Source organism: Sesamum indicum, linkage group LG13, assembly GCF_026168435.1.
Source record: "Sesamum indicum cultivar Baizhima isolate 11 linkage group LG13, ASM2616843v1, whole genome shotgun sequence".
In the NCBI taxonomy this organism is placed as follows: Eukaryota; Viridiplantae; Streptophyta; class Magnoliopsida; order Lamiales; family Pedaliaceae; genus Sesamum; species Sesamum indicum.
The window spans coordinates 19404779-19476866 of record NC_142669.1 but is presented as its reverse complement, the minus strand read 5'-3'; the positions used below and the strand labels follow the sequence as shown (position 1 = coordinate 19476866).

The 72088-nt window shown below is 36.0% G+C and overlaps 5 protein-coding genes and 2 long non-coding RNA genes across 8 annotated transcripts; 4 read left to right on the top strand and 3 right to left on the bottom strand.

The window, feature by feature from the left end:
* The first annotated feature begins 7797 nt into the window (after positions 1–7797).
* Positions 7798–12224, top strand: LOC110011287 (uncharacterized). Its single transcript, XR_002286245.2, has 2 exons — positions 7798–7997; positions 11982–12224. It is a non-coding gene; the product is annotated as an uncharacterized LOC110011287 (long non-coding RNA).
* Positions 12225–18683: 6459 nt separating this feature from the next.
* Positions 18684–23613, bottom strand: SGS3 (XS domain-containing protein / XS zinc finger domain-containing protein-like protein). Its single transcript, XM_011102660.3, has 6 exons — positions 23456–23613; positions 21125–22148; positions 20740–21034; positions 20354–20598; positions 19374–19534; positions 18684–19055 (listed from the first exon to the last, which is right to left on the bottom strand). The coding sequence occupies exons 2-6, from the start codon at positions 22145–22147 to the stop codon at positions 18830–18832; spliced, it is 1950 nt and encodes a 649-aa protein (XP_011100962.1). The 5' UTR covers position 22148; positions 23456–23613; the 3' UTR covers positions 18684–18829.
* Positions 23614–26061: 2448 nt separating this feature from the next.
* On the top strand, positions 26062–27692 carry LOC148784610 (uncharacterized). Its single transcript, XR_016063803.1, has 3 exons — positions 26062–26107; positions 26619–26685; positions 27489–27692. It is a non-coding gene; the product is annotated as an uncharacterized LOC148784610 (long non-coding RNA).
* Positions 27693–38839: 11147 nt separating this feature from the next.
* LOC105179079 (uncharacterized) lies at positions 38840–39724 on the bottom strand. Its single transcript, XM_011102674.1, has 2 exons — positions 39308–39724; positions 38840–39190 (listed from the first exon to the last, which is right to left on the bottom strand). Exons 1-2 carry the CDS (start codon positions 39722–39724, stop codon positions 38840–38842), a joined length of 768 nt encoding a protein of 255 aa, XP_011100976.1.
* A 2281-nt stretch (positions 39725–42005) lies between these two features.
* On the top strand, positions 42006–49046 carry LOC105179078 (uncharacterized). Of its 2 annotated transcripts, none has more exons than XM_088877218.1 (8): positions 42006–42811; positions 43463–46379; positions 46460–46526; positions 46679–46749; positions 46856–46921; positions 46994–47083; positions 47494–47670; positions 47742–48023. In XM_088877218.1, the coding sequence occupies exons 1-8, from the start codon at positions 42438–42440 to the stop codon at positions 47763–47765; spliced, it is 3786 nt and encodes a 1261-aa protein (XP_088733344.1). In that variant the 5' UTR covers positions 42006–42437; the 3' UTR covers positions 47766–48023. The 2 variants fall into 2 exon arrangements, with proteins under 2 accessions (XP_088733344.1, XP_088733343.1); XM_088877217.1 differs by lacking the exon at positions 47742–48023 and adding an exon at positions 48470–49046 and having other exon boundaries at positions 42007–42811.
* Positions 49047–53405: 4359 nt separating this feature from the next.
* Positions 53406–57809, top strand: LOC105179064 (uncharacterized). Its single transcript, XM_011102659.3, has 11 exons — positions 53406–55250; positions 55456–55566; positions 55655–55687; positions 55958–56135; positions 56235–56416; positions 56653–56789; positions 56862–56957; positions 57094–57163; positions 57255–57329; positions 57410–57455; positions 57612–57809. Exons 1-11 carry the CDS (start codon positions 53958–53960, stop codon positions 57671–57673), a joined length of 2283 nt encoding a protein of 760 aa, XP_011100961.1. The 5' UTR covers positions 53406–53957; the 3' UTR covers positions 57674–57809.
* A 2656-nt stretch (positions 57810–60465) lies between these two features.
* LOC105179063 (salicylate carboxymethyltransferase) lies at positions 60466–63623 on the bottom strand. Its single transcript, XM_011102658.3, has 4 exons — positions 63361–63623; positions 61906–62337; positions 61528–61782; positions 60466–61076 (listed from the first exon to the last, which is right to left on the bottom strand). Exons 1-4 carry the CDS (start codon positions 63433–63435, stop codon positions 60708–60710), a joined length of 1131 nt encoding a protein of 376 aa, XP_011100960.2. The 5' UTR covers positions 63436–63623; the 3' UTR covers positions 60466–60707.
* Positions 63624–72088: the final 8465 nt, after the last annotated feature.

Below are 72088 nucleotides of genomic sequence, written 5' to 3'. Positions count from 1 at the left end.
TACTTGGATACGTGGAAGATATGATGCATTTTCTCAAATTACTTTTATAATTTAAACTTTAAAATATGATAAAATTAGATTATATATATTTATTGCATGGGACAAAATCGAACAACTTCTTATATGTATTAAAATACTTTATAATATTATGTCAAATATAAATCTAATTATTCTAAAGCAAAATGATTTTAATATAAAATAAAATATACGTAATACAAATTTTGAAAAGAATTGATCTCATAACTTTACTATCATAGATAAGTAATTTAATGCGTCATTCAATTGAAAATGAATGTCATCTCTCTTGCATTAGATATATTACTCAGTGTTCTTTATTTTTAAACTTCTTGAATTGAAAGGAAATTTTCTTTTCTTTTCATTTTACTAGGAAAAAAATCAAGAAAAATATATATATATATATAGACAACTTCCAAAATGACATGTTTTAAAAAAATCTACAAGGGTATAGAGGTTAATATTAAAAGCATTAAATGTGATGCATATGGCCCAATGAGGTTCATCCCTAATAAAGATTTCAAGGCCACCCAACACTTTAATTTCGTGCGGTCCAAGGATAAAGACAAACCAAATCAAGAAAAAATGGAAGAAACAAAATGGTTGATGTCCTATCATTATGTAAAGGAGTAATACTCCTACTTCTTTGTTTTGTTGAGTTTATGCTGTAATACTAACTGCAATTTATTTTCAATGAAAAAGGGATGGGGACCCCGAAAAGCCTCCCCCACCTTCGGGTGTTTATCTAAAAAAAAACCCTAAACCCTAAACCCCGAACCATAAACCCCAAACCCCAAACCCCAAACCCACCCAAGAAATGTTTGCTTTCCAATAGAAGCTCCACCGGATCAAAGCGGCTCTAAAATTATGGAACACCAAAGTCTTTGGAAATATTTTCCATAATATCACGGATGCTGAACAAAAAGTCAAGATTGTGGAACAAGCATACGATAGGGACCCTTCGGATGAGAATCTCATTGCAATGAACAAAGCAACAGTTGAGCTAATATTTGCTTTATCTGTTGAAGAAAGCTACTGGAAACAGAAGGCGGCTTGTAAGTGGCTTGAGGAGGGGGAAAAAACACAAAGTATTTTCATTCACTGACTAAGAAAAAGAGGAAACAATCAAGGATCTACAAAATCCAACATAATGGAGCCACACTCACTAAAGCGAAAGACATCAAAGTCTCGGTTGTTGACTACTTCATGCAAGCCTTCACAATGGATGACAGGGTGAGTGTTGACGACCTTCATTGGGTCCCTAACATTCTCTCGGAGGAGGACCAACATTTTCTCAATGCTACCCCCACAATTGAAGAAGTGAAAGCAACAGTTTTTGATATGTGTCCACATAGTTCGGCAGGCCCTGAAGGATTCTCGGCACACTTTTTTCAATGTTGTTGGAAAACTATTGGTCAAGATCTCTACGACGCCGTTTTGGATTTCCTCTCGGGATCTATTCCTCCAAAAAATTTCACAACGACTACCATCGTTCTCATTCCAAAGATTGAGGCTCCATCCACTTGGAAAAATTTCAGGCCCATTAGCCTCTGTAATGTCACGGGGAAAATCCTATCCAAAATCATCAACAATAAAATGGCCAAACTGCTCCCCAAAATCATCTCCCCTTCCCAGAGCGGTTTTGTCCAGGGACGCATGATTTCCGATAATATCCTTTTTGCACAAGAGCTTTCCCACTGTCTTGGAAGAAATGGCAGTCTGAGCAACACCATATTCAAGCTTGACATGGAAAAAGCCTATGACCGTGTCAACTGGACATTCCTCTATCAAATGCTTAGTAGAGTGGGTTTCCCAACGCATTGGATTAACATGATCAAGAAACTCATCGAAAACTGTTGGTTCAGTATTTTGATCAACGGTGAAGGGGTGGGATTTTTCAAGTTGACGCGAGGCCTCAGACAAGGGGATCCTTTATCCCCAACGCTCTTTGTTATTGCTGTAGAATGCTTATCCAGAGGACTTGATTGGCTTTTCCAACGACAGCCCCGTATGAATTTCTTTGCAAGGAGCAGCAAGAACATCTCCCACCTGGCATTTGCAGACGATATCATTATCTTCTCGAAAGGGACCCGCAAGGATCTCAAGACCCTCATGGAATTTCTTAGGCACTATGAGTTCATTTCTGGCCAGTGCATCAACAAGGAGAAAAGCTCCTTCACGGTCGATAAAGAGACCTCCAACATGAGAATTCAATGCATGCAACAGGTCACTGGCTTCAGGATGAAATACCTTTCGATCACATACCTGGGAGCACCTCTCTTCAAAGGTAACAAGAAGGGAGTCCTCTTCGACGAACTCATTCAAAAAATTTGGAATAAGATCACAGGATGGGAAAAAGCACTCCTATTCCATGGAGGACGGCTCCAGCTTATCAAAAGCATCCTCAGTTCCATGCCGACACCTGCTACAAGTCCTGAAGCCTCCCAAGTATGTTATGGAACGCATCGAAAGAATTTTTAACAAGTTCCTCTGGGCAATACTGGTGATTAGAGAAAACTAGACTGGTCATCATGGGAAACTGTCTGCTATCCGACGGAGGAAAGGGGTTTTGGGGTTAGAAGAATCCAAGTGTGGTTCATGCATTTCAATTCAAGCTGTGGTGGAGATTTAGGAACAAGAGCTCACTTTGGTCCCATTTCCTTCTGGAAAAGTATTGTATAGGAAGTCATCAAGTATCAGCGAAGCTCTCTTACATCGCCTCACCAAACTGGAAAAGAATGTGCCGGAACAGAAAAGAAGCGGACAAGCAGATCTTGTGGAGTCTCGAAAATGGAAATATCTCATTCTGGTTCGATAACTGGATTGGTGAAAAACCTCTCTTTGAGATAATGCCTGACTCTGAGTGGTGTGTTGGAGAGGCACTTCATGACTGGAGCGCTCGAAAGAGCAGGAGGTCGGTTTGGTGTCTCGTGATACTGAGAGAGAGTATTAGGCACTGTATACACCTCAATCCTTCATGTATGTATTGACGAGGACATCAAAAGATTGACTGGGGGAGAGTGTCACTGGCCGCACTTTGGGCTAGACGGTCGGCAGTGACTTGTGGAGGAGGTGCGGGCGGCTAGGGGATGCCGGCCAGCACGCAATTGCGCAAATAGTCTTCGAGCAGAGACTCTTACCAATTGGGATAGCAATACTGTTCGTATGGAAACTTCCTTGAGATATGGGGATGCTATCCGCCAAGTATAAAGTCATTCCGAGGACATTTGGCCACAGAGATATAAGAGCGATGATCAAGCCCCACCTTACGCGCGAGTAGGAGAGAATTATGTGAAGCAGAGTGCTTTATCCTTGGAGATTTGCAATACTGTTTCAATGGCGAGATCCTTGGAGTGTTGGGAGCACCTCCAAGATGTTTCAGACGTAGACAGTTCCGTTTGAGTAGGAAACGACGACGATATTTAGAGTCTGCCAATGCAGTGGCGAGACTGTAGTTTCAGAGTATTGTGGAGACAATTCCTCAGCCATGGATGATCAGATGGGGCTGAAACTCTATAGTTATAATGTGGAAGTCGTAGGCTACGTTACGGTTCAAGCAGGACGTGATTTGGACATCGATCAAAGGAGATGCGAAAAAAGTGCACTCCTCGGCGCTTTCAGTGTTCCAACTCTTGGAACAAGAGAAAATCTTTTTAAGCCTATTATAAAGGGGGCATTCAGTGGTGAGCTCCAGCCAGCCCTCCCCGTGCACAATGACAGTAGCTTGAGAAAACGTCTGCACTAAATGAGCATCTCTCGGGGGCACGATGGGGGCCTTCAAGAGTCGGCTTTAGGCATCTCGAGAGGAGTGCTTAGAGTCCCCGAAGGGCTTGGAAACCTGACGGGCAGCGTAGGGCCACGATTGCCTACGTTGGGCGCCAATACGGGCGAGAGGCTCCATGTGACACGCAAGGTTGCGCCGCGGGCTGCGAGATATCTCGTGCGAATGGGTGATCAAGGCAAGCATTCCAAGACCTCGTGATCTAACTCATGGTATGCGCTATCGTGTTCTAGCCGTCCATTGGGGTCCGTTGGCTAGAGATGAGCGGTCGTGGGATGATGTTGCACTGTGGGCATATTACGAAGCCAAGCCGAAAGGCAAGAGAGCATGTCGGGCATGTCGTGTGAGCTCAAGGCAAGATATCGGCATATCGAATGGGCCTCGAACATATGATGCAGTCCTACTCGGGCGAGGCGTGGAAGGCGGCCATGACAAAGGCATGCGCTTAGGATGCATCGAGTGAGTGTTGGGCATAAGATGGGCGTTGTGGGCGCATGCGTAGTGCCGTGATGCCGAGATGGAGCTCCTGGCCATTGAGAAATGCGTCGGCAGGTTCCGAGATTGTGTGCGAGACGCTAAGGCATGAGTGCGGAGAGCCTCGGCGAGTATGGGCATTCTGGATAGGCGAGCGCAAGGGCACGTGGTGCCGCGTAGGCAGGCGATCAGATGTTACTCTAGCGAGTTTCAGTGTCGAGGACACGCGACGGACTGTCGGCATACTCTGAAATGTGCGAAGGCTGGTCGAAGGTTAGCGTAACCTAAGACGCCGCATGGGCAAAAAATATGAGAGAATTACATTCCGCTGCGAGACAAAAGAGCACGCCCGTGACACTGAACTTGGGGCTTGTGTTTATGTATCTTCCTCTGACAATTTTTGTTTCTTTGTAGGCCGCTTCGGTTTATGAAGAACTTTCCTCCAGGTCCCAGGGAACCCCTCCTTCTAACAATGCCCAGAGGCGCGAGTGGAAGGATAGGCTAGAACGCTTAGGGAATGAAAATACCAAGCTGAGGGATGTTAAAAAGGAGGTGACAGGATGCTACCAACAACTGGAGAGGGAGGTGAGGCAGTTGAAGAAGGAGGCAATACCAAGCTGAGGGATATTTGTTACTTCAAAACTTGTTTCTATACTTTTAGAACCCCCTACTCTCTAATTTTAATGATCACTATTTCATCATTTCCTTAAAAGCAACTCATTGTATAAGTAATTTTTTTCAACCCGTAAAATAAATTCTATTTTATCAATATAATATATAGATATCACAAGAGATAATAGATATCGACAAAACTTTATATTTATCCTCACCAGATGTCCTCATATACATAACCTCAAAGGAAAATAGCGTAACAAACAACAGTACAAAATTTTAAATACAACCCTGACAAAATACTAGAATATTTAACAACTAAACAACCTAAAATCCCGACTGTAAATCTGTCCACGACATAATATTTGATATTATCGTTAATTATCTAAGTGCCCTACTTACTCTAATTGGATTAAATCAGTCAACGATTTTGTCGTCCATCATTATTCAGTCAATGTCTTATCATATATAGCATAGGATACCCATTGTATGTGATATCCCCACACTCTCAATCCCGGTGTGTAGCAATATCAGCACAGGATATTACAACAAGCATTACATTCCCGCACCACCTCAGTGTGTAGCTAACAACACAGGATATCCCCCAGTACCCGAAATATCACGGTACCCTACGCGCCTTGGTACCTAACTTAAATCATTTATTTTTCTTATCGCATCATCAACCACATCATCATCTACCATATTCTCGTAACTCATTGACTATGGCATCATCTTTTATTTTAATTCACAACAACGCTATCACTAACTACATCAATTATACGATCTCATAACCATATCTCACACGATACATTCCAATCACATATACATTCCTACCTAATTTCTTAATTAATATAATTTGCTCGTAAATAGTATAACGAACTCCAATTTAATCCGTTCAAGTTTTATTATAATACATTTTCAATTTATAATTTATTTATAATTAAATTTAAATTCCTAAATAATTTACCAATTAGTGTCTCAATATGTGAAAAATCCTACGGACGTCACAATACTTCTTTAAAATTTTAAAGAATGCATGAAGAGATTAAATTTTTTAATCCATTGTCTGGTTGATTGTTTTAGACCATAAAAAGATTTTTTAAGTAAAAAAACATAATCAAATCTTATCAATGAAACCACTGGGTTGACATATATAAATTTGTTCATTGAGATCATCATACAGAAATGCAGTTATAACATCCATTTGCATTAGTTCCCAATCAAAATGTGCAACCAGAGCAAGACTAATTCTTATAGTAGTGTATTTTACAACTGGAGAAAAAAAATTCGGTGTAACAAATTCCTTTCTTTTGAATAAAACCTTTTGCAACTAATCTTGCTTTAAAACGGGTTTCATGATTTTCTTGTTTGATCTTGAAAATCGATTTACAGTCAATAATAGAAGCATTATTGGGTTTAGGAACTAGGACCCAAGTTTTATTCTTATATAAAGACTGAATTTCTTCATTCATGGCTTTTATCTATTGTTTAGAATTAGCAGATTTTACAGTTTTTTCATATAAGAGGATGGTTCATAGCTTTCAATTTTCAAAGCTAAGTGAAAGTCTCTATACCTAGAGGGAATCCTAGATTCACGTCTTTCTCTATCTCTAGCTAGTAGATAATGATCTATGCTAGAACCATTATCTTCATAGTTGCTATTATCACAGAAATCATTTTCAATATTTTGTTGATTTTCTTCATTAACCTCTTTCCCTTGTTGGTTATCTCGTACAGTTTTCTCTACCTTATTAAAGGTGGTTTCTAAATATTCAAACGGCAGGAACATGGTGCTCCTCAGCTGCAAGGATGACCCAATTGTCTTCGGTTCCTAGGTCGCCTGGGGTGTTTTCGCGGCGGCCAATCGTTGTAGTAGTCAAGAAACCAATTCCATCCTCTTCTCAATGGAACTCGCCTCCTAAAGTGACCTCACCGGCATCCTACGCCGCACCATCGTCTCCAAAAGTACCGTGCATGAGGGTAGGAGAGTCCATCTCTTTTGAATTCATAAATAATCCAAATTCCATGTAGAATGGAAGAGGTCTGAATTTTGTTATTTGTGTCCCAAATATTAGATATAGAATAGATGCTTTGGGTGGCAAATAGTGTATTGGTCAACTCACGGCAAAACTGGAGTGGGTGAAGCACATCGCAGAGAGTGAAATTTGTTATTATATTTAATATTTTTAATAATTATCATTACATTCTTTCTAATTTCTTAATTAATATAATTTGCTCATAAATATTATAACGAATTTCAGTTTAATCCGTTCAGATTTTATTATATTCTATTTTGAATCTATAATTTATATATAATTAAATTTAAATTTCTAAATAATTATCAATTAGTCTCTCAATTATTTAAAAAAATATAAGAGATTACAAATAAATATTAAAATATAACATAAAATTTATGTGTCATATTAAATAATTATTTTTAAAAAATATTAAAATTTACTAAATTGTTGATTAAACTTGTTTTTGTATAAAGATGAGACGTATAAATAAAAGTACCATAGGTTATTATTACCTAAAATAAAATATATGAATTGATTAATAATTATAATATATGATCAATTTTAAGCATAAAATTGATAAAGTATTGAATATGTAATTAATTATATAAAAAATTTAAAAATTAAATATAGACATCCCTAGTTTCTACTAAAAACATTATGATTTTTGAATTAGGGACGAGTTTTTTTTACAATGAATTAGAAACGAGTTGATAATTCAAAATTAACAAACTTTACTTAGCAAATAGAGTTTGTAAAGCCTGACACAAAAAACTAACGGATTTTTTTAATAATAAATTAATAATTTGTCTAATGACAAAATAATCAACGGTAAAAAAAGAAAAATATAACCGTTAATGATTTATTATTAAGTTGAAAAAAATATTAATAGTTGGAAAGTGACCGTTGGAGTTCACCCCTCTGTAAACCTCCTCCTTTCCTCGCTCATTGAGAGGGTAGAGAGAAGATGGGAGAGCGATATGGCTGAGACAAGAGCGAATCTCGGTGATGCGGCGCCCGAGATGGAGGTCGACGACGACATGCCGAACCTTCTCTCCTTCAACATCCACGGCGGCTTCGAATTTGTCCTCGCTACTGTGGTTAGTTTATTCATTGTCGGCTCTTTTTTGGTTTATATATTGTGCTTATGTGGTTTGATTTTTGTTGTCTTGGCGTTTTGGTTCCTAAAAGTCGCACACGAAATTATTGATTGTTTGGGTCAACTCATTGTGTTACTTGATGCTGTCAGGCACAAGATGATTTTTGTATGAATTTCCACAACCATTAGATGTCAGACACTTTCATTGTATGCTCCGGTGACTAATTTCCTTATCTTAGTTAATATTTTTCCCTTATTCTTATGTCAGACATCAGTTTTGGACATGATTTCGTTCATTTTCAAGCCTTGATTAACTTCAACTATTCAGCACGTTCTTCCTTTTAGAAAATGTTCATTGTCATTGTGTTGAATTTCTCCTATTTCTTGTTTGTATGTTGGTGTGATTCTCTATTACTTCCTTCTTTGGTTAAAGAAATGTTTACACTGAACAAATTGTTGTGAATTAAATATGACATTGTTGGTCATTGTGGATTTGTGACGAAAATGGAGGCGAAATTTTACTATTTTTTATTTTCAGGCTCTAGTTCTTCAAGAACTTCTAGGAAAAATGAAGATGATGACACTTTTATTGTATGCTCGGGTGACTAATTTCCTTAATTTCCTTATCTTAGTTAATATTTTTCTCTTATTCTTGATGCCAAGCATATTCACTTGAATTCATAATATGTGCTCTTTATTGAAATTGATGGTAGGTCGCAGGCTATAGATTGACTTGAATTCTGATCCTCCTGGATTGGGATAGGAAAGAATGTTAAGTTCTAACAAAATATAACTGTTGTATGCATAATAGTTCCAAAGTTACCTATCAATTAAGTTCTTTAATAGTTCCATATTTACCATTGTGGTTATAATGGTAAAGTGATTTTTTCTCTATGAGTGGTTTGTGGTATTTTTCTCAAAATACCTGAACTAGTTAATCTTGGTTCGTATAGGACTTTCGTCCTGATTAATTTTGGCTTTGTTGTCTATATGTGACCTATTACTAGCAAATATACTAATGTTTGTTGGTTAGACCATGTGGATGGTCTAAGACAATCTAGAGTGAGACTACTGCTTACATGGTCTAAGACAATCTAGAGTGAGACTACTGCTTGAAGCTAATGGGAACTCATGTTGTGATATCTTGACATTGATCAATGACAGTGACACCAAGTGCATTTTAGGAGTCGTGGGTAACCTTTTGTTTTCTTACTATTATCTTTATAACCAATTAGATTAGCCTATCTCCTCTCTCTCTCTCTCTATTTATATATATATATATATATATATAAATTCACTGTAATGTAAGTGCATTCCAGCTGGCTCTCCTTTACTTCAAGTTCAGCTTGAGTTTAGTATCTTCTTAAATCAATATTAGCTTGTGATCGATGAACAGTATTTCTTTTCTTAGGTGCATCTGGAGAGCTCTCTTGGTTATTAAGTATTTCTGCTATGTTGCTTATGTGTGCATCTAAAAAACTTTCATTGTTATGAAGTATTTTTGCTTTGTTTCTTATGCCTCTACATCTTGGTAGTTTGTTGTTTATGGAGTATTATTGCTATGTTGCTTATGCCCTTTTACTGGACTCTATGAGCTATGGTTTAAGTCACAGGTTCCACTGTGGAACCCGAATGATTATATATATTCTTTTGTCATATTCAAGTTGCTTTCACAATCCTGTCTTAATGCATTTTATAGCATGCGGAGGCAATATTTGATTTTCTTTGCAAATAACACATATAGAATACAATTATAAATTGGAATCAACTTATTTGAAAAATTATTTTTCAGTACCATGTGTCACAAGCATTTATTTTGATTGTATCTATACTAGCTTCTTGTAAGATTAAGGGCCTCAGCTTGAATTTGGTTTGTCAATTTTGTGCAAACTAAAGTAATCTCATATTCTTAAGTGTTGTGTGGAAATCAAAAGGTTAAGTAGGAAATTTAAACACTCAACTGAAACACACATTGGCAGCTACAATAATGCATTTTGACAATGTTTAGAGCCCAATGGTAACCGTTGTATCTATGGTTTCCTCTCGATTTGTCTTTCTATCAGAAAAGTGATCCTTGTTCCTTTCCATCCTACTTTGTCGACTTTTCTCCCACATTTGAAAATCAAGAAAATATTGAACCATTGTTTTTACAATTTGTAAACTTCAAAACCTAAATCCCTGCTGTGATTCTGTGAGGTGTCCTCGTTCTCACTGTTGTAATTTGGAAGAAACAGGAATATGTATGTTTTAAAGCTCCTAAGAATACGAAGGATGCATGTGTAGAGTTGAATGCCAATGGGAAGAACTAAACTTCATTCTTTTTGTAGATTTGCTCGTGGTTTATTCATTTTGTGGGGATCTTTTCATGGGTTTGCTTTACAATTTTTTGATGCCATTTATTTATCATTTTGTATGGATGTACACAAAATCATTTTGTCATGTTCCTTGATATCTTCACTTTTACAGGTGTATCTCAGAAAAATTTGTTAGAAGTTCTTTACCATACAATCATAAACTATTTATTTGTGATCTTCGATAATGGAACATTTTGCCAAAATATAGGATGGTTGTCTACATGCCACTTTCAATTTTTTTTTTAAAGGGATTTGAGAACTCTTTCTTCAATATTATGTCTCGAATTTGAGAAATGTTTTCTAAAGCAACATGCAGTTTTGACAACTAAATAATCTTAAGTTTACAAATTTGTTTTTCTTGTTAAATGCCTTCATTTTCTAAAATATGTACATACCACAAGTATTTTACTGTCTCTCTCTTTTTCTTTTTTGGGCTTTCCTTTTGTCTAAAACATGCTTGAATGAATTGATATTCTTTTGATAAACTTTTTTCTTCCCAAATCAGTTTCTAGTGCACAAACTTTTGTATTCAGAATTTTGCATAAAAAACCAACCTAATAATTGGTAGTTTTTGAGATGCATTCATTTAATTGCTTTTGGATAAATGCTTCAGAATTCCTCCAAAAATCCCAATTCAATTTGTTTTTTTTTTAAATAACAAAGCAGTTTTTATAATTTCAAAAAAGCAATTCATCTGACCTTTTCCCTATAAATTGATGAATTTATCACATTTTGATGATTGAATGTAAGTTTTTTCAGTTATGAGAATACTTGAAGAATGATGTATTAATTATGATGATTTTTTCAATACAAATGCACAACATTCAAGAAATAAATGAATCAAATTGGCATGTAGACAACCATCAATATTTTAGTATGTGATGTTTCATTAATGAAGTTCACAAATAAATAAGTTGTGTTTTGATGATAATTATTTTCCAACAAACTTTATTGTGATACACCTGTACAAGTCAAATGTCAATAACATGACATGATACGATTTTTTGTAAAATTTGTACAAAATTTTAAATACATGATGTTAAAAAGTTCTGCAAAAGCAAACCCTTAAAACAAATCCAACATATTGAATAAATTAGGAACAAATTTGCCAAGAGGTTGGAGTATTGTTCTCGAAAGAGGTATTCTTCTCAATTTGCATCCATTGTATTCTCAAAGGCTTAAAAAATTCATGTACCTGTTCTTTTCAAATTAGAATAGTGAGAACTTGGACATTTTATAGAAATCAAAGCAGACTTTTGGGTTTTGAAGTGTACAAATGAAAATACAATGGCTTTTCAACTTTTTGGATTTTCAAATAAGGGAGAAATTGACAAAGGGGAAACATATAGGAACATTGATCACTTTCTCTGTTAGAAGAAGAGGGAGAGAGAGCAACAATGTAGATAAGTTGCCATTTGGTTGAATGTTGTTGAAGTACATTGTATGTTTAGTAGAGTATTTAAATTTTCTACATTAACCTTAGATGTCCACACAACTCTTGGGGGTATGAGGTTATTTAGGCAAGCACGCGTGACAAATCAGTGATGGACTTTGAGTCCCTCGACCTTAATGAACGAGTATAAATAGATTGCACATGTTTCTCATTCTTTGCCTTTTGTTTTCTTTTCAAGCTTACATGATGACATTTCATACGAAACGATTGAAGATGATCCCGACACAAGAAAAGATATGTCGAGGAACAACGCTGATGAAGATGATCTAAGCACAAGAAAAGACCTTTTCTGTTGAAGATGATCGTGACACGAGTCCAAGGACATTTGGAGCTCTCTGTTGTAGAGACTAGTCTTGCCTATTGTAAATTACTAATGTAATGACTATTTTTTTAGTCAAGGAAATAAAAGTTTTGATCAAAAGATTTTGATATTTGTTACTTCAAAACTTGTTTATGGGGAAGATAGTATTGAAAATGGATTTGAAATTAAATGCAACACAAGCACCAAAACTATAATTTAATCATCACTTTTCCCTTTGGAAATACACAAGTGAGCATCAAGAAAAGAAAAAAACAATGGAGGACATAATGGAAAGCACAATTTATGGCGCTTTTATTTGTGGCTGACTGTTGCGTTATAATTGAGCTTGTTGATGGAGCTCCAAATTAATCAATTTCAGGTCTATCGGAGTATGATTCCATCGTTTTGACACAATGTTGCCAAACCAAGCTGCCTTCAATTCCTCCACTTCTTGCAATATTATGAATGCTACTCTAAATGGCATTGATGAATGAGCCTCTTGATGCTATGATTGCGTTAGGTATCAATCTCCAAAAATCGAATCAAGCACAAAGAACTAAAATAGGTCCATCAATTATTACAGATTTTGATAGGATTTGAAAACCCTTTATACAACAATTTTATAGAATAAAAATAAAGATCTATACAAGTACAAAACTAAAAATACAGTAAATATTAAATAATAGAGAAAGAGTAGGAGATCGCAATAGTTTACAGGAATAAGGCACAAATTTTCATCAATTTGCGGTTCTAATGAGACCTGTTTCATCAATTTTCATCAACTGAGCGCACAGTTACGTCGATTTGATGTTGTCCGCCGTCGTCCGACGTGAACCACACTCTGCCGTCATGGCGACCCACGATCGCGGACCACATGCTTTTGAATTCTCTCCTCATTACGAATCGATTGGGACTGGTTTCATCAAATTCCATCACCGGTGTGAACAGATCTCACAATTCTCGTCCTTGCGCTGTCGCCGAGCTTCAAACCGCCGTCCAGCCGCCGTCCGCCGCTGGTTCGCTGGCGGAGCTTCACTAGTCGACTCGCCTCGTCATGGCGCATCCGCTCTGTTTCAGCCATCGGAGCCACGCCTGAATTGCCTCATCCGGCAGCCGACGATGGTCAACAGGCGCTGTTGACTGAGTTGACTCGGTCAACTCAACCGGTCAAACAGAAACAGCAACCAGCTACTTCAACCACGACGCAATCCCTTCTGAAGAAAACATTCGCTGAAGTTGTTGTGCCATCACGGGCCTTGAAAATCACAAATACATCATGCCACAAATATTTCCTGGTAGACTCGCCACCGCCTGCTATCGGCGCAATTTTGACTGGCGACAATGGTCCTACCTTGGTATTCACAGATGCTAAGACCGAAGCTTTAGCAGCTCCCTTCAGATTTGCACTCGTCGGAAAATTTTCGCATGGAGCTCCTTCATATAGTAGTCTGTACAAACTGATCGCTGGAACTGTCATAAAAAATAATTTCACGGTTAGTATGCTGAACAACAGACATGCCTTAATTTCACTATCTTGTGAGGCAGATTACTCTCACCTGTGGCTCCGTCGTATTTGGTATATTCAGGGGTATCCAATGCGTGTATTCAGGTGGACTCCGACATTTACGCCGTCATAGGAGTCGTCAATTGTTCCGATATGGGTTAGTTTCCTGGAGTTGCTATCGCATCTATTCCGCAAGGAAGTTCTATTCACGGTGGCGAACATGATTGGAACCCCTCTGCTGATTGACGACGCCACGCTCAATCAGTCCAAGCTCTCCAAGGCATGGACATATTTGTGGCCAGTCAAAATTGCGGAACAGTCATGGGCCTCAATACGTTGCACAATAGTCCTTCTCAAGCCACGCCTTGAAGAGTTTAAAATTCAAATTTGTGGGGAGACTATTGTGCAACGTATTGAATATGAGAAAATCCCACACTACTGCTCTTTGTGCAAACATGTCGGGTATCGAGATTCAGAATGCTATTCGAAAGGCGATGCTCCCAAACCACCACCCCGGAAGTCGAGCAACCATGCTATCGTTGAGAAAATGAAAGGAAAGAAGGTTGCTGAAGAGGTCGAGCGGGGAAAATAGTAGTAAAGGAAACTGGTGAGAGCTCAAAGATGATGGACCAGCCAGAACAGCTTCAGCCTGCAAAGGACACTAGGTACCACACTGAACACCAAACTGAAACTATGACTAGTGTGGATGAAAATTTTGTTCCTGCCTGCGAGGTTGGAAAAATGGGTGAGGAAACTGTGGAACATATTGTAGAGACTGATTTGCCTGCCGATAATCTTGTTGTTGGTGCTGTGTATTTTCCTATTGGGGGTGGAAATCCAAACAAGGAAGAAATGGACTTCATCAGGCCTCTAAACTCTTCAAAAATTTGAAATATTTTGGAGTGGTAGCTCGACAACTGAAGGTTTGGGATGACACTGATGCATCAGAGGGGGAAGACAATGATGTCAATCCGGTTAGCCCACAACCGATGAAGATTCAGGATCTAGTTTGATACAGAGGAAGGAGAGCAGTTCCTTGTTCCCTCTCCAACCATGCCAGAAAAAAACAAACGTCGCAACATGCAATTTTGACGCAGTGCCAAGCAACCGCTTAGTTTATTTAAGTTTGATGTGGTATCACAATGTAAAGGAGTAGTACTCCTGCCTTTATGCTTTCTTGCGTTTGTTTCTGTAATGTTATCTGTTGTTACTTTTTAATTAAGATGGGATGGGGACCCCGATAACCCTCCCCCACCTTCTAGTGTTTTGACTAAAAAAAAGGGGGGGGGGGGTTATTAAGAACATTGAGAAGCGCCTGCGAACTTTCTTATGGAAAGAAAAAGGGAGCAATGGTTACGTCAAAGTGGCGTGGAAGGAGGTTTGTAAACCACTGGTTGAGGGAGGATAAGGGTTGAGGGATATTAGCACAATGAACCGTGCTCTCATATGCAAAAAATTATGTGATGTCATCCGGTGTGATAGGACTTCCATTTGGGTTGATTGGCTATACCAGGGGCGACTACGTGATGCTTCAATATGGACTATCCTTGATCATAGAGGCTCGTGGGGTTGGAAGAAAATGGTCCGTCTGCGAACGTGGCTGCGACCAATGGTGGAATACCATATTGGAGATGGAGGTGACTTTTATCTCTGGAAGGACCCATGGCATCATCTCGGTCCTCTTATGGGGAGATTCCCGAGGGGGGCGATCACCCTTGGTCTTCATGAATCCATCAAACTTAGCTCTGTCATCTAGGGAGGCCAGTGGCATTGGCCTCTCATTACCGACATAGAGTACTTGGAGATTACTCGCATGCTTCCACCGGTTCATGGGGATAATGATCGAATTATTTGGAGATTTTTCGGTGGAATCCCTACGATCCAGGCTCTATACCGATTATTTGATCCACCAGGCTCGAAAGTAGGTTGGGCTTTACTACTTTCGGGCTCTTTAAAGATACCTCGCCACATGTTTATCTTATGGCTTGCTATATTGGAGAAACTACCTACGACGGACAAACAATGGTTATCTCACTTAGGTAGATGTGTATTATGTGATGAGGATGGGGTGGAGACACACACACACACACACACACCTATTCTTCCAATGTCGATACAGTCGACAATGCCTTCATGCTATTAGACGAGTTGTACGCTTTGCGTAGCCTAATAGAGATTGGATGACAGATGTTGAGTGTGCTGCAAGGAAGTGGAGGGGTAAACATATCGTCAATGTGGCCTATCGCGCATTATTGGATGCATGTATCTACCATATATGGAGAGAGAGAAATCTTAGGCGATTCGAGCATACTGAGCGGAAGCCGAATATTGTAGCTAGCTTAATTGTGGAGAATGTTAGACATCGTATACTTGACATTTCCTTAGCTAGCTCTGTTAGTACACATGCACTTTATAGATTGTTGCGTATCCCTTGGCCTGTCGAAGGAATACTACTTGATCCATGATTGTTGTACTATATCTTTTTCTATTTATGAAAATTACATTTATCGGGAAAAAGAAAACCCTAAACCTTAAACCACACACTTGCACTTCCAATACACATCACCAACAAACCAGTAGTTTTTCAGCCTCACCACCACCACCAACAGACTGTCCACCTCCACCTCCGTCGCGGCGCCCGGTTGCCAGTCGGAAAATCCCGCCGGCGAGTCCCAGGTCACGGCCACCACCATTAGGCTCACCTCGTCGAGAGCTATCCAACCATGTTGCGCGTGGCCTGAACAGAGCACGGACGCGCCCTCACCAGCCGATCGAAAATTGTTGTTTCGCCCTAAAAGTTGCCGGAATCTTCTCTCTAAGATTCCGGCGCCGTCCCATCGAATTGTCGGCCGTGCTATATATCAATAGATTCGCCTTGATGAGTAGAGTATTTCCCCCGAAACAATTTGAAGTTTCATGCACTAGAGATGTTGGGCTTTCTCCTCCACCGCCGATTACTTCCGACGTCGATTCGCCGCCGTCACGGCGACCCACGGTCGCGGACCACTAGCGTTTGAATCCTCTCCTCAGTGTGAGCCGATTGGGACCGGTTTCATCAAATTTCATCACCTGTGTGAGGAGATCTCACATTTCTCCACATCGCGCGGTCGCCGCCCTTCGCACCGCCTTTCCGCCGTCGTTTCGCTAGTGGAGCTTCACCAGTCGACTCGCCTCGTCATGGCGCATCCACCCATCCGCTCTGTTTCAGCCATCGGAGCCACGCCTGAATCGCCTCCTCCGGCAACGGTCAACAAGCGTTGTTGACTGAGTTGACTCGGTCAACTCAGCCGGTCAAACAGAAACAGCACCCAGCTACTTCAACCACGACGCAGTCCCTTCTAAAGAAAACGTTTGCTGAAGTTGTTGAGCCATCACGGGCCTCGAAAATTGCAAATCCGGTATGCCACAAATATTTCCTGGCAGACTCAACACCGCCCGCTATCGGCGCAATTTTGACTGGCGACAACGGTCCTACCTTGGTGTTCACAGACGCTGAGATCGAAGCTTTAGCAGCTCCCTTCAGATTTGCACTCGTCGGCAAATTTTCGCATGGAGCTCCTCCATATAGTTGTCTGCACAAACTGATCGCTGGAACTGGCATCAAAAATAATTTCACAGTTAGTATGCTGAAGAACAAACATGTCTTAATTTCCCTATCTTGTGAAGCAAATTATTCTCGCTTGAGGCTTCGGCGTATTTGGTATATTCAGGGGTACCCAATGCGTGTCTTCAAGTGAACTCCAAGGGCAATCGCAAGCCAGCATCAAAGTGATGAAGGGAAAAAGAACAAAAGCGTCTAGGATTCAATCAAGTCAGAACTTAGCAGATTTGTTTACGAAGGCATTACCAACAAAGGTGTTCAAACAACTCGTACATAATATTGGCATGCGACACCTGAAAGATATCTGCTTAAATTGAGGGGGAGATTATACAATTGTACTCTTTTCTTTAGTATTGGTTTTCTCCCATTGGGTTTTTCCAAGCAAGGTTTTTAACGAGTTAGGGTGTATATGATAAAAGAGATATGCATTCAAGGGGGAGTATTATATATAATATGTATATATGAATGCATACACCTCTTAATATCCATTTTTAAAATCCATTATGTTATACCCTTTTGTATCCCTCATGATGATTTGTTATTATAATAGTTATGATATATTTTGTAACCATATTTTTTGTGGTTTATGAATACCACCATGTATTTCATTTGTAGAAGAAGCTTTAGAGAGAATAAGAAAGTGATTTGACGGAAATACATATATTATTTTCTTTATATTCTATTAGGAGTGATAGGCCAATAAACTTATAATTTCTCTAAGTTTATAACATTAACTATTATTTTTTAATATATAATTTTTCGTGTAATTTAATTTATTATTTATTTAAAAGATAATTACAAAGTTAAGTAATTGTTTATAAAAAAAAACCTCGATATCACAAAAAAAATTAAACAAACACAATCGGGCCTGATACGGGCCTCAATCGGGTCGGTTCATAGACTGAGTCTAAATTTAAAATTGGACCCAATTGGTGGCCCATGATCGTACCAAGACCGGCCATGAACAATAATAGACCAGTCCTGAACCGAACTTTTTCGAGTTTGTCTGAACCGATCCAACCCACTGTACACCTTGAGTTTGAACTTTTTAACGTAAAACTATCCAACTATATCCGAGCACAAACACAGGGCCGTTGTATGTAAAGTTCTATTTATAATAATTTCACAATATGTATTTGAAATTACATTTTGTATAATTGAAACAACTAAAGGGTAAAATTCAAAATTTACTTTATTGTACAGATAAAATGACTATGTATTATAGAACTAATTCTACCATAGAAATTTTGCTGATTATTGAGCTAACTTGGACTAAGCTTTTAAAAAACCCCAAACATTGAATTACACCCAAAAATTACCCAATACTTCTGCAGACAATCCCAATAATAATTATTTGGTTGGTATGACCCCACACATTACAGGCTTATCCTATAACATACCATCGGTCGAGCATAAAGCAGCATTCAAACATACAAGTCCAAAATAAATAGTGGTGGCAAGAGCCAACATCTGATTGTAGCAGTAGCAAAAATTCTTCAGTTGAAATCATAAAGTTCCCATGCTCAGAATGTTCGACATTCTATATTATATTCTAAATGCACATGAAAGGCTAAAGATGAAATTCGTTACTGTCTCATGTTACTAAAGTTCCGTCAGTTCCTAGTTTTTGTTGTAATCTTGCTTTGATCCACCAGGAGTGTATTCTTCCATAAGCTTGTTGAACTCCTCGTCAAATTCCTTTTCAAGAGCCATCTTTTCATCCCAGTGCCTGCGCTTCAGATCCAACATCCGGTCTTCATGTGCCTTCATAAGCTTGTCCCTCTTATTAACAAATTCCTCCATTTCTTTGTCCTGCAACTGAATGAATCTGGCTGCCTCTTCCGCCCTAAAATCAAATTATAAAAATGTGAAAATTGGCATCACCTATAGAAAATAAAACCCAAAAATGCCTCCTGCAAAATTAAATCATAACAGAATTATTGGCTGCTTATTTCATTGTCATCCACTAAGCAGTGCATTAGTCAATAAACTAATGCAGAACCTTAAGTTGCTCCTCGAAGTGATCAAGAGAAATATGAATAAGCAGCAGATGATCACAAAATGAAACCTATGTTCCACCAGCAAGTAGGGATATCTACATACGTACAAACTCCATCAAACAAAAAGCAAAATTTTATGTGCAGTTGCATATAAGGAATGTTACCTGCGTAGACGCTCCTCCGCTGAAGACACATTTACCTCGGACTGAATTGTTACTTTTTCACGTTCATACTGCTGGACTTTCTCGAACTTCTCCTCCTTCGCATTTCTGGCATCATACAACTGTTGGATCCGGTCTCTGAAAAACTCTTCTTGGTAATCCATCTAAGTACAAGATCATGTATATATAATGTGATTAATATAGGTAAAAGGAAAAGTAGAGGCATAAAAGTTCTAATACCCCCAAAAAAATATATGAAGGAGAAATGCCACTAGAAGTAGGAAAATTTTAACTAAAAGCAGACTACTCATGCTGACATGTAAAAATAACTAGAAACCACACAGACTAAAGAAGTTAAGTCATTTCACACAACCAAAAATATGCTCACAAGATTAACCAGAGGGCATTAAACTGAAGCTAGAAGTTGCTTTTGATTCCAAACAGCACAGATTCAAACTCCAAAATAATTTGACTTCTATAATCGAACTGTGTAGGATTAGATGTAAATGTCCATACAGAACAGTTTCAAACTCATCTCAGTTTTGACTTTATCATCTCCCTGGTGAAACAGAATGTAAGTGCGATATATATGAATCTATACCAGAAGTGTATTTATATATTAAGGAATAGCCCTAGATTACACATAATTCCACTTGCAAAAGAAATGAACTGACATGTGGATCCAAGTGTTAAATCTGGGATTTCCTATGTTCAGCAGCATACCACCAACGAAGAGATCCATCAAAACATTTATCGTATGGATTATAGCTCCAATGTCATTTCATTTTCCAAAACATCAAAGAGAAATATCATCAAAGCTATGAAACCCATTAAAGTAGGCCATGTGTTCATGAACAATACAACCCAAAAACTAACGGATACTTTATCAAATTTCATGATAATTAGATTAACATTTCCCACCAAATATAACAAGTTTGACAAGAACTTTTTACTCTGACACATGCACGCAATTATGGACATACCTCTTCTTTGTTTTGTTCATGATGTTTTTTGGTCCTGAGCTTCACTATCCGGTTCTCTTCCATAGTTTTCCGCAGCTTCTCAGTCACAATTCCATAAGACTCTTCAAGAGCTTTCTTGCTCGTCTGTTCTTCTGCAACTTTGTTCTTGAACCATATGAGCTGTTGATTATCCTCGCTCATCTGCTTCATTTGGTTCACAACCATTTCTTGATATGACCGCATCTCATACTTCAGTTTTGATTTACCTAAGCAATTATGCAGCCTTTAGAATCTACCATATCGTAAGCAGAAACTAATGACAATTCATACTAGCACCATCAGGATTAAGAAGAAACAAACAACCAAAATATACACACATAAAAAACCCATACGCACACACAGAGCACCTTGAGAATGCTGGTTAAAGTTGTCCATATCTTGTTTCTCTGCCATGTATCCATAGAGTTGGCGCTTTCCTCCTGGGTAGAATAGCACCCTATTTCTTTCCCAAGCAAGCCTATCTCTACAAGTGTCTTCAAAGTGCTTGCTCAGACGTTCAGCCTCTGCATATCCCACTGCGGAAGCCTCAAATATCAAGACACTCATGCCTCGGTGCCCCTGTGGTCCATATGAATGTCGGGCCTTGACTGCAGAATATGCATTAAAATAGTCGAGAAGCTCTTGATTTCCCATCCCAATCCACTGTAAAATGATATTAGAATCAAGGAAATATTAGCATACACTCAAAACGTACATACTAAGAAAATTCAAACTTCAACAAAAATGTCATACTTTGTCATTTTCATCTTTCTCATGCTTGGTATTCATAATTACAACCATAGGTGGCCACACTATTTCTTTATCAGCTCTTTTTTCCAGACCTTTCCATTTGCCAAATATTTCACCAGCAGGCACTGCTGACGTTCCCCTCCTTCGAAGTTCCTCATCTAAAAGTTCAGCAAGCTCTCTGTGGAGCTTCACCCTTTTCGATCTTTTAGTCCTTGCATGTGCGATAAGGGGCTGCAAGCCCCGGTACCAATCAATTGCTCCCGGACCTCCTTTGCATGCTGGGCAATGCCACTGTCTTTCAGGCTCATTTATCTGCTCAACTGTCAAACCATCTAGACACTGAAAAAGTTCCTTAAACCATCTGTTCTTCTTCCGCGTCTCATGGCTTTTCTGGCTTTCATCTGAATCAAAATCATCATTCATAAGCTCATCATCAGTGTCATCAACGTCTGACTCCTCGTCAACATCATCACCCTTAGAAGCATCATCAGCAGGGTGAACTCTCTGGGCATTTTGGCTATGGCCAATGCTATCTCCTGACGACTGAGTTGAAGAGACCCTGGTAGACCATCCCCATCCATTCTTTAGAGGAGGGGGAATTACTGGAGGTGCAGCTGCATAGTCAGGGTCAAGGCTTCGATCAGATGATGGGGGTTTAGTATACCCTCTGCCAGCATGTTTTCTAGAATCAGAAGATAGTGTGGGCCAGGTCTGACCAGATCCCCTCCCCAATCCACCATGATTTCGCATTCCTAGTCTCTGCACAGTATCAGAATGACCCCATGCCTTAGAGCTGGAATGCTGAGGACCCCATTGTTTTGAAGAGTTGCTACCTGTCCTATTTCTGGACTTCTTTCCATATACTTCCCATCCATCATCTTGTGCAGAATTCACATTCATATCTGAGACACCATGTGATAATTGATCAATACCAGGGTTAGAGACATCTGATGTGCTTTTCCCCTTGAATGATGGATCAGAAGTACCACCATTTGAAGGATACACAATGCCTTTTCTTGAGCTCATCCTGGAGAGAAAAATACCCACTATGAGACAGCACACCAGACAAGTAACACCAGTTTTGGACAAATATGTCATACTTAAGTGAAAAATGAGAATCTAGAAATTAAGGGTAACAAATAAACAAAAAAGCTAACCCCCCCCCCCCCCTGGAGAGAAAAATACCCACTATGAGACAGCACACCAGACAAGTAACACCAGTTTTGGACAAATATGTCATACTTAAGTGAAAAATGAGAATCTAGAAATTAAGGGTAACAAATAAACAAAGAAGCTAACCCCCCCCCCCCCCCCCGAAAAAAAAGAAAACCCACACACACACAACTGTGGTCTTTGAAGTAAGTCATACAGGGACAGGAAGAAGCATGGGAATTTACGTTCAAAAGTAACAAACACACAAAATGGGGGAAAAAGGAAACAATGTCTTGAAACATTTTCGTAGTGTTTCATTTTTGGCCCATCTTCAAAACATGTACAAATGTTTGTCTTGATTTGTTTTGGAAGTTTTGTTATTGTTTTGAGATGTTTTGAAACAGTGCCTCATTTGTTTTTTATCATAATAAGTGTACACTAATTATACGCCTTATAACTAAAAAAATTATATACATGCTCATACATATATATAAATATATATAAAACAGACATGATTTGACAATGAACAATAATTTTTATCTCCCACTAAACAACATCAAACATACCATGCTTATTTTATATATCTCCAAAAACAAATCCAAACATATACACTATCTCTAACTTATACTTATTTATCTTTGTTTTTCTCTCCTCCACAAATCATACCAAAACAAAATAAAATTGAAACCACACATAGTGTTTATCCCCCCCCCCCCCGCCCCCAAAAAAAAAAAGAAGGCGCACACACACACAACTGTGGTCTTAGAAGAAAGTCACACAGGGACAGCAAGATGCATGGGAATTTAAGTTCAAAAGTAACACAAACACAAAATGGGGAGAAAAGGAGACAACTCCCTGAAACATTTTATCTGAACTCCTATACAAACCCAACAGTTTCACATGTAAAATGGACATCCTTGAAAATTAATTAACAAGAAACAGGAATTCAAAGAATGAGGAAAAAAAATTAAAACTGAAATTTCGAATTCACATCAAACAGAAAGCAGACACATAAAGATGCTTGTATATCAATTTCAAAACAAATATAGATTAGTACTCTTATACAAAACATAGCTTTAGAAACAAACATTTTGTTTTTCCAAATAAAATAACTGATTGAAGCACATCGAAGAATAAAAGGTGGGCAAGCGGTGTAGATGTGAATGGAAAACAAGAGTCCACCTGTCGCCGGCGATCGAGCAACAGGCACCCGGCGGAGTAGTGGAGTAACAAAGGCTTCGAGTGAGAAGGGTGTTGAGAGGTAAGCCTGCAGGACAGTCTTCACACCAACGGTACGAGTCAGAGTATGTATTGTACCGCCGGACCCGAAATTGCCTTTCAATTTGGTTAAGAATCTTAGGTCATTTAATTCAGTGTTAAAAATATTTTGTAATCATGAACTATGCATTATATTTTATTTACACCCCTAAAATATAAAAAATAATAACGATATTTTTAACAAAATAATTTGGCATTGCTAGAATAAAAATTCCGTTTTCACTTACCCCTATATATTTTATTTTACTTTCTAAATTATATTTTATTAAAATATCCCCCCAAATTATTTTTAGTGATTTAAAATTTAGTCACATTTTATCTTAAAAATAATATTTATAATTTATAATTTTTTATAAATATAGAACATAAAGAATATTTACAAGCTTAATATATACAAATATATTTCACAAAGTAAATAAATTATGTTAAAAAGTACATTTAAATATGCGTCAATACATTATGCATATATATTATAGAAAAAGTATGATATACATCTTATAAATTTTTATTTAACTATATGTCCACATAATAAAAATATACCATATCATTTCTTAAAAACATATAGAATATTATATTAATTATATTATAGATTTGCATATTTTACACTATATATATGCACGATGAAATATTTTAAATATATTTTTTGATGCGTGTGATTTTAGTACGAGTCCGGAGTTCTATTTTTTTTTTTTAATTAAACACCTGAGGATGGGGGAAGTTTTGGGATCCACATCCCTTCTTTATTGAAATTTAAATAACAGTCATAGCTACATCGTTACAGCAACAAATTCATAAAAGGAGGAGTACTACTCCTTTATATCGTAACAGTTTCTTCCAACACCATCATGTTTTGTGTTTCTGCTTCCATCTTCTTTTGATTCGCCTCATCCGAATTCTTGGACCACAAGAGTTGCTCCTCTGTTTCATCACCCGCTTTTTCTCCTTTGAATTCTTGATCAAGTAATTCGGTTGCTCGTCCATAGGGAATTGATTCCAGTATGATCAGAGTAGCCAGCTCCTAAAACAGCTGCTTTGCAGATTCTGTATCAACAGAGTTGTGGTTGGTCAAGAAAATTAGATTGCGAATCTTCAAAGGCCTGGCATTGCTGTCCATATTCTCCCCCTCATCTGAATTACGTTCGAGTAATATGATAGTGTTTTCCACATGTATCTAATTCCCATCATCCACTTTGTACACCAAGCTCCCATCGCCTGTTCTATCATTAACGCAGGTATTGTCGGCAACATCAACAGAAACAATATTTTCATGCACAACCACATGATCCTTTAATTTGCTCGCCTCATTTGCAAAAATAAAAGTGGAATCAACGCTAGTCACATAGTCAATTGTATATTCAATGTGGTACCTATCATCTTTTGTTATCTGAGACGGTTCTGTCTGGTCCATCGTTTTTGGGCATTCACCTATTTCACAAATTGGTGCTTTGTCCCGTTCCATTGCTTCAACAACCTGCTTTCCTTTTCTTTTCTTAACGTCAGCAACAATAGGTTTACTTGGCATTCGGGGAGGTGGTTTGGGTGCATTTCCTTTTGAGTAGCACTCTGAGTCTCTATGCCCAACATATTTGCACAAAGAACAGTATTGTGGGATTTGCTCATATTCAATTTTCTGCACGATTGTCTCACCAAAAATCTAAAGTTTAAACTCTTCAAAGCTGGTTTGAGAAGGTCGAATTTGATACATACCCCGTGCCTTTGAAAGCTTGAACTGATTGAATGTTGCTTCATCAATCTGGAGGGGGGTTCTAATCATGCTATCACTGTAAATAGGACATCTTTGCGGAACAAATGTGTTGACAGTTCTGGAAAACAGACCTAAAGCGGAATGATTGAAAACTCCTGTAATGGCGTGAATATAGGAGTCCACTTGAAGACACGCATTGGACATCCCTGAATATACCAAATTCGGTGGAACCACATGTGAGAGTAATTTGTTTAATTAGAAAGTGGAATTAAGACATATTTGTTGTTACGCATACTAACCGTGAAATCGCCCTTGAGGCCAGTTCTAGGATGAGTTTGTGCAAGTTGTTGTATGAAGGTGTTCCATGCGACAATTTTTCAATGAGTGCAAATCGAAAAGGAGCTGCAAGAGCTTCAGTCTCTGCATCTGTGATGTGACGCCCCAAAGATTATAATATCTAATTGGGGGATTAATTGGTAATTCTTATAAAACTTAGTTAATTAGTAAATAATTATGTTCCCTAATTGGAATATAATAAAACTCAAACGGATTAAATTGGAGTTCGTTATAATATTTGGGGACAAATTATATTAATTAAGAAATTTAAGAAGGACGTCATGGGTATTTTGAGAAAAATTTAAATTAAATTAAAAAAAATATAGAAAAAGACGAAAGAAAAGGAATAGAAAAGAAAAAGAAAGAAAAATGAATTGGGGGAGGGGTGGGCCATCACCCACCGCCCCACCCCCGTGATAAGCACATAATATATATATATATATACATATAATATTGTCAAACTATTTCACTGCATATTCTGCAATTTTTCTGTTCTTCTTCAGTTGGCGCGGGAGGTAAGAATTTTAATTTTAATTCTTATTAATTTATATAATTATATTATTTAATTAGTCCGTTTATTAAATATTATTTATACTAAGCGATGTACCATTTAATCAGAATATTTTACGAGTTTGGCTATTTAAAATAATGTCTAATTAAATATAGAATCGGATATAAAAATGATGTCGTTGGTTAATTAGATTATTAAATTTATTAGATTTGAATGTTGCCATAGCCAATTTATATAATTCCATCGGAATTGTTAACCAAATACGCAATTCTACGTATTGTTATTTAATTAAATTATATAATAGCGAGAAATTGATAAGAAATTCGTAGAAATATTCTAGAAATTATATTTAATAAATGGTATGTTAATAAAGAGGAAAAACGAAGATTTGTACTTCGATAGAAGTGAAATATTAAAGAATTAGTAGAAATTGTATAAATAATATTTAATATTGTATTTAAAAGAAATTATGATATTCTCGATATATTAATTGTATGTGGTATAACTCATTATAGGATACGGGGGTGAGGTGAAAGGACTGACAATTAGCGATTGAGTAGAAAGAAATGTTGTGAGGTTAAGGTAAGTAAATAATTAGTATTATCTATATATGCTTTCTGTATTTGTGGTTTTACTGTTATATGAATTTGTGGTTCGTGCTGACATTGATTTATCTGAAAATATATGAGTGGTGAATGATTTGATTTGATTGATGGTATTGTGTACGTGGAATGAGAAAATACGTTGAAATGTTATGTTGTTGTTTGATGTGTTGTGGATGTCTGAAAATGAGAATATATGGATATACTGTTTTACGTTACTAATGCTTACAAGAATGGTGATATGTGAAAATGAGGGAGTTGTGGAAGTTGAATATATATTGTGGCGTGAATACCCCTTGACGTGTTCAAAAGCCTATAAAGCGAAATGAAATGAAAAGAGCTTTGATGCGATATGAGAAAAAAAAAATAAAATGAAAAGAGCTTTGATGCGATATGAAAAAGATGTGATCTGAAAAGAGCTATGATGCGAAATAAAAGAGCTATGATGCGAATTGAAAAGAGCTATGATGCGAAATGAGATTGATGAGCCGGCTGTCAAGGGGATTCACTTAAATTTATATAACGGTGAGATTGAGTTGACGGGAAAAACACGATATCACCTTCTGGTAAGCAAACTAGGAAAAAAGAAGTTTAATTGATTATTTTATTGTGAGATAGCTATGTGGGGTACTACAATTGATTATGTTGGAGTTAAATTGACTGTAATCCATGCATGTTGCCTACTTGCCCTGTTTGGGCTGTGTTTGATATACATATATAGATATGGCTGATTATTTACTTACTGAGCGGCAGGCTCATCCCTCTGTTGACATTTTCTTTCAGGAGTAGACTTTGAGGTGTCTGACTGTTGAAGAATAGGTCTACGCACTATACTCAGGCAGGTCGGGCCAGTATGCTGTTTTCTCCTTTTTGTCAGCTAGAGTACAAATCTTATTTTGTTTGTATAAAGAGAACATAGGCGTAGCGATCAACTGTGATGGATCACCTGTAGTGTTTGATTTGAATATATGTGATGTTGTCGGTTAACTATGTCGTTATGACGTTGTGATTACGTATGCATATTGATTAGATGATTATGTGCATTTATATATATAACATAGGGATTACTATAAGTATGACGTTTAGGGTAGATATAGCCCTTGTAGCGAAGGGGGTGCTACATGTGAACACCAGTGTTGGACTTTTGTCATCAGTCAAAATCGCACCGATTGAATGCAGTGGCGAGTCCACAAGGAGAAATTTGTGGGATGCCATTTGTGGAGGTTTTGAGGTTTTTGAGGGTGCAACAACTTCAACAAAATGATGTTTTCAGAATATTCTGCTTCGGATTCTAAGTTTGTTGATGCTGTTTCTACTGTTGAGTCAACTCGGTTGAGTTGCTGCCTGCATTGGCCGTGTCAGCTTCCCTAGAGGTGAAATCCGTTGAGGCTCCGGTGACAAATTCTGATCGGAGAGGGAGGTCCGCTATGAGGAGACGAGTTGATTGGTGGCTCTCCGCCTGAAAACGGCTGTCAGACGCCGGAGTTATGGCAGCGCGACTGGAGGGCGGAGGTACGTTGTTTTTTTATCTTTGCGTTGGGTTGATGAAAAACGTTGGGAGGGGACTCATTCGACTTGCAATGAGGAGAGGAAGCGAATGGTGGTGGTCCGCGATGGTGGGTTGACGAGATGGCAGCGAATCGACAGTGAAAAGGGCCATCGTCCCTAGTTGATGAAATGTCAATTATTTGAGGGGAAATGCTCGCATCATTAAGTGGAGTCGAATGGCAGGTGTGGTAGCCGGCAACTCGTCGTGATGGTGTCGAATTTTAAGAGAGAAGGGGACCGGACGTGGCGGCGTGTCTCGTGGAGTCCAGAGTCCTTGGATCTTTGAAATGGTTCTAGGCCACTTGAGTAAAAATTCTTGAGAAAAAAGGACCTGCAAAACAAAGAGTTAGTACTCCAATGCTTAAGTTAGTACCGGATTTAAGGATAGATAAAAATAAAAATGAATGAAAATAAGAAATTATGATAAAATTGAGAATTTAGTATGTTAGAACACGATTTTAGAGCAATAGGATAGCAACAAGAGGAAGAATTCTCGAATGTGACAGTGGGAGGTTTATTGGGGGGTACCTCCTCTATTTATAGAGGAGGAGTTCCCCTGCAATAGGAGTTTTGCTGTGGGGAACCCGTACGCTTTTAGCGAGAAAAGCGGGATCCTGTAGATAAGAATCCTCCTTATTCATAATAAGTATCCAGGTGAAGGGGGCTCTTTCTTTGTGCAAGCTACTACTTGGTAAGGAGTCTTTCAGGGTGAAGAGTTTATCGTGTTGAGGGCACCTTCCTTCCTATCAGTTAGATTTGGAGGTGTCCGAATTGGGCTCCTCTTTCGGGCTAAATATGACAAAGTTGGCTTCCTTCATTGACTGGGCTTTAGTGCAGGGAGGGGGCCTTTTGAGCTGAGCTAGATGGACCTTTTTGATGGGCTAGGTTGGATCATACGAGGTCCCCTTTTGGGCTAGGCTTAGTGATTTAGATGGGTTGCCTTCCTCATTGGCTGGTGCGCCTTCACCTGGGCTTGGTACTTCGTCTTGGGCCAATCTCCTTTAGGCCATGTCCATTAGTTTTGATAATTTATCTTTAAAAAATTAAAATATATAACATCACAAGCAAAATTTATGTAAATTTTTTACCAATTATGTAAAATATAAGAATTGTAAATTTGTAAAGTATATACAGATTCTATACTCAATATAAAAATTATATATAAATTTTGGGTAATGTTTATTTTAAATAAAAAATTATAAGAATTTAGATTATATATAGGATAATGACTGGAATAGAGATATTTTAGGATAAATAATAAGAGCATTTTTATCATAAAAAAATTAGTGTATAGCATGAAGGGCTATTTTGTTACCTTTTATAATTTAGTAATGTAAATATACTTTATGCATAATTTAGAGGTGCAAAGTGTATTTAACCTTTTAATTCACTTATATATAGAAAGTGCTTGCAAGAGCTTTGTAAATAACTTGTATTTTTTTTTGTTTATTATTTTATCTTCATTTTAATAAATATTATAATAATCTTAATTAAATTTAATTTTTTAATTTATTTTTAAAAAAATCATCTAAAATTAATGTTAAAATTTTCAAATAATTTGAATAATTTAATACTAATAAAATTTTTAATTAATATATTTAATACTTTTATATTTTTGTAATTTATTTTTTATATTATTTGATATTATTCTAATATCATTCAAAAGATATAAATTAAATTATTACGACTAATTAACAAAAAATATCTTTTTAAGCAATAATACAACTTTATTTATTTGCTATGAATGCTTAATTATATTATTTAGTTGGTGATGCCCCCTAAATTATTGGGTTAAGCCCACAAACTAAGCATACTAGCCCAGCCGACTAAGAGCCTAATTGGTTTATCAGCAGGACGGATAAAGGTCACTGACAGGACGGATAAAAATCCACCAACAAGACGGATAAAGCCGATCAGTAGGGAAGAAATGTCCACAAACTTACCTATTGCTTTACTGAACTGTCGGGGTCCAAGAAATAATTCCATTTCTACCGGACAGGTCATCATATAACTGAGAGGACACACCCTATAGCTTACCAATATATTTTGTACATATCATCCCAAAATATCTCCAAGTAGTTTTAGGTAAATCAGACATAAATAAGTTGGAAGATTGTGAATAACTAATTCCTAGAAAATAGGCAGATTGCCAGGCTTCCTTTTAGCTCGCGTATCTCAACCAATACTTATTCAAATCACTAACGGTTTGTTGCGTGTGGTAGCTAACTCAAATAGTTTTTCAATTTCGTATGACACTCAATAATTGATCTCTTATCCAATTCTATGCAAACCTATAAACAGGGGTCATGTGCAAGTTTTTGGGACAGGGTTTCAACATCACTCTTATCCTCAAATTCTCTCTTTTGCACTATTCTCTCTTGATTTTTCGAGCTATTTCAAGCTTACAATTTTCACTCTACATGAATGTTCAACTTATCACTATTTTTCACCATTATTCTCACTTTATTTCAAATTTTTTCTTTTATTTCTTTTTAAATCAATTATTGACTTAAGTATCAGAGTGACAATCCTTATTTTACAGAACTAGTTATCTAATATCTTAAGATTTATTTGAAAATTTTTCGACCTTTGCAAACCCTCCTAGTACCGCTTTATTGCTCCGAGCGCGAATTGGCCGATTTGATAGTGGGAGTGTCGCTCTAAGGCAACTTACGACTCAAATGTCAATAACACCATTTAAGTTAATTAATTTTGGTTTTCTAAAACATAATTCACTAATCACAAAAAGAAAAATAATAAATAAAAATCCCCAAAAGCTTGTAATTTTTTTGCTCCAAAAAAATTCCTAAAAGCTGCTAGGCTTTCTTGCTCCCATTCTCACCGACTCACCATGACTCCACAGTTTCCATTGAACTAAATCTCAAAAATAAACAAATAAAAACTCTCTTCACTCCAAGCTGAAAAGAACGGTATGACTCGAAAAAATAAAACAAGCAGCCGAAGTGGAAATTAAATTGAATTTACAATCCCATCAAGGGTGTACTCCTTTATTTTTCGGTTTTCGGTTCTTAAAACACAAATAATATATAAAACATGCATAAATGTTTTTGGGGGCTTAGGACAGAAATCGAAAACCATGAATCTAAACAAGAGATTATACATTTTCAATTATATTCTGAATCTGCTACACGCATTTTTCCTTCTCCGAATTTGCATTTATGCAGAGATCAACGTAGATCTCTTTTATGCTCGTCCACACCACACACCAGAGATAGAATTCACGAATCCGCTGCTAGGTGGATCAAGGTCTTGCAACAAAAACTATTCTAATGGAAGAAACATATCCGAATCTCACTATCAAATTAGTGAATCGGATTCTATTAATTTCTGGAAAAAATTCAGAGACCCCCTGTGATAATAAGAATGTTCAAAAACCCCCCTATGAAAATTAAAGTATCAAATACCCCCCTATGATATAAAATAAAGTTCAAAAAACCCCCTCCGTACAAAAATTGGGCCACACGCGCTTTGACTGCGATTTTTCTATAAAAATACCTTTTTTTTTTGACATTTTTGCCCTTCTCTCACATTTAACATATAATATTATATATATGTATTTAAGAATTAAATATTATTTTATATAATAATTATTTAATTAAAATATGATATATTTCTATTAATAATAAAATATTTTTTTATATAATAATTACTTAATTATTTATAGGACAAAATGCATAAAACCCCCCTGTGTTTTAAAAAGTATGCAAAAAACACTTCCCTATTTTCAGAATAGGCTAAAACCCCACTCATGTTTTGTTTTAGTCAGCAAAAAACCCCCATTCTGTTAGCAACTAACGAGAAGTGAAGAAGACGCGCGTCTGCTGCGTTTGGTAGTCTTTTTCTGCGATTTAGGTTGATATTTAATGATTTTTTGGACCAAAATACCCCTCTATGGATCTATATAGCACACAAAGGGGTATTTTGCTTGTTTTGTGTATTTTTTTTGTCATTTCTCACCTTAAAAAATAAATTAAATTTTGGCATATTAAATTTAAATTGCAATATTAAATTAAATTATATTTAAATTCAAATAATTTTGTAATTGTTAATTATTAAATCTAACTATTATTTTTAATTAATTAAAATATATATTTAATTACAATAATTATTATTATAATTATTATTAATTAGCCAAAATATTTAATTATTATAATTATCTAAAATATTCTTAATTTACTAAAATATATTTTAACTAATATAATTAAAATTAATTAAAAAATTAAAAAAAAGAAAGAAAATCTGGTATTTCGCCCACTTTCGCCGGAAACTTCGAAACAATTTTCCGACGCTGTCCGGACGAATTTCCGACGCCCAATGGTACCATTAGAATCCTCTCTTCAAGACAAATATTTTCATACCTTCAATTTGAGTTTTCGTCGATCATAGAGAGTGGGCTCAAGTAACGATCGCCGAACATATTTTTCGTCGATTCGTCTCCGTCCGATCGAATCTCGGTCTCAAACTAGCACCATCAGACTCGTCTCTTTAAGACGATTCTAACAAGATCAGCCTCACTCAATTTGGTAAAAAATTTATAGAGATATGATGATTTAATCGAAATCTCGTCGCCGGCGACGAAATGTGGTGGGGGGAAGCCGGGGTAAAGGGGGTGGGGGTGGGGGGGCAGCAGGGGGGGAAAGGGGGTGGGTGGGTGGGGTAGTTAGTTATTATTTTTTAATATATAATAATAATATATTTTTAAAATTTTAAATTATTTATATATAATATAAATTAAATAATATGTTGAATCTAGACCTTTTATTTTTTCAAAATCTAACGGTTGAGATTAATTGATTAGATCTAACGATCAATATTTGATCAAAAAAAATCCAACGGTCATTAGAATAAGAAATAATATATATTAAGTAAGGGTATAACGGTCATTTTCTAAAAAATTAACACCGTTAGTTGGATTTAACGGAGAGGGGGCGATTGAGCTGAGTTTACAAAACACATGGGAGCTTTTAGCCTATTCTGAAAACAGGAAGGTGCTTTTTGCAGACTTTTTAAAACACAGGGGGGTTTTTATGCATTTTGTCCATTATTTATATAATAAAATATTATTTTAATTAATTAATTTTATATATAAATTTTTTTAAAAAAAAAAGCAGCGGCGGCGTCGTCGCCGCCGCTGCTGAAGAGGAGGGCCAGCGCCCTCCTCACCATAGGCGACGGCCGTCGCCCAACGCAACAAGGGCGACAACCGTCGCCCATCCAGCGAGGGCGACCGCGTCGCCCAAATGTGCGTCGGGGGAGGGAAGGGGAGGGGGAGGTGTGCCGGGAGGATAGGGGAGGGGGGAGGGAAGGGGGGGTTTGGAGGTGGAAGGGGTGGGGGAGGGGGGAAGAAGATGGAGGTGGGGAAGAAGATGGAGGTGGGGGTGGGCCCGGTGGGGGTTGGGGGGGTGGGGGTGGGGGTGGGGGTGGGGGGAATGGGGTATAATTGTTATTTTTTAATTTTTTTTATAAATTATAATTATATGTATTATAAATATATATTAAAAATTATAAATTAAAATAATTATATATTAATAAGCCTAGTTGACCGGTTTGACTAGAAGGGTATTTTAGTCATTGTTTCTAAAAAAATAGATTCAAATTGACCAGGGGGCTGTGTGATTATTTATTGGTAACCTAGGGGTGATTTTTGATATTAAAAATTTCATAAAGGGGTTTTTGATATTTTGTTATATCACAGGGGGGCAAAATGGATTTAACCCATTAATTTCTATAGGAACTAGTTCAAGAAGAACTTGATCGAGAGTGCAGAGAGAAGAAGATGGACGGTTTTGAGAAGAGAGAGTAATCATAGAAAATCTAATTTTCCATAACACTAATTATCTCTAAGATAATAACTGTTATTATGAAAAATAATACACTCCTAGTGTATTATAACTTGTGTGGCTCAAGAAGCAAGTAGACGGTATTTAGTCCTTTGACTCAAAGTGCACACAGTCACATACATGTGATGGTTGTATATTGAGCTTGTCAAGGGATAACCGTGTCTTTGGTGTAGTCAATATAAGTTTTGTCCAATACATTCAAAACATGCAATGAAAACGGTATGTTCCAAGATAAAATCCATCGTTTGACATTGAATAACAGTGAAAATTCTTATGCGCTTTATGATGTGTTTAAACTCCTTAAGTCTGTGGCCACGACAAGTGAATGAATAGGGAAGTTCCCTATGTTGAGCAATGGAGTAGACACATTTAGAGTAATGAATATAGCTTTCTAATTGAGGGTGAATATGAAGAGTCGCATACAAATCACCACAAATTTCTAATTAATTCTATTTTTTGTTTTTTTTTTTTAAGAAATTGAAGACACTTTTCTAAATCAGATAAATTGCAGGAATTGAAGCACAGGCGAAGAAAGAGGAAGAGTAGGAAAGAGAAGAGGAGGAGGAGGAGGAGTCACCATAATTCAGATGATGATTATTCTGATGATTTTGCTAATCTGCGGCATAAAAGGAGGAGTAGGAAGGCATATTCAGACTCTAATTCCGACGTTAGTGCTTCACATGATTCACGAGTGGGTAGGGGCAAGAAGTGGTATGAGAAGAAGAGCAGGAAAGATCACCATGAAGAGGACTAGCTTCTACAGTGGGTGATATGTCTTGTGCTTTTAAGGTTCCTCTAAACTGCTGCTAAGCGTGTCATATTCAATCTTTAATCTGGTGGTTGATGAGCTTCTTAATGAAAACCACATTAGCTTCGTGGACAATGCATTAGTTTAGTGCATTTGCTGTTTTTCAGTTTGATGTAATGTATCATTTTAATTGCTTTGTTCTTCTGGTTATAAGATTCTGATATTTTCTAAAGTATGCTATGTGTGACTCCAAAATGTGATCAGTCCTGTTAGTTGAAATATTGCAGTAATGATTTGGAATTTTATTGACTTTAAAGTTGTTTTACTTGTCGGTTGTTATTTGATGCTTGGGGAAAGCCTGCTTGTGGGCATCAAGAAGAGCTTAACTATTGTTGCTCTTTGGAACCCAGTGCTATTATTGGATCAAAGAAGGTTGCAGCATTTCCCAGTGTGTTTTATTTATGTAATTGTATTAGGGAAATGATTTTGTGATTAATATTATCCAGTTCCTGGATCAACCTCTCTGAAAATCATGATCTGGTGTAGCAGGTTTCTATCGAGATCATGATGTCAACGAATATATTCTTATATGTTCTAATCAGCCACTGCATTTCTTTCTAAATTTTACCGACCACAAACCTGAGAAATTTTGCTGAATGATGCCCCCTCCTTGTTCCAGCTTTTTCATTTCTTTGTCTGTGCGTCTGTTTTTTTTTTTGTGGTGTTTGTGTGTGTGTGTGGGGTGTGTATATTTTCCTAATGCGATCTTCGTAGCTTATGAACATAACATTCATTAATGGTCTTTCACAGACCGAGCGATCTTTCCAGATTCTACGACCTTTCACAAATCTCATAATCTTTCACAAATCGAATGATCTTTTTCAGATCCTATGATCTTTCATAGATCCAACAATCTTTCACAGATTGAATGATCTTTTCCAAATCCTGTGATCTTTCTCAAATCTCACGATCTTTTCCAGATCGAATGATTTTTCACAGATTCCACCATCTCAATACATGTAATTTTGGAGATAATTTGGACATGCATTCTTTATTCATAACCTTTCTCAGGCTCAAAATAAGCGACCTTTTACAGGTTAAAAAACGAGCTTCCTAACATGCGACCACTCTCAAATCTATTTACATGGCCCTTTCCAGGCATAATTTTAACATTCTAAGCATAAAATTTTCTGAGCTTACGGATGTTCCAAGGTCGTAGCAAATCTTGCCCATGCATGTCTTGAAGTTTGTATGTTCCTTCTCTTTTAACTTCTGTTACCTTGTAGGGTCCCTCCCATACGGGATCAAGTTTTCCAACATGATTTGATACCTCCGCTTTCTTCAGCACGAGGTCGCCAACCTGCAACTATTGAAGGTTCACTTTCTAATTGTAACTCTTTAACATCATGCCCTTATAGTGAAGCAATTTGCCAGAAGTGACGTCTCTCTTCTCCTCTACTGAGGTGATATCGAAATCCCTCTTCTCATCGTTGGTCGCCGGATTGTATGCTGCAGCTCGCCATGATTCCTCTCATATCTCTGTAGGAATGATAGCTTCAGAACCATATACTAAACAAAAAGGGGTCTCACCTGTAGATGATCGAGGGATCATTCGGTACGCCCACAATACACCAGGTAACTCATCTACCCACGATCCTTTCGTTTCCAACCTCATCTGTCATTCGCTTGAGAATTGCCTATCGCAGTGAAGTTCTGCCGGATTTTTAGCTCTTTGCACCATGCGACCATTTGCTTACCTTGAAATTGCGTGGCGCTATCCGACACTTTGGAATTTCAAACCTACAAATAATGTTATTCCAAACAAAATTTATCACTTCCTTTTCGGATATCATTGCTACCGCCTCAGCTTCTATCCATTTCGAGAAATATTCCACCGCAACTATAATGATTTTTTTCTGAGCTCGTGCCCGGGTGAAAGCTACTAGGATATCTATCCCCCATTGATCGAAAGGGCAGCTTACCTTGATCGGTTCCATTGGAGTGACAGGCGTATGTATTTGGGATGCATACTTTTGGCAACTCTCGCATATGCGCGCAAACTCCTTCGTGTCCCTCATCATGGTCGGGCAGAAATACCCTTGTCTCACAATCTTTTGTGCTAGCGACCTGCCACCTGAGTGGTTTTTACAACTCCCTTCATGAATCTCTCTCGTTACGTATTTAGCCCTTTCATCATCTAGTCCATCCACACCTTTTGTAGAGTTGAGATTCAATCATAGTAAAACAAGCTGCTTTAAACTTCAATCTCTTGGCTCTCACAGGGTCATCAAGTAGGATCCCTTCTTTCAAGTAATGCATAATTTCATCCTTTCAAGAACAAGACTCTACAACCACGCTTACTTCGGCACCTTCTATGATCACTGGTCGGTCTTTGATCATTACCGTAATTTTTTGATCTTTTATCCCAGATAAGATTGCACCAAGTTTAGATAAAGAATCAGCCCTATCATTCTCACGTCTTGGGATCTGTTGAACTGAGCATTTGCTAAATTTTGCCATCAATGATTTAGCTTTCTGATGGTACATAATCATGGATCTTTCTTTTGTTTCATAGGTGCCTTCAATCTACATTGCTACTAGCTGATAATCAGTATACACCTCGAGATCTCTTGCTCCAGCTTCATAGGCCAACTCCAATCCTAATATCAGTGCTTCATACTCAGATTCGTTGTTAGTTGTTGAAAAAGACAACCTTGTCGCGACCTCGATCTCCACCCCTTCTGGTCCTTGTATCAATATGCTAGCTCCTCTGTTACCAGCATTGGAAGAGCCATCCACATGCAGCATCCAAGTCGTTAGTTCTTGATTCGGCTCACTAGCGAGCTCCATCACGAAATCCGCAAGTACTTGTGCTTTTTCAACGGTTCTAGCCTGATATTCAATATCGTGCTCACCCAACTCAACCGCCCATTTCACTAATCTCCCTGACGCTTCAGGACGAGACATTATACTCTTCAACGGGTGATTAGTCAACACCACTACCTTATGTGACTGGAAATACGATCCTAACTTGCGAGCAGTTACTACCAAAGCTAGGGCCAGTTTTTTTGTCTCCGCATACCTTTTCTCTGCTCCCTGTAACATTTTACTTATGTAATACACTGGATTTTGGACCCCTTGGTCCTCTCTTACTAACACCGAACTCACAACATTGTCTGAAACAACTAGGTAGAGAAATAATATTTCATTTTCTCTTGAATTTGCTAGCAAAGGTGGTGATCTCAAACAGTTCTTTAGATCCTGGAAGTCTCGTTTACACTCTTTCGTCCATGCAAATTCTTTGGCTTTTCTTAGAACTTTAAAGAATGGTAAATTGCAATCTGTTGATCAAGAAATAAAGCGATTTAGATAGGCGATCTTACTAGTAAGCTTCTACACTTCCTTGATGGTTGTAGGTGATTTTAACTTCATGATTGCGTCTATTTTTTCTGGGTTTGTTTCTATTCCTCGCTTGCTAACCATGTAACCCAAGAATTTGCCTCCACCAACGCCAAACGTACATTTGCTTGGGTTCAAATTCATCCCATAAGTTCTTATTATAGCGAACGCCTTTTTCAAGTGTGACAAATGGTCATATGACCTCTGACTCTTTACAAGCATATCATCAACATAGACCTCCATTGATTTCCCGATTTGCTCTTTGAACATCCTATTCACCAGCCTCTGATAAGAGGCACTTGCATTTTTCAGTCCAAAAGGCATTACATTTTAACAGAAAATATCACCATCAGTCACAAATGACGTCTTATCTCGATCCTCCTTAGCCATAAAAATTTGGTGGTATCTTTGGTAAGCATTCATCATGGACAAAAACTCATATCCAGCTGTGGAGTCTACCAATAAATCAATTATTGGTAACGAGTAAGGGTCTTTCGGGCAGGCTTTATTTAAATCAGTAAAATCTGTACACGTCCGCCACTTCCCTGATGCTTTTGGCATACCACCATATTTGACAATCATTTAGGGTATTGGATTTCAGAAATGTACCCAGCCTTAAGCAACATGTCATTCTCTTCCTCAATGATGCGGTTCTTTTCCAACCCAAACGATCTCTTCTTTTTCTGTAGAACAGGTCGCACTGTTGAATCAATATTTAACCGATACACGATCATCTCCGGGTTTATTCCTTTAAAATTAGATGGACTACATGCAAACATATCCGTATTATTCTTCAAGAACGCAATCATCATTGTTTCTAGGTTTTCGCCCATGCGTGGCCCTATTCTAGTTGTCTTTGTGGAATTACCTTGTACCAGTTCTACTTCTTTGTGTTGATCAACGGGCTCAATTCTCACTAATTTCTTCTTCTGCAACCCAAACTCACTTGAATCATCTAACTTTCTCTTCTTCTCATTTATGTCTTCAGGCTCGACTCTTTCCACCCTCTTCTTCAAAGATGGGTCTTAACACCTTTTCGCTTCCACCTGATCGCATGCGACCTCTCCTATTCCATTTCTAGTGGGAAACTTCATTTTCAAATGATATGTTGACACTATTGCTCTAAAAGAAATAAGTCCCGATCTCCCTAATATAACATTATATGCAAAAGGAATGTCGACAACAAGAAACTTTGCCATCAGCATTTTTTGCTTAGGTTTCTCCCTTATGGACACGGGCAATTCCATGGTTCCCAAAGATCCGACCTCACTTCCGCCGAATCCGACCAGTGGGATTCGTAACTGTTTTAACTTTACATGATCTAACCCCATCTTTATTAGCACATACTTAAGAATAATGTCTGCAAAACTACCATTATCCACCAACATCTTGTGGACCATGAAGTTTGCAATATCCATCTTTATCACCATTGGATCGTCGTCTGACCCGATCCTTTCACCCATGTCTTTGCTTCCTAATATAATTTCTTGCTCAGGCTCGACGTTCATCATGAATTGTCTTCTTATACTTGTTTTACTTTCCCTTTCGAACCTTTTTCTCGACCTTCTCGAGTCTCCTCCTCCTGGACCACCTGCAATAGTATGAATTACGCCTTTCACAGGACCAGTGTAGGTAAGAAATTTTGAAGTAATATTTTCGAGTATGATAAGTAAAAGTGAAAATCGTAAAAAAAGAATTATTAAAATTGACTTTCTGATTGAACTAAATAATCATTCAATTGGAGTCTAACAATTCTTAAATGTAAAATTTTCAATCCAACTCGTCTTCCCAAAATGAGAGTCTTTTGTAGGCATATAAATTCATAAAAAAGAAGTGGATGTTGAATAAGGTTGTTTAGAAGATCTTACAGGCCCAAGATCTTGTTGTTTATGTTTATAAATATTAGTAATGACAATTTTAAAAATTGAAAGATTATCGTGTTCAAAAAATAAAGCTCGAGTAGGAGGCAAAGTCGGACAGAGGGGCAGACATGCTTTGCTTATCCATAATAAACAATAATGCTGCTTCTTTCCAATGCAATCATCTTCCTTAATTCTCTAAAATACTCCACCGGTCCTACTTATTATCTGTCTCATCTAACCATTAATTATTACATTTGAAAATTGTAGAAATTACTCCAAACTTTACTTGCTTTCTTATATTTCCTTTTTCCTTTTTTTTAAAGATCATATTTTTTTTAATTTATTGTAAGATATACACAGACGTGAATGTGTGTGAATACACGTATATGTACTCATACAACTTTAGCATATGACTTTATGTAAAGTGGGAAATATAATAAACTCAAATGAGGCGGTTTTTTGATTGTATGAAAATCTTGTAAGTAGCTAACTATATGTATTTGCTTGTAAATTTGCGAGTTATGGTTAAGTTCCTTTCTTTTCCTTTAAAACTAATTGCAGAAGTGTGATATATACTCAAACTAGGACATGGAAAACCCTTGATTATAACAAATGTTAACTTAAAAGAGTAAGATTCAAATACTCTTTAAAAAGAAACACACACAATATTGTTGAGGCTCCAAATCTGTCTTTCTTGTCCAAACGCATTTTCTTTTCTCTGTCTAGAATCTTTTCTTCTCTTTTTTATTTATATGCACTTTAAAAAGTTAAGATGAACAATAAACACAATATAGAAACAATTTGTCTATGGTTTTTTGCGCCTAAATCTCTTTCTCCTTTTGTATTATTTAACACAAATTAATCGTATGTACATATGAATTTTGATATGACATAATTAAGGTGGCCGTTACCTTCTACGAGGCTCATTAAATAATTGTTTTTTGGAAACTGCACAACAAGCATATGTTACGGACTATATAGCTAAGATATATAAATTTCGGAATTATGGAAAAATTTTGGAGGTGATGAATTAGGTTCAACCTTACACAGAAATGAATTAATATATGCTGTCATATTTTTGTGTTTTCTCTTGAGGTATATATTCTTAATTGTGATATAAGGTATAGTGGGTATTGGAATGAAAGTAGTAGTTGGCTGCACAAGTTAAATCCAACAGGGAACGTGCACAACATAATTCTTGTGCCACATTGCATGAAAATGACAAGAGGAATTGAAAATGTTGTGGTTGTTACCTAAATGTAATCTAGGGATAATTATGGATGTGGTTTGAGAAATTATATTTAATATTTTTATGTTTATTTTTATTTAATAAATAAATATTTTTGTTTGTCAAAATTTATTAAATTTATGGATATTAATAAAAAACTATATTGATAACAGATATTTGTGTTATATTCAAAACAGGAGATTGTAATTAAATTTGCTAAATTTGTAATTTTATTGAGAGTTTTTATCATGTTATTAATACATAAGCTTATTGTAGTAGTTGAAGTTGTTCATATACATGTATAATATATACTACATACACACTTAAAACTGAAAGCTGATTTTTTTTTTTTTTTTTGGAAATTTTATAAAAATAGAGGTGATTTTTTTAAAAAACAAATGTTCACGTGGAATAATAATTCGACACCATCACCACTTAATTCTCACCTTTTCTTTTAATAATTATAGAATTTAAAAGAAACGAAAATGTGGAATTTTCAGTGGCTTGTCGTCCATTTGAAGTGAGATAGTAAAATTGAGAGGGAGATCTGTAATTATGAAGTTTTAATATTTAAATTGAAGAGTATAATGTTATTTGCTTATCTTAATATGGGTGTACTCAATTACGGAATGGGGGATGCAATGATGTACCAAACGCTACACTGTTGGAGTGAACAAGAACAAAAACAAAAACAAGAACAAGAGAAGCTCCTGCGGCTGCGGCTGCTCCTCCCATACCAAGCAAACAAGGACACAAATGTAATTGCAAGGAAGCGCATCCGCAGAAAGAGTCCCACCCTTCGACCAGTCATTCCACTTTAAACTTTGAAAGACGGCCCCCAATTTTGTCATTTCTTAAACCCCACTTTTGGCTCCCCATTCTGCCCCTGCTCCTCCACCACCTTCTCCTCCTCCTCCTCCTCCTCCTAGCCTACCCCACACCCTCACCCTCCCTCTCCCCCCGCAACTAAAACCCAGACCAGAAGAGAAAACAACACTACTTCCACACACACAGAGAGAGAGAGAGACGTAATACAAAAACAACTAAAAAGAAAATAGTAACGGCAAAGCAAATAATATCATTTCAATGGAAAACATTTCCCATTCACTTCCAAAGCGGAGCTTCTCCTCTAATTCCTTCAATGCCGCCTTCACTTCTCACAAGTCCGTCTACGACGACGTTTTTGGTGGCCCCCCCAAGTTTGGCCTCCCCACTCTCGCCCCCCGTCTCGAGGACTACTCGGAGATTTTCGGCGGCTTTCACGCCTCCCGATCTTCCTCCATTCCTCTCCTCCATCTCCCGCTCATTGCTGACGACTCCGACCAACGTTTCGACGTCCGAACCCCCGGTTTCGACTACTCTGAGGTTTTCGCTGATTTTGGAGGCTTCGATTTTACGACGTCGTTTGAGGATTTAATCGGGCTTTCCTGCGGTGGGTATGACTCCTCTGATGACCCGTGGTATCGTTTCTTCACTCTTCTCTCAGTGCTCGCATTATCTATAAGGTTGATCGCTTTTGGGGTTCTGGTTTGTTTCATCTTGTTAATTCTACTACAATATGAGGATAAGAATCTTCCACTAATTGAACTAAGGCTGCCAGTGATTTTGTATGACGGGCAGTGACTTCAGTATGTGAAGGCGGATATGAGAGGGAAGAACCATTGTATCAAATGCGAAGAAGGAATCTGATACTAGATTTTTCCCCTTTATATTTACTATTGCTTCAACTTACCAAAGCGTATATGAGTAGCTAATAGGTGCATGTACTTCCATTTAATAGAAACTGATATCACTATTTAAAATGGGTTGTAAAATTCCGCCCATCTTAATAACTAATGAGAAAAAATGCTCAGATATACTGGTTGCAAAATGTATGTTTATGAAGCATTTTTCTTTTTCAAATTTTTATTCAGGGAATTATCTTTGGTTAGTCATGGTTTATAGATACAGAACAATTTGAAGCTCTCTCGTCTCTCTTATTTGTTAGTGGTTATGGGGGGAGGGGGCCGCAGGGGTTGAGGGAGTAGAATTTTACCCAAGTTTAGTGTATGAATAAAGAAATTGGTCAACTCTCAAATTTCTCATTGTCTTTGGCTATCCTTTCATTGTAGGAGTCCAGCACAGAGTGGGTCTCTGTCAGATGAATTAGATCCTCTGGCTGGATCTGACAAGAGTCACAGGTTATCAGATGGAGATGTTCACCAGTCTGAAAGCATTAACCAGTTCAATATATCTTACAACAAGTCTAGTCAGAGAAATGTGGGAACAGTTTTAACTGAGAGCAGTCATGTAACTAATTTTAGTGCTGTTCCTGGATATACTTTCTCTCATTATGGAAGCCCTGCTTCCTGGAAAGGGGAAGATGAGCACTGCTCCATGCATGTGAATGATGATCTCAACAATTGTAAAGAATTTGGGGGAAGAGTTACAGAAGAAAAATACTACAAGGGCTTGTCTAACCTCTTACCTAATGGCTTTAACTCACATGGGTATGACTTGAATCCTCTAGAAAAAAATGTAAATTCAACTTCTGTGCGGGATAAACCATTTGTGACTATCTCTGATATCAGTCTTCGAACTAAGCCTTCACGGCTGCCGCCGCCTTCAAGACCTCCACCTTCCTTAGTTGTTAAAAATGGAGAATGTGGGAGATCAAATGCAAAACTCAAGGCTTCCAAAACTTATGCTTTCGACAGAGTGGCAGATGATAGTTCACTTTTCTTTGATGTGGAAGTGGATGCTGCCACATCTGCTGGGGATAGGGAAATTGGAAGTCAGAATGTTAAAGTGAAGCATGGAAGCACTAAAGAATCAATTGAGAGAAAGGACATGTGGGACAATAGTGTTATGCAAGTGGAGGAGGAAATAAACAAGAATATCAGGCTAAGTAGCAACAGTGAGGATGAGAAAATGGTTCAATTGCGTGGAAAAGAAACCGCCGTCTCAGCACATGTTCTTGAAGACAGGATAGGATCAAGAAAGGGCACCGAAGAAACTTCAGGATCCCAGGATGTGGAATATCATGACGATATGGCCGATAATTTTTCTGGGGTTGTTGCATGGAGGGAAGCAAAGGAATATTTTGAGGTCATTGAAGAAAATATATCCAGGCAGGCCTTTGATACAGTTGAGTGTTGTGATACTTTTCTGCAACATGTGAATCAAGATAATTATGGACATCAGATGACAACATACTATGGAGCATTTAACAAAAAGGGAAACGATAAGAAATTTAAAGAAAGAAAGGAAGCTCCTGAAAGGAATCAACCTGAGATGACGGGAGAGCATTGTGACTGGGGTAACATGCTGCAAAAGGAAAAACCAAAAGAAAGGTTGAGCGAAAAAATAGAGTTTGAGGAGAAAGTAATGCTGAACAAACTAGCCTGTATATGTGATTTAGATATGGTGATACCCGAAAATTTCCAGCCGCTTGGAGAAAGTGAAAAGCTAAACGGCAATGTGAGTGCATCAGAATATAAACTAAAATTAAAAGCATCCCATAAAGCAATGGATATTGAGAAAAGATTCATAGATCCTCTAATTATGAAAAAGACTAGTGGGAAACATAACCAAAATATTCTGGGGGAAGAATGCCAGAGAAGACTTGAAGATGTGGAGGGAGCAGAAACCACAGAAATAGTAAAGGAGAGAGCAAAAACTGAAGGAATTGGAAAACAAACTAGTGGCAGTTCTGGAATTAATGAGAACAAACTGAAACAGACTCATGAGTTGAAAGAGAAAGGGATGGTCCTTAAAGAGGCGAAGAAGCATGGACAGAGTGGCAAGAATTCGTATATAGATGCTGGGCATGAAAAAGGTGCGATTGAACAACTTTCTTGTGAAGTTGACAAAGACAGGAAGAGGCTTATTGAGGCTGGTAAGCAAAGAGTGAATGAGTTGACATCTAATGAGGCTCTTGAACAGGTTGGAAATGACAAAGAAAACAAAGTGATTCATGAAAGAGAGGCAATTAAAGAGAGAAATGGAGATGCTTCCGGAATAGAAGAAACCGCTCTGAGATTTAGAATGGCTGAGGCTGAAGCAGGCGAGAGGGAGGAATCTTTTGCAAAAAAGGACACTATGGACTTGAGAAGAGATGGTTTACTTGAAGAACTCAGTGAACATGCTGAAGAAATTGAGCCCATTGACAGGATTGGACATGAGGCAGAAGTGAAATGGGACATGGATGATCATGTTCTCATAAAAGGGGTTCAGTTGAAGGTGATCGATGGAGAATGTAAACTTGATGAAGCAATTGCCCCTGAGGTTTCCTGGAAGCATGATAATATTGAAATGCTGGAAGTAGCACAAGCAGAATTTTCACCTGAAGGAAATGGTAGGTTGAATTTGAAAACTGAAGATGATGGTCAAAAGGTGAAAGAAATTCAATTCATCTGCAAAAGGGTAGATATAAGGGATAGTTTCATCCCATGTCAAGTGACCAGAGAGTCTCTCATCAATGGAAGGAAGGTGGAAGATGACTCATCAGCAGCAGAACAAAGTGATGATACACTATGTTCAATAAAAAATGCTACATGCCTAAGGGACAAGAATTTTAAAGAGAACCTTGCCTCAAGAAACCAGAAAATAGGTGATAGAATAAGAAGGCAAACTGAGGTGGAAAATGAACTTATGAGAAAAATGGAAGAAGAAAGGGAGCGGGAAAGGGAAAGAGAAAAGGACAGGATGGCTGTTGATAAAGCAGCTCTTGAAGCTCGTGAAAAATCATATGCTGATGCTCGTGACAGAGCAGAGAGAGCTGCAGTGGAGAGAGCTACTGCTGAAGCAAGACAAAGAGCCATGGCAGGGGCTCGGGAAAGATTGGAGAGGGCATCAACGGAGGCTAGGCTCAGGGCTGATCGAGCTGCTGTAGATAGAGCAACTGCAGAGGCTTGGCAGCGAGCTGCTGAAAAATCTATGGCTGAGAAGACTGCGTCTAATTTGCATGATCGCGTAGAAAGATCTGTCCCTGACAGGTTTTCAGCTTCTTTCAGATCTGCTGATACAAGAAAAACTTCCGTGTCATCTGTAAGTAAGCTATGTCCCATTTGTTGCTAGATTCCGTGTTGATTGAATGTTGCGTGATTTTTTATTTGGTGGACTGACAGGACCTCCACTTCCAAAGCACTGGAATCTCAAACGTATTGAGAGATTCATATTCCTCAGTGCATGTTGGTATGCCATCTGAATTTGCTTTTCCTTGTTATTTATTTATTATTTGAAACCTTACTATACTTTTTAACATCTCTTGATTAAAACAAATGATTTCACTGCATAAAGTTGTTTTATTACTTCAAAAGCTGTTTACTCAGAGAAACTAATTATAGGGGCTGAAGGTGAATCACCTCAAAGGTGTAAAGCTCGGCTAGAGAGATACAGAAGAACAGCTGAGCGTGCAGTGCGTGCCTAACTTTCTATCCATTCCATTTCCTTTCTGCATGTGTTGAGTTCTTCTTTTAATTAAATTTGTCAGCAATGTCAAACTTTTGTTGGCATAATTTCAGGCAAATGCTCTGGCGGAAAAAAATAGGCGTGACCTTCTTGTACAGAGAGAAAGAGAAGAGAGGAATGTACGCACTCATATTCTTATTCTTATCCATTATCCGTGGTTGCATGTTATCTTATAGAAAGTATTTCTGCAGAGAGTGGCAGAAGCTCTGGATGCTGAAGTCAAGAGATGGTCAAGTGGAAAAGAGGGAAACCTTCGGGCTCTACTCTCAACTTTGCAATACGTATGTATCTTTGGATCAATTTTATTTATGATATTTTTCAAGTTCTAACTACACTTCATTATGAATAAAGAAATGGGCAGTTCATCGCATAATTAATATACCTCTTTCTTTCTTCTTGTGTTTCTGTTTCCTTGCAATTGACACCTGCATTGGCTTGGATAAGCATTTTCCTTGTGAATCACGGACATGATGTCTGAAGAAAGAATAAAATTTGGTGTAGTTGGTTTACTAAAGAAAGCTAATGAATGAAAGAGCTATTTCTCCTCGGGATTGTGCCTGTGTGGTTATTGAAAATAATAAACATAGGTAGCTTGACTGAATGTGCTCATGCTTTTCTAGATGTCGGATGCTAAAGAAAGCTAATGAATGTGGTCGTACTTATGTAGATGTTGAATTTATTCCATTGACAGATTCTTGGACCAGATAGTGGTTGGCAGCCCGTTCCATTAACTGAAGTTATAACTTCTGCGGCTGTGAAAAGGGCTTACAGGAAAGCCACTCTTTGTGTCCACCCCGACAAATTACAACAACGTGGTGCAACAATTCAGCAAAAGTACATATGTGAGAAGGTCTTTGATCTTCTAAAGGTTCGTAGCTAATAAATTTTAATGTTTCAGAATTATTATCAGCTTATATTTACTGCATTATTGGTTTTCAGGATACAATATGTTATGAGGTCTAATACGTCGCTGCACTGAGCTTTAGTGGTACTTTTAGGTTGTTGAGGTGCCATTTCAACAGACTGTGCCTCTCACCATGATGAGAACTCTTAACTAAGAATGCTAGTCTGCATAGAAATCCCTTTAGATTTTGAATGAATAAAAATGTTGTTTTCTGTACTTTTCCTCCTTTCAATTAGTACTATGAATGTTAACTAGAAGATTATAGCACTTAACTTCATAAGCTCAATTTTAAAGTTCTCCATCCTTTTTTTGGGAAATTTAACAGCATCGATAAAAATCTTTAGATGAAGCAGTTTAAAGCACTCTGCGCTCATCAAGCAATAGAGTGCTATCTTGTCCTGTTTCATGGAATCATTATGATTCCGGTTCTTTATGGCTTGAATGTCAAAATGTACCTCACATTCATACTGCTGCTGATTCGTTTCCTGCCCCTCACCTTTGACACTTGATTAGGGAAACCTGAACACAAAAATTAACATTATTTCTTTGCTAGTGATAAGCTTGGCATGTTGCCATGTTCTACGATTGCCACCTGATCATTGATGTCAAAAGAGAGATTCTAGCACCAAGTGTTCTTTTTTCTTTATACTTGTAAACAAGTCCAACAAGATTTATGTTGCCAAATACATGAGACCATGTAGGTTCTAAACTGGTCTAGTGATTTTAATGAATCATCCTTAACGATATCTTCCTTCTATCATAGGAAGCTTGGAACAAGTTCAATTCAGAGGAGCGTTGAATCAAGGCATTTTTTATGGTCGGTGTAATGTTTGTGCTGGAAACTTGGCTTCCAGCAAGTAGATTATCTGCTTATTATCCTGGCCTATTAATATCTGCAAAGCTCAGTGTTAAGTATGCGTCTACGAAAATGGCAGAAAATCAAAATATATTAGAAGATCCAAGGGTGTCTATTTATTGTTACAAAGTGGTGCCAAATTCAGTAGTTGGCATGATTAGGCTAAGTGGACGTGATATTGCTCACGAAAATTATCTTTTTGTTCTTGATTGCAACAATCTGTGGGATCAAAAGTTGAGTAGCCTCAAGAAATTACCTCCCATACAGAAGCACGCAGTGGAGACAAGAAGGCAGACAAAATATGCATATTGTTCATCTTCTAGAATCTGCCTTCAGTATGATTTGTTGCCTGGGAGCAGGCTACTTCATTTGTCCCTTGACATGCATGTTTCAACTTTAGAATTGGAAGCAGCTGTGTATCTTGACAATGATAATATTTTTGTTTTCCGAGTGGAATTTGGGACGCAGTCCCTTCTCTGAGCGATCCCAATGGCTCCTTTAATTGTGTGTTCAAATGTAAAAGCCATTCCTGTGGTTGTCTTGAAGAAACTTACCACTCTTATGCTTACACGACATTTAATCCCTTCATATGGGATCCCTGGAAATTGTTTTTCTGTAAGTTCACTCGTCCATATTGATCAGGTAGCTGCTATTGAATTAGTCCTCGACAGCAAATGGAGTCAATCTTGAAGAGGACTATTAAATTGGATAAATTTTAACCAACAAAGTTAAATGTTAGAGACAATAAACGTAATTTTTTAAAATATAGAGGATATATATGAAATTTTATCACGTAAAGATGGAATAGTATATGTTCAATGTAAAAATTCATGGCATACCGAAAGTGTATTTAACTATATATTTAACTTTTTGTCACTCTTGCAATTACTATCTGGTGGTTGTTCTTGGAGTCGGTGAGTTTTAGGGGCCAATTGGTATGTAGGAATGAATTTAGTTTGAATAGAATAAACTTGGGAATAAAATGAAAGGAGTGGAATGATTTGGTAAACCAAAAGAACGAAAAAAATAATTGAATCAAAACTTTTCAAATTAATAATTTATATATTTTTTGTAATAATGAAACTTAAAAATTAAAATAAAAAACCAACTAAGCAACATTTCACTGCACAATATATATTATTCTGAAAGGTTAAATTAATTATAAATTTATAATATAATTGTTGGATGTTTTCATATATTTAAATATTTTTAGTAAATACATATTATTTTACATACTTTAGCATAAACATAAAAAATATAGAATTAAACATATATAGTACATATTATTATATAGTACTTTATGCGCATAGTAATATTTTTTAAAATGCATATAAACATGTTAATAACTTTACATTATATTTAATAAAAGATTTAAAAATTTAATTATTTTATATTATATATATTTTTTGGTAACACATTTAAATATTTTTTTATTGATATGTATTTTTGTAACATCTATAAATTTTTAAGGATTAAAGATAAAGTTCGTCCCCTAACTTTGGTCATTTTTCATTAGTCCCTTAATTTTAATCGATCCCATTTTAGTCCCATAACTTTTCAAAAACACTTGATTTTGATCGTTTGACAGAATCTGAACGGATTTGGACTAAACTCTGGACTATTTTATCCCGCTATTACTTTTAAGTGCGAATTTTAGTCCATATTTTCACTATTCTTGCATTTTTATGCAGATTTTTACTCATGCTCTGATACCATTCTAGGCGAGCATGGGTGAAAATATGCATAAAAATGCAAGAATAGTGAAAATGGACTAAAATTCTCACTTGAAAGTAATAGAGAGGTAAAATGGTCCAGAATTTAGCCCAGATCCATTCAGATTCTGTTAGAGGACCAAAATCGTGTTTTTGAAAAGTTACGGGACTAAAATGGGATCGCTTAAAATTAAGGGACTAAAATGAGAAATGGCCAAAATTAGGGGACTAATTTTGCCTTTAATCCTTTAAAAAAATGCCATATCTCTTAATTTTTTGAAGTATGAGAAAAATATTGTTAGATAATTTGATAAAAAATCTACCTAAAAAGGGTGTATAGAATTTTCAAGAAGAATGAGCTTAAGCCTATAAAGGAGTTACCTCCTTTGTGATCGGAGAGTTTATATAAAAAAAAGTTTAATAGGTAGAAACAACCTAGCATGACTTATTTAGCACTACTTTATGAGAAAAACGTCTCTTTCTCCTCGCTATGGTAATAGTGCTTTACAATGTAATGTTAGGTTAGGATTTAACCCTTAATGAGATCAAGGCAGAAATTGTGTGGATATGGATATGGGTTACATATACCCTTGGACGTTTCACCTAAATCGGAGTTGCTATGAGGCTATGACTATGAGTTTGGATTAAGTTTAGAACTCGCATGAGGATCAAGATAATTAAGTGTGCATGACTATTAACAATGTTGACCTTTTTTGAACAAGGACCCATGTCAATACTGTGTGTTTGACATATTTGGCCACGAACCTAATTCAAGCGAAGTCCATTATAGCTCTTTCAAATGAAAACCGTCAATACTAAATATGACTCAGGCCGGAAAGGCTCCTACACCTATTACATAACATTTAGTTGCCCTATTATATTTACTTATACACCAATTTGAAGTTTTCAAACTTGTGGAGTGTTACAATATAAAGTTTCAAATCTTCAAAATTAATATTTAATTTTTAGATTTTTTATTAAAATTAAAATCATATTTTGTAACACTTCATTTAATTTTGTAACACCCCATTTAATTTTGTAACACTCCACTGATTACTAATATTTCTATTTTAGTTTTGGATGTTACATGTCCTATCCGAGCACTATAAATCGAATGTCCTAAGGATCTAGATACACAAAAAACTCACTCTTTCTTGCATCCTACATTCTTATTCTTCCTACTATAAACTTTAAGGCAACTTGATAAAGTTTATTTCTCTAGTCTCTTTTGTGAACATACTCACAATAAAAGACGTTAGTTGTGGCCTTCTTGGATTTAATCTTAGGGTGGTGGTGAGTTGACAATACTTGTACAAAGGGAAACCATTATAGTTTTAGGATAATATCAAGTAACATGACTCTTACAGTCTAATTATTTTTAAATTTACATACACATATTGCATGCATTATTAAGCTTAGTTTTTACCAAGTTATTTTAACATAAAACTAGAATTTTCACAATAAAATTTAATCATATGGTCAACTTAGAGAGAAACCCTAGGAAGAGCTTTGATGAATTACTATTATTAAGACAAATATAAGAAAATTAAGTTATTTGATCGATAAATATTTTTAGTAATAAATTTTTAAATTTAAATTTTAAAATAATCAAAATATTGTATTTTTAATACAAAATGAAGAAAAACGGCTAATCAGTAAAATTTTAAAAATTAATAATTTCTTTTCAATTTATCCCCTCCTATTCTCAATTATATCATTTGGCACCCTTATACTTTTTGAAATCTTTCAATTGCATTCTTAACACCAAATTTGATTTTTAAAAAGTTAGCAATTTAGTTCAGAGAGAAAACCTTATTTTTAGAATAGATACACTTTTTATCGCATAAAGTGAATTTTTGACAATCAAATAAGCATAAGCTTTTTATATTATTTCAGGAATAATATTATAAGGATAATAGTATTACTGTCTCAAGATTAAAATTATTCAATAGATCTGTAATACTAAAGATTTAATTTTATGTTTAATAATTTATTACAATAGTATCATATTATATGTTTCTCTAATAAAAGGTTCCATCTTTTTAGTCTTTATTTTTTGTTCGTGTGTGTAATATCTTTTGAATTGCTTAGAAATAAATTGTACAACTGTTAAATCTATCCAACTAGTGATTATATATTTTTGGAGCAATAGCATAAAGATGGTAGGAGTATAAAAAAATGAGTTCTGTAATTTGGTCATAAGTATTTTTATGTTATAAAACTTCATCGAACCGAATTGCTAGCTTTACAAAATTAATTTTAGAAGTAAATGTAATTGAAGCATTTACAAAAATGTTAAGTGGTAAAATTGCAGGTAGGAGAGAAGCCCAAACAAAGTCTTGACAAGATTTGCCAAACATTTGAGTTGGTTCGGACCAAACAGACCATTCAAAGTTTTAATTGTGAGCCAATGAGTCCAAGAACACATCACCTCATTTAAGAGATGATGTATGATATAGCGAGCCTTCATCACATCGATGATCCACCTCTTTTCGACATCTCTGTCTTCGTCTCCTCAAAAATACCCCCCGACACACATCATTAGATCATTCATTCATGATAAATACAAGAGAACGGTGAATGACTGCGACTCATGGATATTGGACATATCAATTATCAAATATATCAATATGACGAGAAGGTTGAATACCATCCGGATGGGGTGGTCTAGTCTGCAATTGTCTCGTGACTTTCTTACTCTGAGGAACTGATCTATAATAAGGCAAATGAACGTCAATATTCCATCTGAAACCAAACCATTCAGATCAGCTCTTGGAAATTCATCAGCAAAACAAAAGCCCAGCCCACACCAATACTGCTCACTTCTTATCCTTCTCAACTATAAAAAATATGAATTCAGAGAGGATGCAGAGCGCACGCACGCATGAACTGGCAAGTGGATTCTTTTATATAAAATGATAATGTGATCAAGGCTGAGAATTCAAACGCCATTAAAGATTCCACTGGCGCATGCCTCCCAAAAATTAACAAGCTAGTTCACATTCTAAAAGTTTCCTTCACGTCAGCATCCATTCGCCGTCAAAGTCTCCAGCGGGAAACTCAAAAAAGTCGTCGTTAGCTCCTGTTTTATTCTTCTGCCCCAAATGTTGCGTTTTTTTCATATAGGTCTGACTATGTATATATATTCATCATGCTCAACGAGACTTGTCTTTCACAGAGTTCCAGATGCGTATTTGAAATCCCAAAGGTGGAGGTATCTTGTTCGGGCCCTGAACCAAATAGAAACGACAAGACAAGCCCCGTTCATGCCAACTTTAAAAATTGCAGGGGAAAAAAAAATGACCCCTGTTTCATTGTTTCTACAAAATACGGCTGCGTGTAAGCTCGCATTAGCATTTGCAGTTTTCATATGTGTATTGGTTGGTTGGAATCTTAGCTTGATCACATTCACCTTCATCATCTTTACCGATGTTTCATCTTTGTAGGCATCGCTTTTCCAAATATAATACATCGACTATGCTCTCACCATCAACCATTTCAAGAATTTGGATTCATCGTTCAGACCAAAGTTACAGCTCCCTTTTTCCTTTATATCTCAGCCTCCCCAAGTACATTTTACTCGAGAATTTTCTCAAAATACAAGGTAGATTTCATCAAATTGAAAGGAAATATGCTCTGAAACATCTACATCCAGTTGTTCGAGGGAGAAATCAAGGGTAAGAATGGACAGCTCGTTGCGGTACAACAGAAGAAGAAGCGGGTATGAGCCATCAGATACAGAGACGGATTGGCACGACAGTCCGAGGCGTGAGGATAGCGGCTATGACGAAAACAGGAGCAAGAGTCCTCTAACTAGCGTCAGCAGGCTGCAATCTGATATGCTTAAAACGAGTCCTGCTCCATGGAGACATAGCAACTCTCCACATAGACCTCGTGCAGAGAACGGTAACGTTCCTCCACTACATAATTACGAGTTTCGCAGAAATGTAAGCCCTCTTTCCCGTAGAACCTATTCTGATATTCGTACAAGTGTTAGCCCATTTTTGATGTCTGAACGGAGGACTAGTTCTGACAATAATAATACTGGAAATGCCTGTCCATTTTCGCAATCTGAGCGCAGAACTAATTCTGCTAACAATAGAGAAAATATGAGTCCCTTTACAATATCTGAGCGCAGGAGACATGTTTCTCCATACAAAACTTCAGGAGAGGGCCATCGCTTGGTTTATGGGCAGGCAAATCACGATTTGAGTAGGGGGGCAGAGAGATCAACTTATAGGAGAGCAGCTTCCGCTCCTAGAGCCAGGTTGAGAGAAAGAGGCCACCATTTCAGCAATGATCAAGGTGACCGAAAGAAACAAGATAGAACCCAAGAGGAGAGGGATGCTTCTCATAAACATGGCCCTTCAGTGGGTGAAATCAATGAAATGGTTGCAAATACTACATTTTCTAGAGGGTTGAATGGCCATGTTCTCAACTTTGATAGCACTGATTCCATTCCTCGTGGGGACATTTTCTTTTCAAGGGACTATAATGCCACCTTTAAGAATGTTGTCTTTCCCAGCAATGGTACTACAGATCCAAGAGCATTTCTCCCTAAGCCGCCTGGTTTTGTTGATAAAAGTCCTGGTTTACATCAGGGCAACAAGTTGAATGCGAGCTTCAGTCACAACAGTCGGCCAATGTCACAAACAACTACGAACTCTAGTTCTGTGATCAGCAGGCGTAGTAGTAATGTAAGTGACTCTAGTAGTAGGACAAGCGCAGGTACAAGAAAATTCATAGAGAACAGAAGAAAGAACCAGTCAGATGCATGGTTTTCTTGCATCAAGAGAGGATCTTGCAGGAAATCTCATAAATCTCCAGAAAAAGATAGGCCTCTTGATGAAGCTTCATTTATCGGGAAGGCAATTGTAGTTGAGAGCTTAAGACCACTTTGGGCTGATAAACATCAACCTGCTTCATTGGCCGGATTCACTTGCCACAAGCAAGAAGCTCAGCTTCTTCAGCAACTTGTAAGTTCCAAATTAATTCAGTGAAAGACTGGTCTCCTGTTTTTAAGAAGATAAATTAATTTTTACCCTGGAAAATGGAAATAGATATATGCTTGTCTAATCAGCAGAAAACAAATTCTTTTTTCCATTGACTGATATGCTGAAATTTAAAAGTCTACTTTTGTTACTCTATTGTGTTTATCTCTTACTTTAGCTTTGATCTTAGGTGAGCAATGAGATCTTTCCACACGTCTTGCTGAAAGGACCGCCTGGTACTGGTAAGAAGGCACTGACAATGGCTCTTCTCCGTGAGATATATGGGGATCCTGTTTGGAATGTACGTTCTTTTTTACTGAACTCATTACTGTACAAGTACAGTAAAGGTAAATTTGGATGCGCACTGAATCTTTCCATTCTTTATGCAGATATCTCATGAGTTACGATACTTTCACATTCTGGTATGTTCAGATTTGATGGATTTATAATTCTCATGCTTTTATGTTTATGAACAATCTAATTATTCGATAAGTCAACACTCACTAAAGTATGTGCTCGCTGGAGCATGAGCAAACCTTGTTCAGTTATTTGCTTGACTTTTAAACTTCCCTCTGCTTGGAGTTTGAGTCAATGTTGGAACACAACTTCTGTTCTGGCTATCATGTTGGATGTAAAATGCGATTATCCCTAATCTCTTCATATTTCGAATGACTTATTTGATACATGAACAGGAATCCAGGCCCGTACAAGTAGTTGTTCCTGTAAGCTCAAGTCCTCACCATGTGGAACTGAATGTTTATTTAGAGCCTAAAGCAGCATATGCATTAACATCTTTAGTCAAACAAATAAGCAGTGAGCATGCAGTCACACCTGAAATGAGTGCAGCTCCTAGAACGGCAGATTATAAAGGTAAACCTCCATAATAATATATATTAATATTTTCATCCTGCTCCCTTTTAATATTTTTTGTTGTAAGCAAAATATGGTGACAAATTTTGGGAATCGCAGTATTGGTTCTCTATGACGTTGATAAAGCCGCAGAGAACATACAACACCTGACAAAGTGGATCATGGACTGTTACTCAGATTCTTGCAAACTTATCCTCTGCTGTGAAGATGATGTAGACATACTTGAATCTGTGAAGAGCCGCTGCAAAGTTATTAAGGTTGAAGCTCCAGTAACTCATGAAGTAAGTAGGGCAAATAATCTTTGTTTTCCATTATACATTTCTATTTTCTGAATTAACATATATATCATCCCTCTTTCCTCCACACTGCAGTATGCATAATCCACAAATCCAAGCCCCAGATTATTTCTCTTCTTAAAAGGAAAATTCTGAAGTTATATTCGTGCTGACTGGGAATTTTTTTGGTTTCATGTATGTTCATGAGTTTTCTGATTTTGTTCCTATTGCCGCCTGCCTAGATAATGGAGGTTCTTATCCAAATAGCCAAAAAGGAAGATTTTGAACTATCCATGAGCTTTGCTGCTAAGATTGCAATCAAATCAAAGCAAAATCTAAGAAGAGCAATCATGGCACTTGAAGCCTGCAAAGCACACAAGTAAGACAGTTAATAAGAAGTCAATAATGTTGGTATGGTTTTTCACTTACCTAAACAAATCATGCATGTTAGCTATCCTTTTGCGGAGGACCAACCTATTCCACTAGGATGGGAAGAAGCTCTTGTGGAACTAGCTGCAGATATTTTAGCAGATCCATTGCCAAAGAGGTAAAGCCTTTGCTCTCTCTGTATTTATCATTTGGATATCCTTTTCTGATGTTATGTTTTTTGTGATACAAAATCCGTTGACCTATGTTGTTAGCTGACAAGTCGGTAGTAAACTTTTTTATGTGGTCATGGTTAGATTATTTATCATTCGGGGGAAGATTCAAAAACTTCTGGCGGATTTTGTTCATCCTAGACTAATTCTCTTGGTAATGTACTGATACTTGAGTAAGCATTATATATCGTATTGCTTAATATATAAATTTTGTTGTCTAAAGTTATAAAGAGGCGATTCTGCAGAAGCTCGTCGAACAATTCCTTCGAGGAGTTGAGGCTAGTTTGAAAAGGGAACTTTACTATTGGTATGCTTACTATGTAAGTCTACTTGTGCACTGACATTTTTAACTTGAGACTCCAAAGGAAAATCAGGTGAGTGATTCAAACTTCATTTGCAGGACAAGAGACTCCCAACTGGAACAAGTGCCTTACTAAAGTTAGAAGGTAATAGATGAGCCCAAGAAACACTATGAATAGCTCAACCATTTATTCTTATGATAATACTCCTATTAGCACGAGAGTAAGATGCAAGTTTTACAGACTGCTCTTGAGCTAAATTTATAATACTCAGTGGTTCACTTATGTCATCGGATGGTGCAGAGTTTGTGGCCAAGTTTATGAGCATATATAGGAAGAGTTCCTCCAATCGGCAACTATCATAGGGCGTGTTCTATTATCATGATTTTGAAAATTGTGGGACTCAGTGCTACCACTCTGTTTCAATGAATCGAAAGATGTAGCAGAATTCTGAACTACTTCACTGTTTAATTGATTGAAAGGAATTTGGTTGTTTCTTCATCCGTGAATATGTGCGGATCTGGTATGCATTATAGAACCAGTGCCTTTTATTACCTAATTATATCTGTCACACCCCGGATCCGGATCAGGGTCAGAACACGATCATGACACCAAGTCCAAGGACTTGGTAACATGGAGGCTTTGTTATCAATAACACTAATAATTGAGCAAAGAAATCTCAAAATATTAGTTTAAACATTTGCAGCGGAAAAATATAAGTTTGAAGGTTTAACTCTAGAACCAAGTTCTAACAACTAAATAGAAGGGAAAATAATTCCTCAAAATTTTGTGCGTAGAACATGTTAATTGACGCTATGTGAGCGTTTATTCCTTGACTGATTACCATCCCAATACAGCTCATCCCCATACTATTCATTACCTCACCTACAAGGTATAGTAAGTGGTGCGAGCGATTAATCGCCCCCTTACCTCTTATCAAATTGAGCGTATCACATTATAAACGCACAATTATTATTTGTCATCATGCAATAGAAATTCAAAATTGAAAGAAATAAATGAGGAAAAAAATGTAAACCTTCAAAATATTTGATGAAAGAATGAGACTCCTACACTTTTCAATCAAAGGATAGACACACAACATAATCCTGTTACTAAAACAGTCTTGATAGATCCGTGCAAGTAAATCAACCCTTTTATTCATGCAAGCATGCCCTCATTCACTAGCAAAATAATAGATATAAAACTTATTAATCTATTATTACAAAGGCCTTAATCTTTAACTTAGATTGACAGAATCTTAATTTATAATTTCAGTCTTTAACCCTGATTGAGAGGATCTTAACATATGGCCTGAGTCTTTAACTCCAACAGGGAGGGTCTTAAATTTATACATAAGTTCTCAGTCTTTAACCCCGACAAAGAGAGTTTAGAACAATTCTAATTTTTTCAATTAATAGTGATTTCGTTAACGTGTTGAGCATGCTCCATCTATCACTTAATGAACTTGAGAATGCTTTTTCATTGCTTAAAACTAAAACAATGTTTGTAACACAGGTTTCAATTTCGAAAAGAGATTTAAAAATAAAATAATAATTTATTAATTAATGTAAATTTTGAAAGCTTGAATAAGTTAGTTTTTTTAACATGAAGAGCAATTTTGACTTTACAAAAAATTAATGCGACAGTATCATTAACCTCCATTTTGTGAGTGTGGATGAGCTTTTCTTTTCATATTAGTATAGATTACATGTATCCCTTTAGAAGTATAAAAATATACAACAAAATATTAAATAAAGTACAAAATTATAAATTTACTAGTACAATACCCATGCCAAGGCACGGAAAATATTTTTTTTTATTGTGCCTATAATAATAAATATTGAAGAAAACATACTTATAAATTGAAAAAATATATCACAAATTTACTATGTACGGGGCAACGAACCCCATGGCGTCCTCGATTGTGTATTGGGGGGGGGGGTGCCTCTGATGGCATACACAAGATGAAGTTGGTAGTAGATCACATTATTTTTTAAGAGTTATCATTATTTTATAAATAAGATTCTAATCGTTTTATTTTTTTACAGGAGGCAGAGCTTGGTCGACCGCCCAAATAGATGGAGTTATTTGAAAGGTGCTAAAAGAAAAGGGAGGACGGCGGCTGGAGCGGCCGAGGGCGGCTCAGGTGGCGGTAAGCAGCTTATTAATAATATTTTTTTTTAAAAAAAATAAATTCGTTGTTAAAAGTATTAATAATTTTGTTTGTTTTGTTGGAGACGTTCCAGAAGCTCATGGAGGATCGTCAGCCTCAGCTCACAGCCATGGACCATGATAGCCCAGCAGAATCGGAGGCTTCGTTGGCGATGATGGAGCAGAAGATGTGGCTTGTTGCAGTCGGGGGCAAGAACAAAGGCTGAACATTTGGCATTGGTTTTGAGGCCCACGTCTCAAGCTGAACCTTTACATCACCATCGCCACCCCAACCGCCATCGCCACAACCAAACCCAGCCACGGACGACCGCATTGGCCGGCTCGAAACGATGATGGCCGACATGATGGTCATGATGAGAGAGATGCGGGCCTCCTCCTCAACCACAGCACTGCCTCCGACAGACCCCCCGACCTCGAACCAGGATGATATTGTCATCGCTAACGAGAATGGGTTAGATTATGTGTTAATTTTGTTTTATATTTGTAATTGGATAATTTTTCATATTAATATAATATTTTTCGTTAATTATTCATATTTCATAATATTTATTACATTCCATTATTTCATATCTATTAAATTAATTAAATTAATAAATATAATTCATTAAAAATTTATTAAATTAATTTAGTTACACATTAAAATTTATTAAAAAATATAAATTTATTTATTTATTAGACTTTTTTAAATATATGAATAAATTTATAAAATATAAAATTATTAGTAAATTGTAAAATATAAATAAATCATAAAATTATAAATAAATTAAAAAATTAAAAAATTAGGAACAATTTTAGTAATGGTAAAGAAAATATTACAAATTTAAATAAATGATCATTTCAAATACCGTTACTAAAATAGTTCTAAACACGTGTTTCTAAACTGGACTGACTCTTCCAAATACCATTAATACAACTATTTCAAATAAGTGTTTTTAAATAGTGGTTGACCATTCTAAATACCATTGCTATTTTAGTTTCAGATACGTATTCCAAACTAAAAAAATTGTTTTTAATACCATTACTAAAAGAGAAATACACCAACAGACAGAGACCTAAACAAGAAAAATAACAAACTTTCTACCAACTATTATTGCCTAGTCAAATTACATAATATGGTTGAATTTATTAAATACAACACAATTTCGAAATCAGCTTAGAAATATCTTAAACCCAATCCAATACCATATTGCCACCACATCTCTGCAACTTCCTTGTTGATGGTCCAGTTCATTCTTTCCTCGTCATAGAAACAGTGACATTAATAAATTTGGTATCCTCTTTGGACATGCGATCAGACAGAATATTTCTGTAATTCTCAAATAATTTATCAATTACCAATTCACCAAATTGCTCCACCAACAAAGGTTCCGCCACGGATCTCATGCATTTGGCCACATTGTACCCATCGTCGCCTTTTTTGGAATATTCCGGGGCATAGAACCCACTTGTCCCACAAGCAGCCCATCTGATTTCTGAGGCCTCCAGGCTGTTGATACTGAAGGACCCTTCCTTTTCCACTTCTGTCTTCACTTCTGAAAGCGACGGTGTGTACTGAGGGATGTTGAATGAACTTAACTTCTCTTCTTCTATTAGTCCCTGCACGTATATGTATTACATTCTTTGTGATTAATCAATTTATATGGTCAAGCCATATATATAGGGGAAATAAGACTGTTAAAAAAATTCACATCTAATTTTTTAATTTGACTAAATTATAACTATCTCCCATAAAATTTGGTATAATTACAAATACCCATTAATTATTGTTTAAAAGATTACAACTACCAACTTCATATAAGAAATAATTATGTATTTGTGGGTAAAAATTGTAACTTTACCCTTTCTTTTATGTTTTTTGCTAGTTGTTGGAACACATGACCAGGTGGTGTGTTGCGAAAATGAGGCAGAGAAATTGTAAAATAGGAAAATGGATGCTACTTCTGGCAACTAGACAGGTGGAGTGAGAGAGATTCCTAATTAAGTCATGAATATAATATTTATTAGGCACGTAGGGCGGGCGAAGAGGTTATGTATAGAAATTACGAACCTGGGATACCATTTCCTTGAGTGAGAGGGTCAACAGCTCCCAAATATAGCAGCACTCCTTGCTAGAAGCACTGTCACTTTTCCTCCCCAAAAGAGTTAACACCATTTTTCCACCACCCACTACTTCCTCCGAACGACATCTCAGAAAAGTAGAGAAATCTCTTTGAAATTGCTCATAATATGCATTAATCACACTCGCTGGACTTGTGCTTGCTATGTATATATTTTCTTTGTTCATTTCCAACCTTTCAGGGACCTGCATGCGCATGTAGTATTTGATAAAAAATCAATAGACTTACGCACATGAATGATGAAACAATTAATTAATTAGAGGCCGAAGTAATATTATATATATATATATAGTTAGTAAGTTTATTACCTTGGACAGCCACATTAGGCTGTAAGAAGAATGAACAAAATGTAGAGATTTTGCCGCAAAAAGCCTGCCGTAAAAGGAGCCAGGAACCCCGGATAAAAAACAATATGGTGCAGATCCTCCAACTCCAGCTGCTCCCATTTCCTGTAACAGTTGCGCATGGAAACTGTGGGCTAAGGACTTGAAAATGGAGTTGAAATCGTTTCCTGGGAGGTCATTCAAGTGTATCTGAAATTCAGGCAACTGATCATGGCCGTGTTTGCGGCATAATTGGCTCACAATTTTCACAAACTCCATCGCCACAAACAAAGTGTTCGGGCCAGAGGAACAGCCCAACTCTGCCATACAGAAGGTCTTGGCCATGCTGCTGCTGCACATGATCAGTTGGGTTATTGCTGCTTCTGTTATTGGCTTTGTCATGGATAGCACCTTTTTCTGCCAAAATTGATCATGAATTCATTCACATGCCCCTTAATTAAATATTATTAGGTACTATCTCATGTCTAATTAATTAGTTTCATAAATATATAAGAAAACTATATATATAAATAAATGGAAGGGTTAAAATCCAGAGAACCCCTTGTGATAATAGAAATGTTCAAAAAACTCCTTTTGAAAATTAAAGTATCAAATATCCTCCCATAATATAAAATAAAGTTTCAAAAACCCCCTCCGTACAAAAATTGGGTCACACGCGCTTTGACTGCGATTTTTTTATAAAAGTACATTTTTTTGATATTTTTTCCCTTCTCTCACATTTAATATATAATATTATATATATGTATTTAATAATTTTTATATAATAATTATTTAATTAAAATATTATATATTTCTATTAATAATAAAATATTTTTTTATATAATAATTACTTAATTATTTATATAATAAAATATTATTTTAATTAAATTAAAATTAATTTTATATATAATTAAAAAAATACGATGCCGCCGCTGAAGAAGAGGGTGGGCGATGCGGTCGCCATCCAACGAGGGTGACCGCATTGCCTCCCATTTCTGGCGATGCCGGTCGCCCAAATCTGGGTGACGTCGGGTGGCGGGGGGAGTGGGGAGGGAGGGGAGGGGAGGGGGGGGGGGGGGTTGGAGGTGAAAGGGGTGGGGGTGGGGTATAATTGTTATTTTTGAATTTTTTTATAAATTATAATTATATGTATTATAAATATATGTTAATAATTATAAATTATATATATTATAAATTAAAATAATTATATATTAATAAGCCTAGTTGACCGGTTAATTAGAAGGGGTATTTTAGTTATTGTTTCTAAAAATATAGATTCAAATTGACCAGGGGCAGTGTGACTATTTATTCGTAACATAGGGGTAATTTTTTTATATTAAAAATTTTATAAGGAAATTTTTGATATTTTGTTATATCACATGAGGTCAAAATGAATTTAACACTAAATAAATCATTAATTATAGGGAAGGAGATATATACCTGAACTAAAGAGTTCTCAGCATAACTGGATTCTCCTACCCCTCCATTCATGTGAAGCACTCGCACTACTTCCATGAATATTGATATTGGATCCTATCCTACTCTCTCTGTATTACAAATTTGTGTGTGTGGAAAGAATTGAAGGGCAGAATAGCATTATTTATAGAGGTACGTGATGGAAAATTCTAATTCGTATGTAGGTAGCTCTGCCTCTGCATGCCAGGATTCATTAACGATGCATCGCTTTCATTTTTTGGTGTGAATGTGTGAATACTGGAAAGTGGAAAACACATATATAGTCTGGGAAAGCATTTCACTTGCCGACACTTATATGTGTTACGCATGCTCACAAAATTATTACATGAAATTCATGTTTTACACGGATCCAACAAATATCCAACCCCCAACCCCACCTAAGGGTTGAGCTGAGACTGAAGCCACATGCATGCTTAATAATTTGACCCGTGGAGTTAAATGTTTTCAGAAAGGGATAGGGAGCGAATTGATCAAATTATTGGGTTATTGGGTCCCTCATCCAATTGAAGTGAAAAAATTTATAGACCCACACTACATCATATATATATATATATAACATATTAATACATACTATATATTAATTAATGAAGATTAGAAATAAAATAATTTTAAATAAAAAAAGTTCATAATTTTTTAAATTAAATTTCATTCAATTAAACAATAAAAATAATTTTTAAAAAATTAACAAGAGATATAAAAAAAATAAATCTTATTAGTTCACATATATATAAACTAATATATATATATATAGTTCATATACATATAACTAATATTTTATAGGATAAAATACAATTATCACTCTTCAAATATTCACCCCACATCAATTACCCCCTAAAGTATTAAAATCTTAAAAAGAATCTTGACTTTTACTTTTTAAGTTTGAAAAGTACATTTTACTCTTACCAAAATAACTTCACCAAAAGAATATAATTTTTTTCTTAAAATGCCAAAGTCACTATTTGTTTAATTCTAGTTTCGTTTGTTCATCGAGCTATTTTTATTTTGTAATCTTAATGTATTTGTAGCTTATTATATTTTACTTTTACGTATTTGTCAAATTAGGATAAAAATAAATTTATACATGCATATGATATTACATTTTTAATATTTATATTATTTCATTCATTTTCAATACTTTCTCATAACAATTTTTATTAGAAAGTAGATTAAAGTATCTAACATTATATAATTTATATACGTAATTAAAACTTATGCAAAATCAATAAAATCAATTATGAGTTATATCGCTAGCTAGAAGAAATATCAGTTTCATTATGGTTACCATCTCTCAAACAAAAATTATGGTTAATTATCATGTTAAAAGTAAAAAATTCTGATGTACGGATATTAGTTAATTACGGTCTGCATAATAGCAATTAATCGTTATTTTTGTAAACGATGCCAAAATACTTGTTATAACAAAAAGTTGTGGTGAGTATTTGGCCATAGGTAAAATCAAGCGAATATTAATTAATAGTAATTTAAACTTTAGTTTTCACACATTGTTTTTGTATGACGTGATAGATAATATTGATTTACTATGATATTTAAGTCGTGAAATTTATATTATGGGCTAATAAATTTATTTTTTAATTTAGTTTGACAAATAAATAAAACTAAAATAAAATGAGCCACAAGTACTCAGAATTACAACATAAAATAAGCTCGATAAACAAGTGAAACTAGAATTAAACAAATTGTGATTTTGGCATTTTAAAAATCTCTTTATTTTTTTCCCACAAAACAATTTTTGTAAGGAGATAATTGATGTGGGTGGATACTTCAGAAATGATAATATATTTAACCATATTATATATATATATATATATATTCATATATATAAAAACTAGTTATATATATCTCCCCACTCTCCACCCCGCTTTCCTTCTTTTCCCCACCACCACCAACATTCTTTCCATCTTCTTCACTCGCTGTCTGATGCCGCGATTCTACCACCGGCCACTAGCTTGACCGGTTGTCCGACGCAGCGATGCCATCTTCTTTCTTCTTCTTCTCTCTCTCTCTCTCTTTTTAAATATAAACTGATTTTGACTTTCGGGTTAGCCAATTTTCACCGATTTAATCGGGTTTTGATCGAGTCATTCTAATACACATACCTGGACCGACCTCAGATCCGATTCACGATCGAACTGGTCCAAACCGGCCAGTCTCAATCGGATTTAAAAACAATGGTGGGATCATCTTTTAGGCGAGTGGTTCCAGGTGGATCATGTAAATTGATTGAATCTGAGCTACCACCCAGTACAGATCCGATGGACATAATTTGATTTATATCCTGGAGAACGAGAGATTTGCTATGATTAAGAACGAGATATTTGTACGTATCTTATAGAGAAGTTTTAATTCATATTGTATTTGGTGAAATCCAAAATTAATTACATGATAAGGACAATATATTTATTGTGTGGTTAGTGTATAATTTAAAAAAGTTGATTAATTATATAGCAAGTGTTATAATTTATTTAATTGGATCAAATCTAATTTGGGTAAAAACAATTCATATGGTCAATTTACATCTTATACTATACAAACCCACATTAGCTAGTTGCATTCTTGAAAACTTCTAACACTAGTCAAATTTGATCAAATTTGAATTAATTATATAACAAATACAACATATTTGTTGTATTATTGGTATACAATTTTAATCCAAATAGGTTGAACAATATTTAACTATATTTTTTTATCATAAAAATAATGACATCTCAATCCCATTTGGTCATCATCACATCACAACCAATCATATTCCGTGTAATTAATTCACCTTTTTGTCTTATAATGTGAAACAAGTTTGGGCTAGCGTCAAAAAGTGCGGTTTTGAATTGCTATCACAATTTAGAAGATACCTGGCATTGAAGTAAAAGAAAATTAGGAATTGGGGCCCTCATGCATATTGGGATGGGAAAGGATCTATATGCATGTATAAAAATATGAATCTCATTTTTGTTGTGACAACACACTCATATTTTTATTTAAGTAAACTTTCAAATAATAATTTAGAATTAGCTATAAAAGAATACATTCTATTTAAAAAAATAAATACCTTATTGTTGTAATTTTTAAATTGCATAAAAAAATCCATAATTGGATTGAAAAGAAGAAGAGAAAGTTACTTGTACCACATAAAAAAATGATAGGATAAGTAACGAAGTGATAAGTATATAAGGTGTCGTGAGAGTGAGTGCGAAACATTCATATCTCTTAGTCCCACATAGGAAGTTTATTGAAAAAATGCATTCTTTATATTAAGTTCAAATCCAAAATTAAATTTGAAGTGTTATAAAAATTAAAGTGAACATAGGAATACCTCACATGCACGTTGTCCATCCAACTCTAAGAGACGGATGTAGTCTCAACCTTAAGATACATTTTTGCAGCAACACATTTGTATTTAATTGGACATGAACCAAAAGTGATTGTCAAATGTTTTAAATGTGGATTTAAAATGGTTGATTGACTGGTATTATGTTTTAAATGTGGATGACTGGTATTATGTTTTAAATGTGGATTTAAAATGGTTGATTGACTGGTATTGTAACCGTCGGCTATTATTAGCCATTTCCAGTGGTTACGATTGGAAAGTTAATGGCTGCCAGCGGTTTTAACTGGAGGCTTTATGACTGGTTAATTGGATGAAATTAATGCTGCATTTTGAAGGCCTATATAAGCCTCTGATTTCACTTGATTTTACAACACAACAAACACAAAAACACACCTCTCCACTTCTCGAGCTCTCTTTTTGTTCTCTCGTCTCTCGAAAGTGTTGTCTCTCAAATCATACACTATGTTTGGTTTCATGTTTGGGCATCTTTCAAATTAAAATAAAATACACTCAAAGTTTGTTTTTATATTTTTTACACCTTATTTATGTATTTTTTTATTTTTCAACTTTCTATATGTATATAATATATATACACACTTATATATAATATATAAAAGAAATATTACTTTTTTGTTAATATCATCAAATTCGTGAATTTTGACTAATGGATGGTCTTATTTGTTAGATAGAAACAAACATCAAAGATGCTACATATAATTTTTTTAAATTATAAGGGATTATGTGTAATTATACTCAATCTCAAGAGATACGGGTGTAATTATCCCTTTACTTATTGCCTGCTTGGTTCATTTTAAGTTTTCTGTTTGCAAAAAATTGAAGCATATAGAGTACATGGACAAACACCCAAATGATAGAAGTGATAAAAAAAAAGAAAATGATAAATACTTTGTACTATAAAACCTGTCGAGTAATTGTGGTTGTTCCCATTTGTAGAAAAGAGACTTTGTCAATCCCTATTATAGTGTGATCATTTTTATTGAGATATATAAGCATGTTGCATTGCTTGCAATGCTGCAACAAGAACGAATGGGGAAATGAGCACTTTTATGACAATAGTATTCAATATTTATGGTATATTAAGAGGGTTGTGTCATAGTTTGAGAGGAGACAAAAAAAAGAAAAAAAAACATAGAAAAAAAGGTGTGAATTTTTATAGCAGATTTTTGGACCTCTAATGGAGGATTTGTGGATGTATATATAGGCTAGAGGGAAGGGGAAGGTGTTTTGGCGCCACTTTTCCCTCTATAATACAACCACCAACATCAAGATCAGTCTTTTTGGCTTTAGAAACAATCAGCTAACGGCACGTGACCATTCACTCGCTTGTGTTGTTAAAGAGTAATGGTGTGGGACCAAATGTGTCAAAAAATTAAGGATTTTAAGATCTAAATTATTTATCCCATAAAGCTCCAGACCAAAAATGAGAAAAGGTCTATCATGTGGGACCAAAAGTTGAATTAACCCTTATATATGAATACCAAATTTAATTAGAATATTATTTGATCCTCTGCGCTGTTAACTTGTGATTTTTTTTAACTTAATTATCATTAAAAATAATAATTTATAAAAATCACAAAAATGCATTAATGGACATTTTAAAGTAAAGTAAATAATATTTGATCATAGAGACATTGCACCACAACTATAAATTCTATAAAGTATTTTAAAATATATATACTAACTATAATCAATCAGGGTCTGTTGAAGAACAACAACAGAATTGCAGCAGCTGAGAAGCAGGCTTGAGCTTGCTCTGAAAATTGAGAAACGGACAAAGAAGAAGACAGTGTTATAGGGACTTTTGCTGAGTAGTCCAAAGTTGTATTTTCACTTATAGAGTCGCATATTTATAAGTTCGTTTTTATGTATATGTTGAAGGGTAGTTAATTAGTTGCGAAATTGTGGTTAGGTAGGTTAATTAGTTTTTCTTCTTCTTCTCTTTCAAGCGTCTTTTCTTAATGTATATATACAGCAAAGGCTGCATAACTCTTTGTAAATTTTTTTTTCTTCGCAAGAACACAATGGAAATCCAATCTTCCTTATGTGCACTTTTGATTCTCAACATGGCATCAGAGCAGCAGAAACCTTGATACTGCCACTTCCTCTTTTTTTTTTTTTCTTTTTTTTTCTCTCCTTTGATGAATATAAAAAAATCCCAAACCAGATACATTTTTTTCCCAGACATTGACAAAACAGCGCAACTATGGAACAAGCTTATACAGGCGATTACAAAATTCAGTCATTGCCTGAAAATTTAAGGATTCAAGGAAATGATCACCCTTGGATGAGCTTGGTAACAGTACCACTCACTACAAACAACTATTTTTCTTGGGTAAGATTAATCAAATTCGTCTAGGGGCTAAACAGAAATTAGGATTCATTGGTGGATCCTATGAAGAACCTTCAGATGACGTGAATGCAATAGAACCATGCCAAAAAAACGACTATATGGTGATGTCCTGGATTCTGAATTCCTTATCAAAGGACATAGTTGAGTCATTTCTCTATGCTGCTTCTGCCAGGGACCTGTGGCTCGAATTAGAATCAAGATTTGGGGAAAACAGTGGCCCCTTGTTGTACCAGATTCAGAGAGAAATAGCTTCAATCTCGCAAGAAAATATGTCCGTTGCAGTATACTTTACAAAGCTAAAGAGATTATGGGACGAGTTGACGAGCTTTAATCCTTTACCTTCGTGCAATTGTGGAGCGAGCAAGATGTCTGAGCGAATCGCATCAAACGAGTTGATGCAATTCATGATGGGACTAAGTGACATATATGATCATGTTAGGAATCAGGTGCTCTTGATGGATCCACTTCCCACCGTGGGGAAGGCATACTCCATGGTACAACGAGTGGAGAAGCAGAGGGAGATACATTCTGGCGTAACTGTCATTGACAAGGAGGGTGTTATGACAGTGCAAACTGGAGAGGCAAGAGAGGGATCTTTGACAGATGACCCCCCAAGAAAGGAAACTTTGTGGATAAAAGAATGCTGCATTGTGAGCATTGCAAGAAAACTGGACACACAAAGGACACATGCTTTGAAATTAATGGGTCCCCAGAATGGTATAAGCTTCTTATAAAGTAGAAAAGAAAGGGAAACAAACCACCAAATCCAAAAGCCTTAAATGTTAACTTGGGGACTGGAGACAACTGCCTACCAGAAACGTTGTCTGAGCTTCTGAGGACTGAGATAAAAAAGGCACTACAAAGACAAGATACAAACTAACACTGCTCCAATTTTGCAGATTCAGAGGAGTTTACAGGTATATATATAATATTATTAAATAGTATATATTATATATATAATATTATTATTATTTTATTTATTTGATTAAACTTTTCTCAAAATATCATTTACGTCCTTCCAAATTTTCTTAATTAATATAAATTATCCCAAAATATTATAACGAACTCCAATTTAATTCGTTCAAGTTTTATTATATTCCAATTATAGCCCATAATTTATATACTAATTAACTAAGTTTCATAAAAATTTACCAATTAATCCCCCAATTATATATTATAATTTTTGGGGCATCACACTAAATCCTTGATGCTCTAAGCAAATATGCCACAAAGGTTCTGGAGTAAGGCACTATTACCTGCCACCTACATAATAAATAGAATCCCAACACAAACTTTAATAAAAGACACCCTGTGAACTATTATACAAAAGGGCCCCTAATTACGATCATGAATTAATTCTTTTTAGTACTTTTCTTAAGTCATTTATGTATTAATTTTTTAATTAAATTGTATAGAAAATTAAAAAATAGAACATATTAATACAGTACTTTCTGTAATGTGAAAGTATATAAAAATTACTTTTATTTAACCAATATTATGGAGGTAAATTAACAAAAAATGCAATTAAGCGGCTGAAGCTAGAGGGATGTTGGGAATTAATCCCAGAAGTGATGCCAAAATAATCAAGTCCTAATCAAACTATTACAAAAAACTTAATGGATTACAAAAACCCTAAATACAGGCCAATATTCCAATAATAGAAATTACAAGAATATTATTAATTTACATAAACATTAACAGGAATAAACAGTAAATAGTATCAGAAAAAAAATAGGTCAGGGAGTTAGATGGGGGAAGCCCACAACCATTTAGGTCGGTAACCACAAACGGTTGTTATACCCAATTCAAAAGTCATAAAGGCTCCAACACACAAACCACCAAAGGCCACAAAGGCTTCAATCACCCACAAAATAGCCTCGATTACGAAGACCCGAAACCACAAAGGTTTTCACTTAAATATTCATGAAGAATACTGTTAGGAAGAAGGGGGAGAATATTTTTATTTTCTGTCAGATTGACTTTTAGAGTCATGGAGGAAGATGTATTTATAGTAAGACGTCATTAAAACCGATCAGTAATTGAGACGGTGGAAGAAGAAGACAAGGAGGAAAAAGAACAACATCGAGAATTTCAGAGAAGAAGAGAACAAGGAGGCGAAAAGAAAAGGGGGTTCGAATTTAGGGTTTCAACAGACTGGGAATAAAAGAGCCAAAGGAGCAGGTCAGGTAAATGGGTTGGACGGAGTGGGCTGAGTGGAGAGAGGGCCAAGGAAGGTTGGGCAGCCTTCCAAGAGTGTGTGGGCTTGGGCCTACCATTTTGATCCTAGGCCTAAATAATTTTCAATAAGGGATAAATATTATAGCCAATATTACATAAAATAACTAAATTTTAAAATCTACTATAATGAATTTTATTGAGATATAGTTTACATAACTATTAAACCACAAGATAAAAAATATAATTATTTGATACTGACAATTTATTCAATCCAAATGATTTCTAAAGTAATGAACCATTAGTATATTAATAAATTTCAAAACATGTAGAAATAAATAAATATCAATAAAAGAATAAAAAAAATTATATCGTAATATTTAATATTTCTAAAATAAAGTAAACACTATAAAATTGAGGACAAATATTGATAAGAATTAAAATTAAGGTTTTGAAAATAACTGTATAATATATAAGTAGTAGACTAAATTTCAATTGTATATTAATAAAAAAGTAATATGTTTTTTCTTTAGAGTAAATTTATAGAAAAATAAATTGAGCTTAACAAAAATAAATAATTATTAATAATAAAACTAATTATCAACAAATAAATGCACTACTTTTTAATTAAATTAAAATTGCATGCCTGTGAAAATTCAATTATTCGAAAGATCGCTCAACCCATCTTTATTATAAAATCTTTTTTAAGTTCTTTTAATCTTAACATTCAATTGACAAAATTATTTTTATAATTTTATAAGTATTTTACTTTTATCCTTCATATAATTGATATTTTCCCTCCA

Excerpts from the sequence above, each read along its gene's own strand:
- LOC105179078 (XM_088877217.1), top strand. The coding sequence starts at position 42,438 with ATGGAAAACATTTCCCATTCACTTCCAAAGCGGAGCTTCTCCTCTAAT. Across the intron at positions 46,527-46,678 it reads ATATTCCTCAGTGCATGTTG|GGGCTGAAGGTGAATCACCT; the intron begins GTATGCCATCTG and ends AACTAATTATAG. Across the intron at positions 46,750-46,855 it reads GAAGAACAGCTGAGCGTGCA|GCAAATGCTCTGGCGGAAAA; the intron begins GTGCGTGCCTAA and ends GCATAATTTCAG.
- LOC105179063 (XM_011102658.3), bottom strand. The coding sequence starts at position 63,435 with ATGGAAGTAGTGCGAGTGCTTCACATGAATGGAGGGGTAGGAGAATCC. Across the intron at positions 61,783-61,905 it reads GCCTAATGTGGCTGTCCAAG|GTCCCTGAAAGGTTGGAAAT; the intron begins GTAATAAACTTA and ends ATGCGCATGCAG. Across the intron at positions 61,077-61,527 it reads TCAAGGAAATGGTATCCCAG|GGACTAATAGAAGAAGAGAA; the intron begins GTTCGTAATTTC and ends ATATACGTGCAG.
- LOC105179079 (XM_011102674.1), bottom strand. The coding sequence starts at position 39,724 with ATGGGTGAAAGGATCGGGTCAGACGACGATCCAATGGTGATAAAGATG. Across the intron at positions 39,191-39,307 it reads GAGAGGTCGCATGCGATCAG|AAGAAGAAATTAGTGAGAAT; the intron begins GTGGAAGCGAAA and ends TTTGGGTTGCAG.
- LOC105179064 (XM_011102659.3), top strand. The coding sequence starts at position 53,958 with ATGGACAGCTCGTTGCGGTACAACAGAAGAAGAAGCGGGTATGAGCCA. Across the intron at positions 55,688-55,957 it reads TACGATACTTTCACATTCTG|GAATCCAGGCCCGTACAAGT; the intron begins GTATGTTCAGAT and ends ATACATGAACAG. Across the intron at positions 57,330-57,409 it reads ACTATTGGTATGCTTACTAT|GACAAGAGACTCCCAACTGG; the intron begins GTAAGTCTACTT and ends CTTCATTTGCAG.
- SGS3 (XM_011102660.3), bottom strand. The coding sequence starts at position 22,147 with ATGAGCTCAAGAAAAGGCATTGTGTATCCTTCAAATGGTGGTACTTCT. Across the intron at positions 21,035-21,124 it reads AGAAAGATGAAAATGACAAA|TGGATTGGGATGGGAAATCA; the intron begins GTATGACATTTT and ends ATCATTTTACAG. Across the intron at positions 20,599-20,739 it reads CTTTAACCAGCATTCTCAAG|GTAAATCAAAACTGAAGTAT; the intron begins GTGCTCTGTGTG and ends ATAATTGCTTAG.